Source organism: Ornithorhynchus anatinus, chromosome 5 (assembly GCF_004115215.2).
Source record: "Ornithorhynchus anatinus isolate Pmale09 chromosome 5, mOrnAna1.pri.v4, whole genome shotgun sequence".
Classification (NCBI taxonomy): Eukaryota; Metazoa; Chordata; class Mammalia; order Monotremata; family Ornithorhynchidae; genus Ornithorhynchus; species Ornithorhynchus anatinus.
In genome coordinates, this window is record NC_041732.1 from 18,078,923 (window position 1) to 18,148,830 (window position 69,908).

General features: G+C 51.8%; 2 protein-coding genes across 5 annotated transcripts in view; one reads left to right on the forward strand and one right to left on the reverse strand.

Moving 5' to 3' along the window:
• Positions 1-3,026: 3,026 nt before the first annotated feature.
• On the forward strand, positions 3,027-58,433 carry USP8 (ubiquitin specific peptidase 8). The gene is made up of 20 exons (XM_029065390.2): positions 3,027-3,117; positions 13,170-13,337; positions 15,093-15,237; positions 17,640-17,725; positions 25,834-25,993; positions 32,471-32,513; positions 34,794-34,953; positions 38,336-38,498; positions 41,271-41,415; positions 42,107-42,321; positions 42,928-43,527; positions 45,573-45,659; positions 46,411-46,491; positions 47,360-47,622; positions 49,215-49,427; positions 51,685-51,895; positions 54,003-54,239; positions 55,940-56,082; positions 56,924-57,056; positions 57,506-58,433. Exons 2-20 carry the CDS (start codon positions 13,234-13,236, stop codon positions 57,689-57,691), a joined length of 3,375 nt encoding a protein of 1,124 aa, XP_028921223.1. The 5' UTR covers positions 3,027-3,117; positions 13,170-13,233; the 3' UTR covers positions 57,692-58,433.
• A 1,833-nt stretch (positions 58,434-60,266) lies between these two features.
• Positions 60,267-69,908, reverse strand: part of USP50 (ubiquitin specific peptidase 50) — an 11,873-nt gene continuing 2,231 nt past the window's right edge. For 3 of the 4 annotated variants that reach the window (XM_029066269.2, XM_029066270.2, XM_029066273.2), the window contains exons 2-8: positions 69,903-69,908; positions 69,627-69,822; positions 68,148-68,354; positions 67,230-67,280; positions 65,713-65,855; positions 61,697-61,829; positions 60,267-60,566 (exon numbers count right to left, since the gene is read on the reverse strand). The exon at positions 69,903-69,908 is cut by the window's right edge. In XM_029066269.2, the coding sequence (XP_028922102.1) occupies positions 60,381-60,566; positions 61,697-61,829; positions 65,713-65,855; positions 67,230-67,280; positions 68,148-68,354; positions 69,627-69,822; positions 69,903-69,908 (922 nt within the window). In that variant the 3' untranslated portion in view covers positions 60,267-60,380. The remainder of the gene's footprint in view (positions 60,567-61,696; positions 61,830-65,712; positions 65,856-67,229; positions 67,281-68,147; positions 68,355-69,626; positions 69,823-69,902) is intronic. The other variant, XM_039912286.1, reaches the window with a different exon arrangement.

A 69,908-nucleotide genomic window follows, 5' to 3' on the forward strand; every position in this document is an offset into this window, starting at 1 on the left:
GAGTGGGAGACAGACATTGATATAAATAAATAACTGACAAGAGATGGTCATAAGCGGTGTGGGGCCCGAACGCGGGGATGAATAAAGGGAGCGAGTCAGGCCGACGGAGAAGGGAGTGAGAGAAGAGGAAAGGCGGCTTAATCAGGGAAGGCCTCTTGGTGGAGATGGGTGACCGTGACCCAGCGAAGTGAATTGACCTACCCAAGGTCACGCAGCAGAAAAGTGGCAGAGCCCGGATTAGAAGTCCCTTCTAAGTCCCTCCCCGGGAACATAGTCACTTTGCTCTTCTATGCCTCAGTTCCCTCATCTATAAAACGGGGATTGAGACTGCGAGCCCCATGTGGGACGGGGACCGCGTCCAGCCCGGTTTGCCTGTATCCACTCCAGGACGTAGGACAGTGCCTGGCCCGTGATAGTGCTTAACAAATACCGCAGTTATTGTTATTTTCATCATTAACAAATATCATAAACAAAACAAAACCCTCCGGGGAAAAGGCCCAGCTGGGGTGCCATGCTCTGAAGGCGGTACTTTGGGCGATGGGAGGCTTATAATTATAATAGTAATGGTACTTATTAAGCGTTTACTATGTGCCGAGCACTGTAGGACGCGCTGGGGTGGGTACAAGCAAATCGAGTGGGACCCGGTCCCCGTCCCAGGTGGGGCTCACGGTCTCAATCCCCATTTTACAGATGAGGGGACCGAGGGCCAGAGAAGTGCAGTGACCCGCCCAAGGTCACACAGCAAAGAAATGGAGGAGCTGGGATGAGAACCCAGGTCCTCCTGACTCCCAGGCCCCGGCTCTACCCACTACGCCGCACCGCTTCCGTGGACTGCGGCACTTGTGCATATTTGTGTCTATTATTTATTACGCTTTTATCAATGATGTGTCTATATCTATGATTCTATTTATCTTGATGGTATCGACGCCTGACTACTTGTTTTGTTCTGGTGTCTGTTTCTCCCGTTTAGACTGTGAGCCCGTCATTGGGCAGGGACGGTCTCTATCTGTTGCCGAATTGTCCCTTCCAAGCGCCAAGTACAGTGCTCTGCAGCTAGTAAGCGCTCAATAAATACTATTGAATGAATGTGCCGGGCACCGTCCTAAGCGCAGGGGTGGATAGGGGAGGGGCGTGGCTCAGTGGAAAGAACCTGGACTTGGGAGTCAGAGGTCATGGGTTCGAATCCCGGCTCTGCCACTTGGCAGCTGTGCGACTGTGGGCGAGTCACCTCACTTCTCTGTGCCTCAGTTCCCTCATCTGTAAAATGGGGATTAACTGTGAGCCTCAGGTGGGACGACCCGATGACCCTAGAGAAGCAGCGTGGCTCAGTGGAAAGAGCACGGGCTTTGGAGTCAGGGCTCATGAGTTCGAATCCCAGCTCTGCCACTTGTCGGCTGTGTGACTGTGGGCAAGTCACTTCACTTCTCTGTGCCTCAGTTCCCTCATCTGTAAAATGGGGATTAAGACTGTGAGCCCCACGTGGGACAACCTGATTCCCCTATGTCTACCCCAGCGCTTAGAACAGTGCTCGGCACATAGTAAGCGCTTAACAAATACCAACATTATTATTATTACCCTATCCCGCCGTCGACCCCGGGGCCACGTCCTCCCGCGGTCCCGGAACGCCCTCCCTCCTCACCTCCGCCAAACTGATTCTCTTCCCCTCTTCAAAACCCTACTTAAAACTCACCTCCTCCAAGAGGCCTTCCCAGACTGAGCTCCCCTTCTCCCTCTACTCCACCACCCCCCTTCACCTCTCCGCAGCTTAACCCTCTTTTCCCCTCATTTCCCTCTGCTCCTCCCCCTCTCCCTTCCCGTCCCCTCAGCACTGTACTCGTCTGCTCAACTGTATATATTTATTACCCTATTTATTTTGTTAATGAAATGCACATCGCCTCGATTCTATTTAGTCGCCATTGTGTTTACGAGATGTTCTTCCCCTTTGACTCTATTTATCGCCATCGTTCTCGTCTGTCCGTCTCCCCCGATTAGACTGTAAGCCCGTCAGACGGCAGGGACCGTCTCTATCTGTTGCCGACTTGTTCATCCCAAGCGCTTAGTCCAGTGCTCTGCACATAGTAAGCGCTCAATAAATACTATTGAATGAATTGAATGAATGACCCTGTATCTCCCCCAGCGCTTACATAGTGAGTGCTTAACCAATACCAACATTATTATTATTATTCTCTGGGCCTCAGTTCCCTCACCTGGAAAATGAGGATGAAGACGGTGAGCCCCACGGGGGACAACCTGATGACCTTGTATCCATCCCAGCGCTTAGAACAGGGCCGGGCACGTAGTGAGCGCTCAACCAATACCAACATGATCGTGATGATGATTGTTCCGCACATCTGTTGCGCGCCCCCCCCCCCCCCCCCCCCCCCCCACCCATGGGGCCGGTCCGGAGCGCCCCCTGGTGGCGATGGAGAGCGACGCGGCGGCCATCCCCATCACGTGAGGCTGGTCTCCCCCTCCCCTCCCCCCCGCCACGGGGCCCCATCCTTCCCGCACGCGCGCGACGACAGGGGAGCCCCGCCCCTTCCCGCTCCGGACGCTCCTGATTGGTCGCCGGCGGGCGGTCGGGCTCCCCCCGCCCCCCCGCGGGGCCCCATCCTTCCCGCATGCGCGCGACGCCAGCGGCGCCCCGCCCCGGACGCTCCTGATTGGCCGCCGGCGGGGGGCCTGTTCCCCTCCCTCCGGCCGGGCAGGGCCTCTCCCTTCCCGCATGCGCGCGGCCCCGACGACGCCCCGCCCCTTTCCTCCCCGGACGCTCCTGATTGGCCGCCGGCGGGGGGCCGGTTCCCCCCCCGGCCGGGGAGGGCCTCCCCCTTCCCGCATGCGCGCGGCCCCGACGACGCCCCGCCCCTTTCCTCCCCGGACGCTCCTGATTGGCCGGCGGCGGGGGGCCGGGCTCCCCCCTCCCCGCCCTCCCCCGGACCGTCGTTGGTCGGCGCGGTGCAGGCCGGGAGCCGCGGCCTTTCCCCCCCGCCGGACCCGCCATGGCCGCCGCGGCCCTCGGCGCGCTCAGCGCCCTCCCCGCCGTCCGCCGCCGCCTCCGCCTCCGCCTTCGCCTCGGCCGGCCGGGGACACGGCAGTGAGGCGGGGCCCGGACACACGGTAAGCGCCGCGCGCGCGCGCCCGGGGGTGGGGGGAGGGGCTCCTCAGCCTCCCCCACCTCTTGGGGGGGGAGGGGCGGTCCCCTCCCCCTCCCCCTCCCCCATCTGTAAAAACGGGGATTAAAAACCGTGAGCCCCACGTGGGACCATCTGATGACCCTCTATCTCCCCCAGCGCTTAGAATAGTGTTCAGCATATAGTCAGCGCTTAACAACTATCATCATCATCATCCCCCCACCTGGGCCACCCATTCTCCCGCCCAGACCGGGAAAAATCAAGGCCCCCCCCTCCCCTCGTAATTCCCATTTCGAGGCGTCCCCCTCCCTCCCTCCTTCCCTCTCCTTCTTTCTTTTCTTTTGAATTTTCTGGTCCTCGCTAAGCGCTTCCCTACGAGCCAAGCAGCGTCCCGAGCGCCGGGGTAGAGCAGAAGTTCGTCCTTTCCGCCCGTCGAATTTGTGGAGCGCCTCTTCTAGTGCTTCCTAATAAGAGTAATGCTGCCATTGGTTAATAATAATCATCATGGTGGTATTTGTTAGGCGCTTACTATGTGCCAAGCCCTGTTCTAAGCGCTAGGGGGGAATACAAGGTGACCAGGTGGTCCTACGTGGGGCTCCCAGTTTGCATCCCCGTTTTCCAGATGAGGGCACTGAGGCCCAGAGAAGTTCATTCATTATTGAGCGCGTACTGTGTGCAGAGTACTGTACTGGAAGGGGCAATTCGGCATCTCTTAAGCGCCTACAGTGGGCCAAGCACTCTCCTAAGCGCTGGGCTGGATACAGGCGTGGCTCAGTGGAAAAGAGGCGGGCTGGGGAGTCAGAGGTCGTGGGTTCTAATCCCAGCTCCGCCCCTTGTCGGCTGTGTGACCTTGGACAAGTCACTTCACTTCCCCGGGCCTCAGTGACCTCTGTAAAATGGGTTTGAAGAGTGTGAGCCTCACGGGGGACAACCTGATGACCCCGTATCTACCCCAGAACCCAGAACAGTGCTTCGCACATAGTAAGCGCTTAACAAATACCCCTGTGATTATTATTATTACTAGGAAATGAGGTGGTCTCCCGTGAGGCTCACGGTCTCCATCCCCATTTGGCAGATGAGAGACCTAAAGCCCGGAGAAGGGAAGGGACTGGGCCAAGGTCACACAGCTGACAAGGGGCGGAGCCGGGATTAGAACCCACGACCTCCGAGTCCCAGGCCGGGGCTGTCGCCGCCGAGCCCCGGAGGGCTGACGGGCTGAATCCCCGAGGCCCGGAGGAAGGGAAACGACTCGCCCAAGGTCACAGAGCCGGCAGGTGATGGAGGAGCCGGGATGGGAGTCCAGGTCCTTCTGCCTTTGGGCCACGCTGCTGCTGCTGAGCTGGAGGGGAGGAGGCGGGGGGACCCCGGGGTCAGGACCCGGGGGCTCCTGGCTCCTTTGCTCCGTCGATGCCGTGACCTTGAGGAGCTCCCCTCCCTCCGTAGAACCCACGTACATCCCAAGCGCTTAGTACAGTGAGCACCTCCCCTCTACAAAGCCCTCCTGAGAGCCCACCTCCTCCAGGAGGCCTTCCCAGACTGAGCCCCCCCCTTCCCCTCTACTTCTCCCCTCCACCCTCTGCCCTTCCCCTCAGCACTGTGCTCATTTGTACATATTATCTATTACCTTATTTGTTCTCTTAATGAGGTGTACATCCCCTCGATTCGATTTCTCTCGATGACGATGTCTTGTTTTTCTTTTGTTCTCTTTGGCTCTGCCCTCCGTCTCCCCCGTTCAGACCGCGAGCCCGTCGTTGGGCAGGGACGGTCTCTATCTGTTGCCCAGTTGTCCCTTCCAAGCGCTTAGTACAGTGCTCTGCCCATAGTAAGGGCTCAGTAGATAGTATTGAATGAATGAGCACATAGTAAGCGCTCAATAAATACAATTGAATGAATGAACCCCTTCCCTGGCAAGGTGGCAGGGCCTAAGGAATTTCAACATTTTGCAATAAGGGGCGGAGGAAAGGCTTCACTGCACTATATATCCTAATTTACATCCTAAATTACCTGTCTTAACGTTTGCCTCCCCATCTAGGCTCACTGGGGGAAGGGCACTTTCAGTCATTTATTCATTCAGTCGTAGTTATTGAGCCCATCACTGGGCAGGGATCGTCTCTATCTGTTGCCGAATTGTACGTTCCAAGCGCTCGGTACAGTGCTCTGCCCATAGTAAGCACTCAGTAAATACTATTGAATGAACGAATGAATGAATTACAGAGCGTGCAGAGCACCGTACCGAGCGCTTGGAATGTACAATTCGGCAACAGATAGAGACGATCCCTGCCCAGCAGCGGGCTCACGCGTCTGCTAGTTCTGTTGGATTGTCCTCTCCCGAGCGCTTAGTAGAGTGCCGTGCACACGGTAGGCGCTCAGTAAGTACCCCCGCTGGATTGCGTGCCTCACACCCACTCTAGGTCCGCAGGCCAGGCCCGGCACCATCCAGGGTCTGTGCCGCAGCCATTTAAGAAGGTCAGATGTGGGGAAGAGGTTTCGTCTCGCCCGCCTCCGCGGTTTTGCCCAAGCGGCCGATCGGGCGTCTTGACCCCCAGCGTCAGAGACGCTTTTGGAAACGGATCCGTCGTCGAGTGCCCCGAGGTGGCTTTGGGGAGGGTCCCCCCTTCCTCGGGGATTTATCCTTCTCCCTTAATGCTCTCGGCTGGAAGGGGAACGGATCCTGCAAGGTCTTCACCAGTCAGTAATACTTCCTGGAAATGTGAATTCCTCTCTAATCCGGCACGCTCAAATGTTTCCCATGAATTATGCAGCAAGATGGCTCTGCAGCAGTGAATAAAATCAGATTAAAATTGATGCGATAGCGGTCTGAGGACTGACAGCGTGAGAGGAGGAAACTTGAAAGCGCAGAATGCTCGCTTTCCCCCCTTTTTTGTTTTTTAAGGTCATATGTAATCTAAAAAGTTCTGCCTTTTCTGTAGTGGTCATGTGAGTCGGCAGGGAGCAGAGTGGCACAGAGTGGAAGCTGCCTGGGAATACCGGGGAGCGGGAGATGAACCAAGCACGATTATTCCCAAATCGCCGCTTGCGTGACGTTTTTCGACGCTAGCGGAGACGTGCTCGGCCTTTTTAGGTGGAAAGGGCAGAAGCGTGAGGGCGTAATGCCGTATTGTTGGACCGGTGTGGCCCCGGTGTTCGTGGAGGAACGGCACGTGGGTTGATGATGATGGTATTTGGTAAGTGCCTATCGAGTGCCAAGCTCCCCCTCTTGTTGTGGGCGGAGACTGGATCTGTTTATGGTCCTGTTGTACTCTCCCAAGTACTGACTGTGTACTTGGCGTGGCTCAGTGGCAGGAGCCTGGGCTTGGCGGCGGGGGCGGTCAGAGGTCCTGGGTTCTGATCCCCGCTCCGCCACTCTGTCAGCTGTGTGACTTCGGGCATGTCGCTGCACTTCTCTGGGCCTCCCGTGACCTCATCCGGACACTGGGGATGAAGACTGGGAGCCCCACATTTGACGGCCTGATGACCGTATAGCCGCCTCGGTCCTTGGTACACAGTAAGCGCTTAACAGATACCGTCATTATTATTGCTGGGTGCCGTGCCCGCGGTAAGCGCTCGGTGAGTACGATCAGAATGAACGATTGAAGCACGCTGCCCAGCACCGGTGCAGAACGATCAGTGGTTTTGATTAAATGCCTACCGTAGGCAGAGCGCGGTTCGAAGGAGTTGGTCGACACAAGGAGCTTGCCGAGAAGCAGCGTGACCTCGTGGAAGGGGCCCGGGGCTGGGAGTCAGAAGATCGGGGCTCTAATCCCACTCTGTCAGTCGGTTGCTGTGTCACCTTGGGCAGGTCACTTAACTTGTCTGCGTCTGTTTCCTCAACTGTAAAATGGGGATTCGATACCTCTTCTCCCTCCTACTTACTGTCCCATGTGGAACTGGGAGTTTGCAAACTAATTTAACTTGCATCTTCCCTAGCGCTTAGTACGGAACTTGACACAGAGAAGGGGCATAATGAAAACCATGATATAATAATAATATTAAGAATAACACAAGAACGGACCCAGTCCCTGCCCCACACAGGTTCACGGTCTCAGGTCGCCCTCCGTGACATCCCTCCATAGTGGTTAGAGATGGATTAACATTCCAGACTTTTCCCTCCACGTCCCTTAACTTTCCTTTTAAAGAACCCATGACGGTCGTCTCATCCTCAAGGTTTTCCCATCTTCCCTTAGACTTATCAGTGCTTTCATCCCATGGTATTTCCTGTAGAAATCAATCGCGACTGTACCCCGGCCGCTCTCTGAGGAATAACGATTCCTCCGGTTCCTTGAGGACCTGTCACTTCTTCAGAGAGGGCCCATGGTTCTGGTGTTTGGGAATCGGCGAACAATAATTCCGCCTTTACCCCTCCCACGCTCGTCATGATTGTGCAACCATCGATCTTGTCTCTGTCGGCCCTTTCCTCCTCAGCTGGAAATCTTAATCAAATTTTCCGTCTTTTCTCGTGAGGGAGATGGTCAGGGTCTCTGATCATTTTAGCTGACCGTTTCTTTATTTGACTAAGTTTTCCTCGAGGAGTATAAAGAGCCTCCTGGGTTTGGAAACCGGTCTGTTTAACAAACACACAAAACCATCCAGCAGATGTAATATCAGAGACTTTGTTTATACATATTCACACACAGCGCCAGGGACTTTTTAAATCACCATTTTACGGATAAAGTAAATGAAGCACAGAGGTGAGGTGACTTGGCCGAGGTCACCCGGTAGACAAGTGGCAGAGCTGGGATTTGGGATCAGAATCCGGGTCTTTCCGACTTCCAGACCTGTGCTCTATCCACTCGGCCACGCTACTTGGTGAGCTTGGATCACGGGCTGAGTTTTGCCGGTAGCGGTTATTCTAATGTAATTTTAATGCCGAAGCACCTAATATAGAATCAGGCACAGAGGCAGTAAGTATTGCCGGAAGGGTGGAATCGTTGATTTAGGTTGGATTTCTTTATTTTTGAATCCGGGAACTTCAGTTTACTGTACAGTATTGTAATTGGTGCATTAGATCTAAAGAAGCTAGATAATGGTGCGTCAGCTCTCTTTAATAATAATGCTGGTGTCTGTTAAGCGCTTACTGTGTGCTAAGCACTGGTCTTAACTCTACCCAGTGCACTTTAAGAGGAGCATTAACTCCTTCAGATTACCAGGGAACTATTACCGTTTAGTGTTTGCTCCATACGCTGCTCCAGTGGACTAAGAAATGCTTCCCCTGGAAGGTCTGAAGAGCCAACGTGCCTCTCAGACTTCCTCCGGGGAATAACTTTAGGCACTGGGAGAATCAAATTCATCATTCCCTAATCTAGGAGCAGGGAATCTTACTCTAATTTTAGTAGATTTTGATAGTCTGTTTACATTCGTTTATTCATTCAGCCGTATTTATTGAGCGCTTAGTGTGTGCGAAGCACTGAGCTAAGTGCTTGGACGAGTACGCCAGAATGGTAAACAGATACATTCCCTGCCTTCATCGAACTTGCAGTCTAAAGGACTTGGAGAAGAATCCCGAGAATTCTCTCAGTCTGCCTAAAATGATGTAACAGTATTTAAAATGTTATTATTCAGGGCACCGTCTTCCCTTCCCCTCTCCCTTTTCTTGCTCCTAGTCGTATTGGAGAGGCAGCGAGGCTTAGCGGAAAGAGCCCAGGCTCGGGAGTCAGAGGTCGTGGGTTCTAATCCCGGCTCCGCCACGCATCAGCTGTGTGACTTTGGGCAAGTCACTTCACTTCTCTGGGCCTCAGTGACCTCACCTGGAAAATGGGGATGAAGACTGTGAGCCCTACGGGGGACAACCTCATACCTCGTGTCTCCCCCGGCGCTTAGAACAGTCCTTGGCACATAGTAAGCGCTTAACAAATATTATTATTATTGTTGAATTCGTAGATGAGTTGGATGTCGTATGCTGAATTAAGTAGTTGGGGCAAGTACAGCAGAAGAGATCCATTCCTTGCCCTCCGCGTGCTTGAACTCTTAATGAGAAAGAGTAATGAGAATAAATCAGTGAACGTAGAGCTACTGGAGAAGCAGCACGGCCTAGTGGAAAGGACACGGGCCTGGGGGGCTGAGGACCTGGGTTCTAATCTCAGCTCCGCCTCTTTTCTGCTGTGTGCCCTTCCTCGGTCACGTCCCTTCCCTGGGCTTCAGTTTCCTCATCTGTAAAAATGGGGATTCGGTAGTACTCCCTCCTGAGACCGAGCGCTATTTGAGACAGGGGCTGTGTCCAGGAACGTAGTAAGTGCTTAACATGCAGCCTAACAATTAACTATTATTATCGATTAGATAAACATATCCGAGTGCCGAAGAATGGCACTACCACGTGGTAGAAGCGATTGCTGGGATGTTGTGATTAGGGAGTTTGGAGCTGATGGGGGAAGGCTTGCTGGGGGAGGGTGGATTTTAGGAGGGCGTTGAACGTGGGAAGAGCTACGACAGATCGGACACGGGACGGGAGTTCCAAACCCGAGGAACAGTGTGGGGTGGGAGCGGAAGCGGGAGAGGCAAGAATGGGGTCCATTTAGCTCAAGAACAAGAAGAGTGGGCCCTGGGTTCTAATGCCGACCCCGTCTCCTCTCTGCTGTGCGACAGTCACTTCACTTCCCCAGGCCTCAGTTCCCCCGTTTGGAAAATGGGGATCGAGACTGTGGGCCCCATGTGGGTCGTGGAGCCTTGTCCAACCTGATGAGCTTGCGTCTACGCCAGCGCTTAGTACAGCGCCTGGCATATAGTAAGCGCATAACAGATAACCTTTAGGAAAGGAAAGCAGGTGGGTCCGGAATTGAATATTGGAAAAAGATTCAGTGCCAGAATTCCCCTTCCAGCTGGAACTGCTTCCAAGCGGATGCTTTAGTTGTTGTTTGGCACTGAGTTGCCTGGACCTCGTTTATAAAGCGGGGATCGAGACTGCGAACCCCACGTTGAGCAGGGAACGTGTCTGTTTTATTGCTCTGTTGTACTCTCCCAAGTGCTTAGTACAGTGCTCTGCGCGCAGTAAGCCCTCAGTAAATACCATTCACTGTTACGGACTCTGTCCAACCCGATTACCTTACTTCCGCCTTACGTGTGCCTGGGCCTGGGGGGCCAGAAGGGCCTGGGTTCTAATCCCGGCTCCGCCACCTGTTTGCTTAACAAGTACTATTATTATTATTCTTATTAAAGTAGAGGACATGTCTCACGTTACCATCTTATTCCCCCTTTGCACTTGGAGTAGCGAGGCGTCTTGTTTTGAGAATGTTGTTAAGCGCACACCGTGAGCCTAACGCTGATCTGAGCCCCGGGGTAGATGTAGGCAAATCCGGTCGACACAGTCCCCGTCCCACACGGGGCTGCCAATCTAATTAGGAGGGAGAAGAGGACAACTGAAGGGAAGAGAAGCGAAGTGAGTTGCCCAAGGTCCCACAGCAGATACGTGACAGAGCAGGGGTTAAAATCGAGAGCTTCTGACTCTCGGGCTCCGGGTTCTTTCCACTGCGTCGCACTGCTTCCTCTCCTAAAGGGGATTCGGTCTCTTTTGAGGCGAGTTTTAATTTCACTTCCGGTTTAGAAATTTGGCCTGGGAAGAACCGAAAGAGTCAGCTGGGAAATCCGGGCGCGGAGCGAGGCCTAGTGTCCCGCCGACTACGCATCTGGCAGTCGGAAGGACCGGGCTCCGAACGCCGCTCATCTGCTTTGTGACCTCGGACAAGTCACTTCTCTGGGCCTAGGCGACCTCATCTGGAAAATGAGGATTGAGACTGTGAGCCCCACGGGGGACAGGGACCGGGTCCAACCTCGTATCTACCCCAGCGCTTAGGGCGACGCCGGGCACAATGTGAGTGTTTAACAGACGCCTCAGTTATCGTGATTATTACATATGAGGTGGGGAGGGTCGGTGGAGAGCCTGGAAACCGGTCGCGGAGAGTCTTTGCTTGATGCCGAGGGCAACGGGATGGCGATGAAGGCTCTTGAGGAGCGGGTAGCGAGCCGCCTTCCGAGAAGGTGGAGAGTGTGGGGTGGAGAGTGGAAGCGGGTAGAGGTCGGAGGCCGTTAAATAAGCCAGTGCAATTATCCAGCCACTCCTCACTTCAGATCCTCACTGCTTTCCCAGGAGGGAGAGGGGGAGAGAGAATGAATACGTGTGCGTCTCTATCTCTTCCTCTCTCCCTGGGTTCCAGTGTATGGCTCTCCTTGCACCCCAGTCAGAAGAAAGAAGAAAGAGAAAAGTATTTATTTAGTGCTTGCCCTGAGCAGAGCGCTGTGTATTACGTGCTTGGGAGGGTACAGTACACCAGTAGAAGAGCCCCATGTGGAACAACCCGATCCCCTCGTATCCTCCCCAGCGCTTAGAACAGTGCTTTGCACGTAGTAAGCGCCATCGTTAAGAGCACATCCCCTGCCCACAACGAGCTTACAGTCTAGAGGGTCCCGGTCAGCGTTGCCTTCTGCTCTGTCAGTCTCTCTCCGGTGAGCGAGGTTTCACGGCTGCCGGGCTGTAACCTCTAGTCCGTAAGCTCGTTGCGGGCCGGGAACGCGGCCGTTCTGTTGTCCTCTCCCAAGCGCTTAGTCCAGTGTTCTGCACGCCGTAAGCGTTGAGGAAATACGACGGACCGATTGACCATGGCGTCGTGCAGGGGCGTGATGAAGCTCGGCCAGGGTGAAGGGGCTGTGGTATATGGTTATGCTAAAGAAGCAGCCCTGCCTAGTGGGTAGAGCACAGACTGGGGCATCAGAAGGTCTTGGGTTCTAATCCCGGCTCCGCCACTTATCAGCCGTGGGCCTTGGAGCAAGTCACTTGACTCCTCTGTGCCTCAGTCACCTCATCTGCAAAATGGGGATTAAGACCGTGAGCCCCACGCGGGACACCCTGATTACCTTGTTTCTCCCCCCCACTCCCAGCACTTAGAACAGCGCTTGGCACGTAGTAAGCGCTTAACAGATGCTGTCATTATTATTAGTTACCCTCTAGGCTGTAAGCTCATCTCTGGACCGTGAGCTCTGTACTTTAAGTGGGCAGGGAATGAGTCTGTTTGTTGTAATATTGTACTCTCTCAAGCGCGTAGTAAGGTGCCCTGGCACACAATCGAATGAAGTAGGCTCTACGTCCTGGGTGCTTTTAAAATTATTCAGTCAGTGAAATCATCTGAGCGCTAACGGTGTGCAGAACACCCTATTAAGCTCTTGGGAAAATACAGTCCAACAGAGTTAGCAGACACCTTGACAGTCCAGAGAAGCACTAACTGTGCAGAGCACTGTACTAAATGCTCGGGAGAGTACAGTGCACCAGAATTAGCAGATCCGTTCCCTGCCCATAACGAGCGGACAGTCCGGAGGGGGTGATGGAAATTCAGTTGTTATTAGTTAAATAATAATGACGGTATTTGTTAAGTGCTTACTACGTGCCAAACACTGTTCTAAGCGCTGGGGTAGATACAACGTAATCAGGTTTACAGTGCTCGGCGCATAGTAAGCGCTTAACAAATGCCATCATCATCATCATTATTATTAATGCCCGTTTTCCAGATGAGGGAAGTGAGGCCCAGAGAAGCGAAGTGATTTGCCCAAGGGTCACCCAGTGGACAAGTGGTGGAGGCCGGGATGAGAACCTAGGTACAATGCTAAGCGCTTAGTATAGTGCTCTGCACATAGTGAGCGCTCAGTAAATACTATTGAATGAATGAATGAACCTATGCCCGGATGCCTCAGCCCAATCGTAGTGTGATGTGGAGAGGGGGAGGGAACTCTCTTTTGAATAATAATAATGGTGTTTGTTAAGCGCTTACTATGTGCAAAGCACTGAAAAATCTTATTTTTTGTAGGTGGGTGAGTGGGTGGGTTTACGATCTTTTCAGCTCTTCTTGAATGGAGCCCCCTTGGGCCTCCATGATTTAGACAAGTTTGGAGAAATTGGAGAGGACTCAAGAAGATCAGTGGAAATAATTCAAGGGTAGATAGAATTTTAGTAAAGCGTTAACTCGAAAAGGTTCTTCTCTTTCATTTTCATCTGTCTGAGAATTCTCGTGTGTCATCTTAAGGGACCAAAACATATTTTTTCCCATTTTTTTCTTTCAGGAGAGTTGTTTTAACCCAGAAGCGCTCATCTGTCCCTGAAGGGTGAACGTCACCACAGTTTGCCATGCCTGCTGTGGCCTCCGGACCTAAAGACCTCTACCTCTGTTCTTCACTGAAAGATCTTAACAAGAAGACAGAAGTTAAACCAGAGAAAATAAGTACCAAATCGTACGTATGGTTTTTTTTAGAGCATACTTTGCAAAGCGACCCCAGGTTTCAATGTTTAAAAGCCAGGGGAGCCGGGCAGTTGGTTTAGTAGTAGTTGAAAAGATAAGCAGTTGGATAAATGAAGTGACAGCTCTTGCCTCTTGGGTTAATGTTAAGCTTCTAATATTGGAGGGTGAGTATTTTTTAAAAGGTTCAGTCACGCACAGAGTGATTCTAGAGTAAACTGAGTATTTCTGGGGCTGGGGATCCTTCGGGGAGAAATAAATCGACACCCAGTCGAACTCTGTCAACCAGTGGTATTTAATTCCGTCAGTCAGTGTGGTATTTACTGAGCGCTGGCTGCGTGTAGAGCACTGAACTAAGCACTGGGGAGAGTACAGTGCAACTGAGTAGGTAGACATGATCCCTTCAATCAGAGGTATTTATTTTTTTGAACGGTATTTAAGTGCTTACTATACAAGCTAATCAGGTTGGACACAATCCCCGTCCCACTTGGGGCTCACAGTGTAATCCCCATTTTACAGATGAGATAAATGAGGCTCAGAGAAATGAAGTGACATGCCCCGGGCCACACAGCGGATAAGCGGCGGAGCCGGGATTAGAACCCAGGACCTTCTGACTCCCAGGCCTGGGCTCCATCCGCTAGGTCCCGCTGCTTCCTTTTTGAGCGCTGACTGGGTCACTACTAGGTGCTGGGGAGAGAGCAGTCCATTCGAGTAGGTGGATACATTCCCTGCCCACAAGGAACGTACAATCTGGAGTTCTTTTGTTGTTTTTGACATCTCTAACCACGAAGAGTAGAACTTGGTGACCAAAAGGGAAGGCCAGTCAGTCAGTCCTGTTCATTGAGCGCTCACTGTGTGCCGAGCACCGTACGGAGAATGTGGGACAGTACGATGGAACAGTAGAGAGACACCTTCCCTTCCCCCACAAGGAGCCTACAGTCTAGAGGGGGAGAAGGACATTAAGAGAAATAAATAAGTTACAGAGATGGACATAAGTGCTGGGGAACCGGGGGCAGGGGTGAGCAGAGGGAGCGAGTTGGGGCGACGCGGAAGGGAGTGGGGGACCAGGGAAGGAGGGCTTAGTCAGGGAAGGCCTCTTGGAGGAGGTGGGCCTTCAGTAAGCCTTTTTCGGGGCGGACAGCGAGTCACTGTCTGTCGGAAGGCGTCAAGCCGCGGGCCCTGCCCTACAGTGAGAGCCAGGAGAAGCCCTCGGGATTCCCGTGCCGGGGCGGGTTTTGGGTCCGGCTGGAGGTCTGCAGTGGAAATCAGTTTCACCGGTTCTCCGTCGTCAGTTCCCGCCTCCGTCAAATGGGGATAGAAAATGTCTCCCTCCTATTCAGATTGTGAGCCGCGTGCGGGGCAGGGACCGTGTCCAACCTGATTAGCCCATATCCACCCCAGCGCTTAATTCAGTGCCTGGCACCTAGTAAGCACTTAACAAATAGCACAGTTACGATGATGATGCTGATGAAATATATTTTCTAGGTTCTCTTTGGCTCTAGAACAGTGCCTGTTCAAATGCCATTTGACACTGGTAGAAACAAACACCATTAATAAAAAAAGAAAAAAGACTGTGAGCCCAATGTGGGACGTGGACTGCGTCCGGCCCGATTTGCTTGTGTCTACCCCGCCGCTTAGTACAGTGGCTGGAACATAGTGAGCACTTAGATACACGTAGTATGATGGTGATATGAAATATATTTTGTAGGTTCCACTTGGCTCTATGTAATTGTTGTTTCTCAATTTCAAGTTACGTGCAGAGTGCCCTGAAAATTTTCAAGACAGCAGAAGAAAGCAGATTGGATCGTGATGAAGAGAAGGCCTATGTCTTATATATGAAATACGTGACTGTGTATAATCTTATAAAAATAAGACCCGATTTCAAACAGCAGCAGGTATATTCCATTTTATTGTTTTCTGTGCTCAGGGGATGTTTACCTGAAGGAGTTATTTAAAGATCTAATTTTTATGAATTTTAGATGGAACCTTGAGTAGCAAATTGAGTCTCTTATGCTCTACGAGAATTAGGGAAAGCAACTCAGATCTTGGTCTGGTTTTATATTTTTATAAAAATAAAAAAAGCCCCAGTAAATGTGAGGAAACAAATTGGCACCCACCTGCAAATTCTGTCATCTGTCATTTTGCTTTCTATCGCAATGGACCTTTGCCGTCCGCAACCAAAGAATGACGCTGAATGGCAAACTCCTCACCAGGCACGTGAAACGTTTATGGATACGTTTCCCTACGATAATCCTTTTCCAAGTTTCAGAGTTCAAGCCCTGGAGTTTCTGGTGGTCTTGCTTTTTTTAAAAAGTAAAAAGTTTATTTTTATAACTTCTAAGTAGGTTCACATATCCATCAAACCCTTTTGCATTGTTCACGGTCAGAGTTAGCTCTCTGTGATGGGTAGGATTGAGTTCTCTAGCCAGTGGATCCGTGCCCTCTCCTGGGAGCAGGGAGAGGAAATTCAGATGGGGAAGGGAAGGGAACCGTTGAACTGCCGCAGGGATAAATAAGGTGAGGTGACAGTCCACGGGAAAATGGATTCAGGGCAGACGAGGGAGTTGGCAGGGTGCTGAGGATCAAGAAGCTCCAGAGCCGAGGGAAAATATTGACTGCAGGCTGCAGGTTCTTGCCCTGGTATTCTAGAAAAAATGTGCATTATTCTTTGCCTCCAGGGTTGGGTTGCCTCAGTTAAAGTGAGACAGACTTTTTTTTTTCCCTCCCAAAACAACCCATTTCATAAAGCTCGATGTTCTAGCTTGCCATGCAGAGCATCTTAGCAGGAGGAGAACTTTTCTGACTGTGATGTGAGGATTGTCGCGTGGATCTACCTAATGAATAAAATGCCCCAAAGGCTCAGAAGATATCCTATCTGTTCTCGACGCTCGTATTTTGCTTCAAATTGTACTGGGTTAGGTTCGAGGACCTCCGAGGTTCTGAGTGAAATGTGTTGCCACCAAAAATCTCGTATGAGTTGTAGAATAGACAGTAGATCATTAATCTTTCAGGGCCAGAGCCTCAGGTTATTTATAAACTGAAAAAAGTGGGTAGCAAATAGCAGTCTTTTTGTAGGATTTTGTAGTGCAGTGTCTGTTGTTATTCAGTCAGGCCGTGGTTAAAGAAAGAAATAAGAGAAAACCGTGATGTGATCTGTCAGCATGAAAAGGTCATAGAGAGTGTGATGTACAGGTTCTAATGAATGAATTATTGCAGTAAATTCGCTGCAGTGACCCGAAAGGGAAGATGAGATTTTTTCACCAGCTTTCCTCGTGATTGCAATATTCTTTTAACTGCATCCGATTTATTAATGAAAAGGAGAATACTAATCGGTCCTCCGCTGGGCTTTTAGACAGGTGGGACAGTAAATGATTGTTTTAGGCTCAGCTAGTAATAATTCTCCAACTGACAAGATTGTTCAAAGTCCTAGATGTTGGTCTTCTGTAACAGGAGTCAGTGGTGGTCAGGGAAGTAGGTAGCTTTTATGAACCGGGAGTTGAGTTCAGAATAATAATAAAAATGATGGTATTTGTCAGCGCTTATTCTGTGCCAAGCACTGTTCTGAGCACTGGGGTAGATATAGGGGTCACAGGTTGTCCCAGGTGGGGCTCAAAGTCTTAATCCCCCTTTTACAGAAGCGGTCACTGAGGCCCAGAGAAGTGAAGTGACTCTCCCAGAGTCACAAAGCTGACAGGAGGCAGAGGCGGGATTAGAACCCATGACCTCTGACCCCCAAGCCCCGGTTCTTTCCGCTAAGCTACGCTGGGAGAGTATAAAAGAACAATGTAACCGGTGCGTTCCCTGTTTGAAAGTGGAGTTGTAGTTCTGAATTTCGATTAGAATGTCTCCCTGAAAGAAAGCATTCCACACGATTACGTCTTAAAATATAAAACGTCTTAAAATATAAAACCCAGGCTTTTAAAACCAACGTTTTTTCCGCTGAAGCAAAGAACAGCTCATAGGTAAATTTAAGGAAGGGTTTTTGTTTTGTTTTTTAATAATAATAATAATAATAATGCAAAAGCATGTTTTTATGGTAACCTTGAGCCATTATCTTCAGAACATTTTGTAGATTATTTTAATCATGCATTTAAATAGCTATATTTGGGGTTTAAGCGTTGGAAAAAAATCCAACTTTCATGCCTTATTTAAAGTAACAGTGCAGAATCCCAAGAGATTTTACTGTAAGGACGTAAACGTTTTTCTCATTTTAAAAATCGTAGTACTTGTAGAATTTCTGTTGTAGATCGACACTGGACAGTACTAACATTCTGGGGTGGTTTTCCTATAATTTTAGGACTACTTTCATTCAATACTCGGACCTGCAAACATCAAAAAAGCTATCGAAGAAGCCGAAAGACTCTCTGAAAGCCTAAAACTCAGGTACAGACATTATTATGAACTCTGCAGAACAGCGCTAATAAAGTAGCCGAAAGCATCTTGAGAATCTGCCCATCGGCCGCCAAACCGGGTACCCCAGTACCCCGGATGGGGTCGGGGGTCGCTCTGCCAGATACCTCCATTTATAGTGACGGCATTCATCAAGCGCGTACCGTGTGCCTGGCACTGTGAACTGAACGCTAGGGAGGCGAGCAGATCGGAGACGGTCCAACACTGCGAAGCTTAAGAAAGAGGAGGTCCGTATACCTTATCCCAGGTTTGCAGTTGAGGAAACCGAGAGACAGCGAAGTTGAAAGTGACCCGCCCCAGGTCGGACGGCAAGCGAGCGGCGGACGACCGACCCTCGGCCCGGGCTGGTTTCGCCAGGCCTCTCGCTACCTCTGAGAGAACTGGGACCCGTTGGACTCCGAGCCGGGACTAGCCCAAAACTCAACTCCCGTAGCCACGGGACCCCACTTCTCTTTTTGAGTTTTATTTCTGGTATTTACCCTCATCCTCGCGGTTTACGTTGCTTTCGTCGTTCCCGTTGTTTTATCTCGCCTCTGTCTCCTGCCCCGCTCTCCCGACTTTATTCTCAAGATCGTCAGCCCCCCTGAGGGCCAGGGCCCGTGTCTGATTCACACCCTTGTCCGTCTTCCCCGGCACTTTTTACGGCGTGTGGTGTAGAACCGGCGCTTGATAAATGCTATCACTAAGACCGCCACCTCCTAGACGTCACGTTGTGATATTAGAGCAGGGTCACGGCTCTGGCTCACCTTACGCACAGCACAGCACCGTGATATTGCAATAATAATAATGGTGATACTTGTTAAGAACTTACTGTGTACCCGGGACTGAACTGAGCGCGGGGATCGATCAGAGCAGATCAGGTTGGACGCAGTCCCTGTCCCCCATGGGGCTCACGGTCTTAATCCCCGTTTGACAGATGAGGGAACTGAGGCCCAGGGAAGTGAAATGACTCACCCAAGGTCACAGAGCAGACAAATGGGGGAACTGGGATGAGAACCCAGGTCTTTCTGACCAGCAGGCCCGGGCACTAACCACCAGTCCACGCTGCTTCTCATTGATACGCTTTCCCTCTAGACTGTAAGTTCATTTTAGGCGGGGACTGTGTCACCAGCTCTGTTAGATTCTCCTCTCCCAAGCGTTTAGTGCAGTGCTCGGTGCACGGTAAGCACTCGGTAATACCATTGATGGATTGATTGAGATCCCATATTGACTTCATGCTGTTTTCCTCTACTCAAAACCATCAGGGCCTTGTCTTGGCAGTATTTCTTGGTTTGAGTTATAATAATAATACTGTCGGTATTTGTTAAGCGCTTACTATGTGCAGAGCACTGTTCTAAGCGCTGGGGTGGATACAGGGTCATCAGGTTGTCCCACGTGAGGCTCACGGTTAATCCCCGTTTTACAGATGAGGTAACTGAGGCCCAGAGAAGTGAAGTGACTTGCCCACAGTCACCCAGCTGACAAGTGGCAGAGTCGGGATTCGAACCCATGACCCCTGACTCCCAAGCCGTGGGTCTTTCCAATGAGCCACGCTGCACTGTCATTACTCAGGAATGGGTTTCACGTTGCTTCTTTATGTCCCAAGTCTCGGTTTAAAATAAAGCACCAACTTTATGATTTTTTGAAAAATGAGTCCATTTTTCAAGCTAAAGAACAAGCAAGTCCTCGTTGAGCACAGACGTTCATCAACTGAAGAAATAAGAAGTAGTAGCACGGCAGAGTGCTACTAGGTAGCTCATCTGTAAGATGGAGGTTGAGACTGTGAGCCCCACATGAGATGGGGACTCTGTCCAACTCAGTTTGCTTGTATAATAATAATTATGGTATTTGTTAAGCGCTTACTACGTGCCAAGCACTGTTCTAAGCGCTGGGGTAGATACGAGGTAATCAGGTTGTCCCACGTGGGGCTCGCAGTCAATTCCCATTTTACGGATAAGGTAACTGAGGCACAGAGAAGTGAAGTGGCTTGCCCAAGGTAGTTAATGTAGGTAGTTAATACTGTAGGGGAGGTGCTGACCAGAAGCAGAAAATCCACCCCAGTGCTCAATTCAGTTCCTGGCAGATAGTAAGCGCTTAGCAAATACCATAATAATTATTATTGCGTGATTTTGGTAAAAAGTTATGTCCTTTAAAAGGATGTCCTTTCCAATCCCTTTCTAATGATTGTCAGCTCATTGTGGGGGGGGGGGATGTGCCCGTTTATTGTCGTATTGTACTTTTCCCAAGCGCTTAGTACGGTGCTCTGCACACAGTAAGCGTTCAGTAAATACGAAAGAACGAATCCCACGCGTCGGTTCTGGTTGGCATACGCAGACGAAGACCGTGAGCTCGTCACGGACGGGGAAGGCGTACCCTGATTCTGCCGCTGCGAACTCCCCCAGACGCTTAGCACAGTGTCCCTCCAGGGCTCGCCGAATAGAATCGATTGATCGAGAGGACGATGCGAGCGGAGGCGTGGTTTCGGTTGCGGCCCCTCGCCGCCACTCTTCCCCGCCTCTTCCCGAACCGTACCTCAGGTACCGTCGCGTGTACCGTGCTCTGCGCCGCTTGGGGCCTGTGCGCCGTCCCGGCATTTTAATGCAGTAAAATAGGTGGCCGGGGTGTTAAGCGTTCTGGGAGTGACGGCGGGCGGGTCTCGGTGCCCTCCGGAGCGCCTCGTACGGCGCTCTGCGCCCAGTGGGCGCTCGATAAATACGATGCAACGAGATCCCTTCCGGTGCGTTCGGAGGAGTCCGCGGGTGGCCGGAGCGGGCGGAGGTGCTCAGAGGGTCACATCCCCTGTTGTGCCGGGGGGCTCGGCGTGGCTTTTCGCCCAGCGCGTTGGCAGATGGGACCGGTCTCGTCCGCAAGTGCCCAGATTTTCAGCCCCGCGTCACCCCGATGTGCTCCCTTTACTCACCCCCTCGTGTCCATGATTTCTTTGGTTCAAGTCTGCCTCCCCCTCTGGGTGGTGAGTGCCCTGTGGGCAGGGAACGTGTCTGTTATATCGTACTCTCAGAGTGCTCAATACAGTGCTCTGCACACAGTAAGGGCTCAATAAATACGACCGATCGATCGATGGCTGTGGGGTTGTGACCGGGAAGATGGCGGATCAGCCAGAGCGGCTTTCGAGTTCTAGCGCTCTCTGTCTCTCCCTCCCCTCCTCCTTCCCCCCTTTCCTGTTCACCCTCCCTCCCTTTCCTGCCCTACTCTTTTGGCATTTAAGTGCTTACCACAACCCAGCACTGCGCTAAACACCGGGGTAGGTGCAAGCTAATCAGGTTGGACACGGTCCCTGTCCCACGTGGGACTCGCCGACTTCATCCCCGTTTTACAGACGAGGTCACCGAGTCACAGAGAAGTAAAGCGACTCACCCATGGTCACAAAGCAGACTAGTGGCAGAGCCGGAATTAGAACCCAGGTCCTTCCGACTCCCAGGCCCGGGCTCTACCCACTAGACCATGCAGCTTCTCATTTTAAACCTTACACTCACTTGTGCTCTCTCCTTTAACCCGCTCCGTGCCATCACAGCTAGGAGCCTGTAGCCCGTAAGCTCGTTGTGGGCGGGGAACGAGCCCAAACAAGTCGTCTTGTAGCGTACTCTCCCAAGCGCATAGTACAGCGCTCTGCACGCAGTAAGCGCTCAGTAAATACCGTTGATTGGTTGGTCGCCCACCCAGGCCTTGAATCTCTCTCTTCCCCTCCTCAGCCTTCGCTTCCTCTGACACGTCCAACCGTAACAAGAACATTGCTCAGATCTGTGTCCTCGTCTTTAGATCAAGAGCTTGCTGTGGGCAGGGAATGTGTTTGTCCTGTTGTCCGCTACCAAGTGCTTAGGACAGGGCTCTGCACACAGTAAGCGCTCAAGAAATACGATTTAATGAATGAAAGAATGCAGGCCCCACTAATGAACTCTCCTTCCCCGCGTGGGCACCCTTGGGTTTGGGCTAGGACCCCAGAAATCTGGCCAGTCGGGAATCCTGGCTGGTGGCTCGGGTTATTTGACACGTTACACTTGGTCGGCCAGCAAATTTCATGGTTCCTCGGCTGCTCAGAAACACAATTCGGTTGTCAGATGCTGTCTGCCTCTGAGGTGTGTGCTTTTTAGCTTATTTGATTCTTGTGGGTTTCAGCTCATTACTTCTTGTGGAATGCTTTTCTCTCTCTTAAGCGCTTAGTACAGTGCTTTGCACACGGTAAGCGCTCAAGAAATACGATTGAATGAAACTGCTTAGGGCCGCTGTGCCTGACTCACCATAGCACCTCTCTGTTTTTGCCGACCACACAGAGGTGGACGGGGGAGTCTCATGCCCACGTCGATTCCGTTCCGCACCCCCGGCACTGAGAGCAGAAGAGTGAATCGTTGGACTCCGTCAATATTTAATAGGCCGTTCTTTGTAGTATAGGTCTTAGTACTGTTAAGTAGTTTTGTTATAGAATGCATTTGTGTGACGGAACACTTGGAAAACTTAAAAAGTAATGACTTTTTAATGCAAATTGGTAGAAAAGTGTAACCATCCATAAATGAAGTGCTTTGGTTCAGGGTTTCTGTCCTTCAGCTCTTTGGACTGTGAGAATATATGATTTTGGATAGGAAGGCGAGGTAAATTGTTGAAAAAGGGTGTAGGAAGACCTAGACCTAGAGATAGTGAAAGGGGACAAAATGCAGTCCTGCAGAAATTCCTTTTTTATTGGTCTTGACTGCTTTGAGGTGATGGTGGTTATTGAACATTGATTTTGAATTTCCGTTTGCCTGCTGGTTGCTCTACAAAGTGTGGTCACGTGTTAGCATGTAAACGGGATTTCTCGACTTTCCTGGGGACTTCCCTAATCCAGACAATAGAAAAGAAGCAGCGGCGTGGTCTAGGGGCTAGAGCATGGGCCTAGGAACCAGAAGGACCTGGATTCTAATCCCACTTCCCACTCTTGTCCGCTGTGGGACCTTGAGCAAGTCACTTCTCTGGGCTTCGCTGACCTCATCCTTAGAATAGAGATTAAAGACGTGAGCTGGAACTTGGACTGTGCCCGACCTTACCTCGAATCTACCCTGGCGCTTAGAACGGTGTCTGGCACATAGTAAACGCTTAACAAATACCATTGAAAAACAGCGCTTGCTCACTGCGATTTCTTCTGCTATCCTTTGGGTAGGCATCAGGCACCTGGGCCTTCATGCCGAGATCACTCGAGCAAACCCCCATCCGTATGGTTCGCCTCAAAGGGTCACCGCCGTGACCCCCCTAAAACTCAGGATGTCACCGGTTCTCTGGCTGGCAGTGGACTGGAGGATTCTACCTCTTTTCTCCTCGAGAATGAGATAGGAAGCAGGAGGAGAGGAAACATGCTTCCTTCTCTGGCCGACCCTTTCCGTACTCCTTTTACCGGCTCTTTCCCTGCTTCCCACTCCCTAGCTGGTTGTCCCTGAGAAGCGGCGCGGTCTCCGTGGATAGAACACGGACCTGGGAGTGAGAAAGACCTGGGTTCTTATCCCAGCCCCGCCATTCGTCTGCTGTGTGACACTGGGCAGGTCACTTCTCTGAAGCCTCAGTTCCCTCATCTGGAAATTGGGGATTAAGACTGTGAGCCCTACGTGGGACACGGACCGTGTCCAACCCCGTATCTACCCCGGTGCTTATTACAGTGCCTGGCATATTATATATATATATAAGGTTCTTTGTGGTTCCCCTCTTCTCACTGTACACTCATTCCCTCGGGGGGTGGAGGGGTCATCCGTTCTGACGGCTTCAAGTACCGCTTGTACACGGGCAGTGCCCCAAATGTACCTCATTCATTCATTCAGTCGTATTTATTGAGCGCTTACCGTGTGAAGATCACTGTACTAAGCGCTTGGGAGAGTACAGGACAACAATAAACAGAAATATTCCCTGCCCTCCACAATCTTACAGTCTAGAATGAGAATAATCTTAGAGGTATTTGTGGAGCACTTACTGGGTGCAGAGCACTGTACTAAGCGCTTGGGAGAGTACAACACAACAGTAAACAGGCAGTCGGAAGGGGAGTCGGAAGGACCTAGGTTGTAATCCCAGCTCCGTCACACTTGCCTGCTGTGGGACCTCGGCGAAGTCACTTCACTTCTCTGGGCCTCGGTCACCTCATCTGGAAGATGGGGATTAAGACTGGGAGCCCCACGTGGGTCGGGGACCGCTTATGTCATGATTTGCTCTTTCGTACCCCAGCGCTTGGTATGGGGCCTGGCGCATAGGAAGAGCTTAAATACCACAGTTGTCTTTATCAGTTATGGTTAAATGTCAGTAAATTGTGTGAGATTGAGCCCCAGCTTTGCCATTAACTTGTTTTTAGGGCAGTGAGACGCAGACAGAACGTAGGGGACTTCTGCTTTGGAAAGTCTTATTAAAATTACGTGAGATTCCCGACGTAACCGTTATCCTCAATCCCTGGCGTCTGACACCCTAGCTGAATTTATGCGGGCACGGGCACCCTTATAAAAACAAAAATCAAAACTTAGAAAGCCCGTCGAGTTTCTCACGGGAAAAGCAGAATCACTTTGAACGCAAGTGAACACTGTGACCCCAGGAGTGGATTTCAGCATTTAGCACGGACCCAATTCGCCTCCCGTGTATTTTGAAACTCTCTGAAAAGTCATCCACCCTCCGAGTTGTTCTGAGAAGGCGGGAATAAAGATCGGTAGGTCTGAAGCTTGGCAACTCTCTGCTCCTGGGCCAAACTACAGTGCTCTCACCAGTTGTAAGGGCTGAAAAGCTTGTTGGCCAAGTCAGGTGTGATCGCTTCCAGTGCCCCAAATTGTCTGTTACAGGAGATGGAGGATTAGCAAGTCTGAATCACCAAGGTACCAAATTTGCTGCCCTTGATTCCTTAATCAGATCAAATGAATAAAGCAAAAGGAATGACATTTCACATACCATTCGTAGGAGAAGCAGCGTGGCTTCGTGGAAAGAGCACGGCCCTGGGAGGCAGAGGACCTGGCTTCTAAATTTGGCTCTGCCTCGTGTCTGGTCATGTGTGACCATGGGCAACTCACTTCACTTCTCTGGGCCTCAGTTTCCTCATTTGTGAAACGGGGATTAAGACTGTGAGTCCCACGTGGGACGGGGACTGTGTCCAACCTGATCTACTCTAGCGCTTAGAACAGTGCTTGGCACGTAGTAAGTGCTTAACAAACGCCACAGTCATTATGATGATGATGATGATGATGGTCATTTACTATGTTCGCATGACTTTGGACAAGTGGACGTGGAGACACACGCGTCTTCCCAACTCTGCTTTATTATACCCTCACGAGCTCTTGGTACAGCACTCTGCACACAGTGAGCGCTCAATCAATACGATTGATTGATAGACCAGTTCACCTCAGCTTTTAGGAGCAAATGCTACAGCTTCATTGAACCAGTTGAGCAGAATATTTCTGGACCAGATTAGGCCTGCCCCATTACGAGGGCCTAGCAGTAATGGGCAGTTAACGCTATCTCCCTCTCTTATTTGTTCACTTTTTATTCATTTAATTACAGTACTTTAAAATCCTTCATTGGCTTGTATGGGATTGTAGTGTTGCAGCCGTATGGTTCGACTAGAAGCCTGAAAATTGGAATAAGGAGTGGAACCGAATAAAGCTGAGATCCCTTTCGGTTTTCTTCTTTTCGTTTCTCATCCCTAATAACTCACCTCCTTTTTCAGAGAGAAAAATCGGGGCCGCCCTTTGTCGGGGATTTTTGCGGGGGAATCGTTTGAACATTTCCCACCCAGAGCCAGCTGCCGAATTTGCGAAACTTGGATTATTTTCCTCACAGAGAGAGAAAGGAAACTGAAGCAGAAGTGCCAGTATTAGAAGGGAAAGCCAAAAGAGTGTTGAACAGCTTCAGTTTGAAGGGGATGAATATACTCCCAAGGTGTTTTTTCAGCACTACCTAGTTCCCGAGAAAAAGCTGATGGGGAATACGGCTCGAAAGAGAACACCATCGGCATTGTCGATTTTACAGATTTAAACTGGGGATGGGTGGCAAGTGAAGGGTTTCACGGCAGACGCTAATTTTTCGGGACCCTGGAGATCCATCTACAAAACTCCGATTGTCACGCCGGAGACAACCTGACTTCTCTTTTCCACTAGATATGAGGAAGCCGAAGTTCGGAAGAAGCTCGAAGAAAAAGACAGACAGGCAGAACAGCAGCTGCAGCAGAAAAAGCAGGAAACAGGAAGAGATGGTGGAAAGGCGTCAACTAAGAGTACTTTGGAGAACGTATTGGACCCTAAAGGCAAAAGTCAGAAGGTATTTGAAATTTGTTAACTGAAGGAATTGGCCAGGTCTCTGAGACTGTTTTTTTTTTTCTTTTAAAGGCATTTTGAAAATAATAATAAGAATTGTGGTCTTTGTTAAGCACTTAGTACATGCCAGGCTCTGTATTAGGTTCTGGGGTTGATACAAGCAAATCATTTTGGACACAAGCCCTGTCATTCGTTCAGTCGAACTTATTGAGCGCTTACCGTGTGCAGAGCACTGTACGAAGCGCTTGGGAGAGTACAGTGTATCAATAAACAGACGCATTCCCTGCCCACAGAGAGCTATCCCACCTGGGACTCCCAGGCTTCGCCCCCATTTTAAAGATGAGGGAACCGAGGCCCAGAGTAGTGAAGGGACGAGCCCGAGGTCCCACCGCAGACAAGTGGCAGAGCTGGGATTAGAACACAGATCCCTCCCACTCCCAGCCCCGGCCTCTGTCCACTACACGACGCTGCTCGTGGAAAATCGCCTCAAAGCAGTGTTCGTGGTAGAATCAGCTAGGCTCCGGAGGGGATGAGAAGCTCGCCAGAAAATTGAAGAAAGCAGTAGGGCGGAAAAGACGTGCGAGACAGAATTGACCAGAATTCAGAAGAGACAGCGGTGGGATCGGCAAGGTGGTTGACTAATATATTGTAATGCAGATCCATGAATTGTCATTTGATCTGTAGGTAGAGTCAGTGCCTTAATGCTTTCTCCGTACTCTGTACTGGTAGATCCGTCTTATACAGCGCTGGGCCCGGTCTGATCCCTTACACTTTCAACAGGATGAGGAGGTTTGGGGGAAGGTCCAGAGAAGAGGTCATAAAGGGTTCTTGGGGTGGGAAGATGCACTCAAGAAAAGTTACAAGGGATGTTTCTCCCTGGGGACGAGAAGGTCAAAGGAAAAACTAATTGTTGGCCTCCGGGAGTTGTAAGGGAGAGGATGCCGACCGCGGAAATGAGTTTATAGCCTACTCTCCTAAGTCCTGAGTTCATTGCTCTGCATGCAGTAAGCGCTCACTACGATTGATTGAGCAGGAGAGGGTTTGGACAGGAAGAAAGACTTTTTGGATATCAGTCGACGGGGAGCCGGGGAGAACCTGCCGGCTTAATGGCACATGGAGGAGGGGGCCGTCACTTAGTTGGACGGTTGCCACTTGGCGAGGGATATTATAAAACCCGTTGGGACAGAAAGTGAAGGTCTTTTCCCAGAGAGGCTGGAATTCCAGCCGTGTGAACTGCCGTGAACGTCCAGGTCGGAAGGACCGGTTTCTAGCTCAGGGAGAGCCGTTCTTTTGACTTGAAGGGCTGACGATGTTGTTATCGAACATTAGCTTTAGGGAAATATCGTGGATTTTGGTCTGTACGGAGAGGGAACCCCGATTGTGTCTCGTGTTCAGGATACCCATGTCTCAAGTGGGACCCGCCTACTGAGGGAAGAGGTTAGGATTCAGAGAGCCCTTCCCAGCACGGCCGTCAGCCCCAACAATGGCCCCGGGCCGGATATCGGATCAGCGGACGGGTCCTGTTGCTTTTCGTGGGGGCGGGGGGCTGTCGCGTCGTAAGATGCCGACAGCAAATTATCAGAGCAGTCTCTGGGTACCCTGGTGGGGAAACGTTTTTGGAATGTGGAAGGCCGGTGACCTCAACGACACAACCACTCCGGCAGGTGGGTTGGAGAAATCCCGGCTGTGGTAGATGGCGGGAAACCATGACCCAGTGCAGATGAGCTCTTTTATGGGGGAAGGAGGATGTTCCTGGGCTCCAGCCAATAATAATAATAATAATCATGGTATTTTTTAAGCATTTACTAGGTGCCAAGCACCGTTCTAAGCGCTGGGGTAGATACAGGGTGATCAGGTTGTCCCATGTGGGGCTCACAGTCTTTATCCCCATTTTACAGAGGAGATAACTGAGGCACAGAGAAGTTAAACGGCTTGCCCACGATCACGGGGGAGACAAGTGGCGGAGCCGGGATTAGAACCCACGCCCTTTGACTCCCAAGCCTGGGTTCTTGCCACTAAGCCACGCTACTTCATCCCCCGACCCCACCAGCCGAGACACCCCCCAGCCTCCCCCCGCCCAACTCTCTACATTCTCTGAGGCTTCACCGCACAAAACACAGTTTAAAGTGACGAGCCAAGGATGTCATCTAAGTTTTGGGCTTCTTAGTGAGAAAGGGGGAGTTATCTCCCGAGATGGGAAAGTTTGAGGGCTCAGGGAAAGATGAGTTCTGTCGTAGACCTGTCGAGTTTATTGAGGTTCTTTCATTCGTTGTCGAGTGCCGACCGGGTGCAGAGCGCTGCAAGACAGCCAAGGGGAAATGTTCCGGAGCCAAGGGAAGCTGTGGGATTGTGGATCGGAGGGAGCTTTCACGGACAGAGAGTTTCAGGAGGCCTCTACATAGATATGGTCGCTCAAAACCCACGTAAGCGAATGACATCTCCGAGAGAGCGAGCTTAGAAGGAGAAGTGGAGGGGCCCCGGAACAAGCCTGGGAGGGCACCCATCGTAAGAGGTCCAGACTAAAATCCGTCTCCCCCTCTAGACTGTAAGCTCGTTGTGGGCAGGGAACGCATCCTTTATATCGTTCCATTGGACTCTCCCAAGCTCTGCACACAGTAAACGCTCAATACCTTCGACCGATTGAGAGGCAGAGGAGTCCTGTGAGAATGAAACTAAAGGATAGAACGATCAGGGAGGTCGGAGAACTTGATCACTCCGCAGCAACTGGGGCCCGGTAGCTTTCTGGAGGAGAGGGGAGAGCTACAAGGAGGTGAGTGATCTTGCAGGACTACCGGGGGAGTCCTTTGACCTGACTCTAGAGGGGTCAGCGTCTTATTTGTTCCGTGTCCCGCCATTCGTTTGTCCATTCGGTAGTGTCTTGTGGAGATTGTGGAGGGCTGGGCCCTTATCTGTTCGTACAGCCCTGTCGGGCTAAATGGTTTGGGGGTGGCTAGACTAGCCAGAGCTAAAACCAAAGCATTTACAATGCTCTGCACACAGTAAGTGCTCAGTAATTTTTTTTTAATGGTGTTTAAGTGCTTACTGTGTGCCAGGCACCGTCCTGAGTAGATACAAGGTAATCAGGTTGGACACAGTTCCTGTCCCCCATGGGGCTCACAGTCTTCATCCCCATTTTCTAGATGAGGGAACCGAGGGAACCGAGGGAACCGAACCAGAGAAGTGAAGCGACTTGCCCCAGGTCATCCAGCAGACGAGTGGCGGAGCCAGGATTAGAACCCCGTTCCTCTGACCCCCAGGCCTGTGCTCCATTAGGTCGTGCTGCTCTTCCAAATAAATTGAACTCGATCGATGGAGTTAAGGACTATTCGGAGCAACACCTAGCCAGTCCCACCTTAAGATCCGGGTTGGGTCAGTCAGCCAGTTGTATTTATTGAACGCTTACAGTTTGCAGACACTCTTCTAAGCCCTTGGGAGTCTACACTAGAACAATAAAGAGACACATTCCCTGCCCACAGCGAGCTTACAGGCTATCGAAGTGCACCGCCAGAACTCACAAATCCAGTTAAGTATGGAATGCTGATAGTAACTGTGGACTGGAAGCCCAGACTAAGTACTGCAAGCCAGACACGTAGTGACCCCGACCCCTTAAAGAGGGCTCGTAAATGTTCCGGGAAAGACATTGCTCTAAAGTCATCGCCACCGATAGCCTTACGTGAGCGTTCGCGGAGTAATGATGCCGAGGGGGTGGCACACAGTTAATTAAGAAACTAACAGCTAGCTAAACTACACAGACCATCTCCAACCTGATTAGCTTTCACCTACCAGCCCTCAGTAAAGTGCCTGGCACGTAGTGCTTAGCTTTCATTCGTTCAGTCATGCTTATTGAGTGCAGAGCACTGTGCAGAGCGCTTGGGAGAGTACCGTATAACAATAAACAGGATACATTCCCTGCCCCCAAGCAGCGTACGGTCTAGAGGGAGAGAGGGACATTAACAGAAATAAATGAATGACGGATATGTACGTAAGTGCTGTGGGCCTGGGAGGGGAGGTGAATAAAGGGAGCGAGTCAGGATGACGCAGAAGAGAGAGGGAAAAGAGGAAAGGAGGGCTTAGGGAAGCCCTCTTGGAGGAGAGGTGTGCTTTCAATAACAAAAACCATTTTAAATTAAAAAAAAAAAACCACAGTCGCTGGTCTCCAAGAATTAACAGATCCTTGGTTCCTGAGAATCGCGTCTGAACTTGAAATATTTTAAGTCAGAACCCGAATTCCCGTAGGAATGAGAGAGAGAGAGAGAGAGAGTGTGTGTGTGTGTGTAGGGGGAGAGGGTGTTGGATGTCTCCGGAACTAAGGTCACATACTGTATTTCTACCTAAACAACCCAGAATTGTGTACTCACTCTATTAGTGAGTGATACACCTTCCTGAATATACTGATTCTGAGTCAGAGGGGTTCTCTACTGCACTGGAAGCCAAGTGGACGCTTGGACCCTCCCTTGCAGCGCTTCATAGATCATTTTAAAACTGCTTCCTGCTTTTCCCAGAGAGTCTTGCATCCTTCCACCAGAGACTTACCAGATACCATAGCGGGTGAGAGGTGGGTGCTCGGAATTCCGGACGACCCCTCTTTAGTGGTCTCATCTGTAAAACGGGGATTAAGAATGTGAGCCCCCTGTGGGACATGGACTGTCCCTCGTGTCTACCCCAGCGCTTAGAACAGTGCTTGACACATAGTGAAGCGCTTAGCAAATGCTATCATTATTATTTAGTGCCCCGAAGTTCCACTATTCACGGTCTTTTTATTCTCACTGATAACGCAATCACATGATCAGTTATGTGAGGAGTGGGTTTAAAGTTCTCAATTCTCCCGAGAAACAGCCTGTCTTAGTGGAAAGAGCACGGGCCTGGGGGTCAGAGGACCTGGTTCTGTTCCTGGCTCCTCCACCTCTCTGCTCTGTGACCTGGGACAAGTCACTTCATTTCTCTGGGCCTCAGCGACCTCATCTGTAAGATGGGGATGAAGACCACAAGCCCCACACGGGACACGGACGGGGTCCAACTCGATCATCTTGTATCTACCCCGGCTCTTTGTACGGTGCCAAGCACATAAGAAGCGATTAACAAATGCCAGGATCGTGTTACCATTTTTTCCAATCAATCAGTGGTATTTATTAAGTGCCGACTATGTGCAGAGCACGGTGCTAACCGCTTGGGAGACCATAGAACAGAGTAAGTAAACACATTCCCTGCCCACAACGAGCTTACGGTCTAGAAGGGGAGACTGACATATGAATAAATAAATTACATATGTGGAAATAGTGCACATCTTGTCTTGCCCAGGCAGACGCCCTAGTTTCTCATCACATTCTGTCCGATACGCAAGGAGAAAGCGAGCAACCGGGAGAACTAACTGGTTTTGTACTGGCATTATTAATATTACCGCTGAATTCACTCAGTGCGTTATTTGAGGGAAAAAAATAATTAAATGCAGTTCCATTGTTATTTTCTGATGATAATGGTGGCTAAACAGTTCTGCCCCCAAACTGTGTTCATTCACTCATTCAGTCGTATTTATTGAGCGCTTACTGTGTGCAGAACACTGTACTGAGTGCTTGGAAAGCCCAATTGGGCAACAGAGACAGGCAATCCATGCCCAGAACGGGCTCACAGTCTAGAAGGGGGGAGCCAGACATCAAAACAAGTAAACAGGCATCAATATAAATAAATACAATTATAGATATGTATTCATCAAAACAAGTAAGCAGGCATTAATATGGATAAATAGAATTATAGGAGTGTACACATATACACAAGTGTTGTGGGACGGGGAGGGAGGTAGAGCAAAGGAAGCTTGTTGGGACGATGGGGAGGGGATGTACGTTTCGCCTCTTCAGATTATCGGTTTGTCTTGTACACCCGAAACATTAGTGATGTAGATTAGGGTCGGACATCAGCAGTCTTACCAGATGCAGACCGATTCCAGAAACGAGACAATTAGAGGGATTTAAATGCCACTCCGTGTAAACAGAAGCCAATTCTTATAAATGGTGAGCTTTTATTCCAGAACAGTGCTCTCAAATTGTATTGTAGTAGGGCAGTTGAAGCAGGCGAAATAGCTATTGATTTTAAACATGAAATGGTTAGGGTTTTTTTTCCATTGCAAATTTAATTTGAACTACCCCCTTAATCTTTTTGGAATCTCAGTGAAGTTGTCGATGGCCTGGGAAAAGTTTCTTCTCATCCCTTTTTTCGGTATAGAATTGCTTCCTTGTTTTCTGACAATTCGGCAGAACAGATGATCTGTAAAATATTCTTGTTGTAGTCCCACGCTGCATTTGAGGCATCAGGTGGAAAAGTAAACAGGAAAGCTAAAGAAAGAGCCAACGCATTCTGTGTTAAAGCTGGTCAGATTTCCAGCCTCCCCTTAGCAGCCAGATGTGTTGCGTGTGCTGTTTAGCCTTGGTTTTATAAAATGCCTACCACCTACTGTTTTATTTTCTAATTACCTGTTTCTTTGGAATAGATCAATGGGGAAAAGAAGGAAAGAAGTGAAAAAGTTGAGCAAGGTCAGTGAATTTTGCATTGTTCACCCAAATCGGTATCCATTGTTCGACTCTTCTGTTCCTTTTTTTTCTTCCCATACAGTTTTCTCTTTCTATCAGAATCGGGTCAACGCCTCTAATTAAGTCAACTCGTTTCACTGGTATCTTCCATTCAAATCCACTTATTCAAAACCCTGATTGTCCGGGCCCCAGATAAGCACACCCCCCCCCCCCCCCGACCAACCCCAGGTAGGGAGGACCCTCCGGGTTGCTGGCGACCGAGGCTTCCCTCCCCTCCCAGGGGACTTTCAAGGCTCTTAAGGTTTGGGAAGACCGCAGCAGCCCCCCTTTTCACCATCGCCCCAACAGTCACCGAGGCCCGTTTCACTGTAGACGCCATCGCGTCGCTCCCCCGCAGAGCCGTGCCATCTCTCGTTCCTTCTCTTCACCTCTCGCCGCCGCCCCATCCCGCCTCACCCTCCTTCACCTTCTCTTTTTGCAAGCCTTCCGTTGTCTGCCTTTTCCGTCAAGGACCGATTTTGCTGTCCGTCTCCACCGTTTAGACCCTGAGCCCGTCGTCGGGCAGGGATCGCCTCTATCTGTTGCTGAATTGTACATTCCAAGCGCTTAGTACAGTGCTCTGCACGTAGTAAGCGCTCAATAAATGCGATGGAATGAATGAAGGAACTACCTTCAGTAAGCGCTCGATAAATACGGTTGACTATTTGTTAAGCACTTATATTGAGTGCGGAGCCCTGCACTGAGCGCTTGGGTGAGTACAATATAACAGGCACATTCTCTGCCCATCATGAGCTAACAAGTGGAGAGGATTGACTGACTGACCGCCTTTTCCTCTCCTCCACTTGTCTACATTGATCCTCAGGAACTTCCATGCCATATGTGCGGTCTCCACGTCCCACCGACCAGCCGCTCCCTCTCCCTTCCCAAATTCCCCCAGACTTCCTTCTCATAATTTTTATTATGAGAAGCAGCGTGGCTTTAGTGGCTAGAGCCTGAGCCTGGGCGTCAAAAGGACCTGGGTTCTAATCCTGGCTTCGCCACTTGCCCGCTCTGTGACCTTGGGCAAGCCACTTCTCTGGGCCTCAGTTCCCTCATCCGGAAAATGGGGATTAAGACTGTGACCCCCTGGGGGACAGGGACTGTGTCCAACCTGATTCGATTGTATCTACCGCGGCGCTTTGAACAGTGTTCGATGCGTAGTGAGCGCTTAACAAATACCATCATCGTTATTATTCCTATTATTTTTACCTGTCGCCACTCACAAGTTCACCGAGTTGGTCACACACTAGATCTAATCATCACTAGGCTCCACGCTGGATCACATCTCACCAACTCTGAAATGCCGTTCTTTCACCGGATGCCAAAATTCCAGTCACCAGACCGGTTTCTGCCGCTTGCGATTCACCATCATCCTTTTGGTTTTTTTTAAATGGTATTTGTTAAGCGCTTACTATGAGCCAGGCACTGTACTAGATGCCAGAGTCGATACAAGCTAATCAGGACGGACACTGTCCGTTATCCCACATGGGGCCCACGGTCTTCATCCCCATTTTCCAGATGAGGGAACCGAGGCCCAGAGACGTGAAGGAACTTGCCCGGGGTCACCCAGCAGACGCATGGCGGAGCCGGTATTGGAACCCAGCTCCTCTAGAATGCTTTTGCACCACCACTGCCCTTCAGTTCATAGTGATGTATGTACTCTGTTCTTTAGGCACCCCCTCCTATCTGTAAATCATTACCAATCAATCTAATTTAGTGAGTGACCTCTGCGTGCAAAACACTGTACTAAGCGCTTGGGAAAATACAATATAAGAGAGTCGGTAGAAACGTTCCCTGCAATGTGAATATTACCCTCGCGTGGGTAGGGATTATGTCTCTTACATTCACCGCACAGACTTAGTAGAGTGAGCTGCTTACAGTAGGTGCTCAAAATTGGTTAATCAGAATTTTAAAATTCCCAAATTAACTCTTCTTAACCTCCCTTCAAGCCTCCCTTTACTAACCTGCCCAGCAGTGAATGGGTGGGCTTGATCCTCGCGTGATGCCATCCTAGCCTACAGCCATTCAAATCATTAAAAACCCAAAGCACTAAATATTTTAAAATGAGTATTACTATACTGGGTAATACAGTAGCCTGACAGACATTCAATATTTCTTTCATTATATCTCATATACATCAATATATCTTTCTTAGGATGGGTGTAACATGATTGACGTGACTTTTTTTTTTTTTTAATTCTGGGAAGGGGGTGCACATTCAAATTGGATTTATTTCTGTTCCAGATTCTATATCCCAGGGAGCAGTCACAGCGGAGAAACTGTTCACCATGATGATGGATAAGAGCGTCAGTTTGATCATCATGGATGCCCGCAGTTTGAAAGATTTCCAAACTTCCTCTATTGTCAATTCTCTCTGTGTCCCTGAGGAAGCCATCAAACCTGGGTAGGTGAATGTGGGAGACGGAAAGCCGGAAGGGCAGGGGAAACCTCTTAGGGACCCGGTGAAACAGAGCCTCGGGCGAGCCCGCCTTGCGGTGAAAACTGGCAGTCGGCCAGGCCTGATGGCTTGGGAGGTGGAGGACGTGCCTTCTAATCCCACCTCCGCCACCTGTCTGCTGTGTGACCTGGGGCAGGTCGGTGTTTGTCAAGCACTTACTACGTGCGGAGCACTGTTCTAAGCGCTGGGGTAGATACAGGGGAATGAGGTTGTCCCACATGAGGCTCACAGTCTTCATCCCCATTTTACACATGAGGGAACTGAGGCACAGAGAAGTGAAGTGACTTGCCCACAGTCACACAGCTGACAAGGGGCGGGGGCGGGATGCGAACCCATGACCTCTGACTCCCAAGCCCGGGCTCTTTCCACTGAGCCACGCTGCTTCTCTAAGTCCCTTCGCTTCACTGGACCTCAGTTACCTCATCTGGCAAATGGGGATTGAGACTGTGAGCTTGATTATCTTGTATCTCCCCCAGTGTTTAAAACATAGTAAGCGCTTAGCAAATACTATAATTAATTAATGACCTCGTGGATAGAGCACAGGCCTGGGAATCAGAAGGACCCGGGTTCCTAGGCCCGGCTCTGCCACTAATCGCGTGACCGTGGGCAAGTCACTTCACTTCTCTGGGGACTGGGACAGTGAGCCCCATGTGGGGCCTGGACTCTGTCCAACCTGATCACCTTCCGTCTACACAGGCGCTTGGAACGGTGGCTGGCACATAGAAAGAGCTTAGCGAATACCTAAGGAAAAAAAATGACCTCGTGACATACATCTACCACAAAAGGATGGACTCTCTTTCAGCAGAAGCTTCGTGAGGAGTGAGAGCTCCACTGGCAAAGAGGAAACTAATTCTCTTCCCCTCTTCAAAACCCTACTTTAAGCTCACCTTCTCCAGGAGGCCTTCCCAGACTGAGCTCCCCTTTTCTCTCTGCTCCCTCTGCCCCCTCTTCACCTCTCCGCAGCTAAACCCTCTTCTCCCCCCTTTCCCTCTGCTCCTTCCCCTCTCCCGTCCCATCCCCTCAGCACCGTACTCGTCCGCTCAACCGTATATATCTTCATCACCCTATTTATTTCGTTATTTTGTACATCACCCTGATTCTATTTATTTGCTACTGTTTCAGTGAGATGTTCTTCCTCTTGACTCTATTTATTGCCATTGTTCTTGTCCGTCTCTCCCGATTAGACTGTAAGCCCGTCAAAGGGCAGGAACTGTTTCTATCCGTTACCGATTTGTACATTCCAAGCACTTATTACAGGGCGCTGCACATAGTAAGCGCTCAATAAATAGTATTGAATGAATGAAATAGAATCAGGCGCTGTAAACCCGGAGCGTAACGGCATCCCAAGGGGCAGGCTGTGTGGGTGCACCGTGTGGTTAGGACTGGGGGTGGTCTCACACTGACCTTTTGAGCCACGCAGGCAGTCACAGGTGATTGTCACCAAGGTCACATGAATGTGTCTGTTATATCTTTGGATTGTACTCTCCCAAGCCCTTAAAACAGCGCTCTGCATCCTGTAAGTGCTCAGTAATTACCATTGACTGACCGCATGACAGTGGGACCATATCGGTGACTCACTTTGGATTAACTGAGATCCATCCTTCCTCATTTTCCATTTTTTTTTTCCCTTCCTTCTCCTGGCCTGTCCGTCAAGGAACACTTGACGCCATAGAAATGATAGGTGTGTGATGTTTCTGGACCTGGATCATGCCACTGTGAATAATATAATACTTGTTTAGCACTTACTTATGTGCCAAGCACTTTTCTGAGCACTGGGGTAGATACAGGGCGATCGGGTCGGACACGAGTCCCTGTCCCACTTGAGGCTCACAGTCTTAATCCCCATTTTCCAGAGGAGGAAACTGAGGCCCTGAGAAATGAAGCGACTTACCCAAGGTTACGCAGCAGACAAGTGGCGGAGCCAGGATTAGAACCCAGGTCCTTCTGACTCCCAGGCCCAGACGCTCACCGCTAAGCCATGCTGCCTGGGGTACCTGCTTAATGGGGTGGGGAATGCTAGTGGATTCATTCAGTGGTATTCAAAGGTACAACCCCAGAGCACTTATATACATTTCTTAAAATTGTATATTAGAAAGTACTTCTTCATATTTCTCTCTCCCTCTTTAAACTGTAAGCTCGTTACGGGCAGGGAGCACGTCTGCTTATTCTGTTTATCGGACTCTCCCAAGCGCTTCATACAGTACTCTGCACATAGTAAGCGCTCAATAAATACCTTTGAATAGATGGGTGGATGGGAAGCATCTTCCCATTTTGGTGGTCCCACTTCCCCTGAAACTCAGCCTTGGAGGGGGAAGACCAACGATAGCGACTACGACTTTGACTCTTCCCACTCTCCGCTCCTTTCGGTTTAATTTGATAGGCGGTTTGCGCTGTTTCGTTTGACAGAGGTAGGGTAATACTTTGGAAAGTCTTTTTACTAGCCTGCAAGATTCTTACCAGTCGTGCCCAAATTTTTCAATACCACCCCTCAGGTGAAAATCTCTTTACTTGCCCGTTTCCAGGATCAAAAGTGGTGGAAGACCTGTGGGTATGTGGGTCCCCTACCCAACCAGGAATAGGCACGTTTCTGGTTAGAGTTGGGCTTTTCTTGGGTTTTGTTTTGTTTTTAATAGTATTTGTTAAGCACGTACTATGTGTCAAACACTGTTCTAAGCACTGGGTTGGATACAAGTTAATTAGGTTGATCACTGAACTTGGGGCTCACATTCTAAAGAGGAGGGAGGACACGAGATCAGAGGCACAGAGGAGTTTAAGCGACTTGCCCAAGGTCGCACAGCAGCCAATTGGGAGTAGAACCCAGGTCCTCCGATTCTCAGGCCTTTGACTCTTCCACCAAGCCAAGCTGCTTCTCTTAAATCTTTCTTCCTATAATCTCTGGCCGGGCCTTAGCCGACATAATGTGTAGTCTCTGATAGAGAAAGAGCGCGTCTGTCCGAGAACCGGAAATCTCAGGAAGTACTGCCGTGGAATGGTCCAACCATTTGAAATCTTAAGTTCCCGGGCCAGTCTCGTCATTTCTGCTTTTGGAAATGACTGCACTGCATCGTCTGATAGTCTCGATTCCGCACTTTCTAGCTATCGGACCGTGCCCTGGCCTTACAGAGTCACGGTAAGACCTTCGTTCATTCAGACGTATTTATCGAGCTCTCACTGCGTGCAAAGCACTGTACTAAGTCCTTGGGAGAGGACAGTAGAATAATGAACTGACGCATTCCCTGCCCACAGCGAGCTGATTTTCCAGCATGCGTCAGCCTCGGGATGCAGCGGGACAGCCGGAAGTCTGACGAGCTTTTTGCCTGCATTTCAGAACCACCACGCATCGGATCGAAGAAAACCTCCCCGAGGTTTCTAAAGACACCTGGAAGAATCGGGGCTCTGTTGACTTTGTGGTACTGCTGGACTGGTTTAGTTCGACAAAAGATTTACTTCTTGGAACAACTCTACGCAGTCTGAAAGATGCCCTTTTTAAGGTCAGCGAGGATCGCGGCGTTATTCGTCCTTGTGCCGTCAGTCAGTGGAGCCAAGGCTCTTGATGATATTCATCCTTGTGCTTTCAAACCGGGTATTTATTGAATGTGTTATTGGGAGAGTACAGTGTACTAGACACATTCCCTGCCCACAAGGAGCTTACCGTCTAGAAGGGGAGACAGACATTAATGTAAATGAATAAATTGAGGATATGGACACGGGTCCTGTGGGACTAAAATCAATCAATAATATTTATTGAACACCTAGTTAGTACAAGAGAATCAGGCGTGGTCCCCGCCCTTAAGGAGTTAAATCAATCAGCATTATCCGTTGAGTGTTTACTCTTGCAGAGTATTCACCCATTCGTTCAGATGTATTTATTGAGCGCTTACCGTGTGCAGAGCACTGTAGTAAGCGCTTGGGAGAGCACAGTACAACAGTGAGCTGACACATTTCCTTTCCCGTAATGAGTTTACAGTCCAGAGCTCTGCACTGATTGTTGGGGAGGGTACAGTAGATCTAGTAAACTAATTATTTAGTAACTAGTAAAATTTACTTGGTAGATTTAGTGACTTTAGTAAAGATTTAGCAGGGTCGAGCTTACAGTCTGCGGGGGGAGACAGGCATTAATATTACAGGTAAGGGTTAGCGACACAGTTTAAAGATATGTACGTAAAGGCTGCACAATAATAATAATATTAATTGTGGTATTTAAGTGCTTACCGTGTTCTAGGCCCGGTGCTCAGCACTGAGGGAGATACGAGAAAATCAGGTCCCACGTAGGGCTCATAATGGAAGTTGGAGAGTGAACAGATATCGGGCAAAAGACACTTTGAGATTTGCAGTAAGGGGGAGAGGTTGGCTGGAGATGTAGATTCTGGAGGTCGTTGCATACAGAGGTGGTTGTGGAACCCGTAGGGGTGGGTGAGCTCCCCGAGGCAGAGGGTCTTAACTGAATTGTTAATTGTGGTATTCGTGCCAAGCACTGTTCTCAGAAGATTGTACAGCGATCAGAGATAATGCAATCGAGCGTCCAAGTTGATGCTCGAGTGAGGCAGGGTGGAGCAGGAGCTCAGATAACTCATCATCTCATCTGACGACACTGCTGTCCACTCTAATAACTCTAAAAATCCAGGGACGGTCGGTCAGTGGAGGGCCCTTATTATCCAGTCAGTCATCAAGAGCAAACAAGTTCAGGATGCCGTCCTTTGCCGATAGTCACGGCGGATGTATTTGGAGGTGGGGAGGAGTCCTGTCTGGTTCCGTTTTACCAGAGGCTTCATTCATTCATTCAGTAGTATTGAGCGCTTACTATGTGCAGAGCACTGTAGTAAACGTTTGGACTGTACAATTCGGCAACGGATAGAGTTACTGACCAGTAACGGGCTCACAGTCTAAACCGCGGACACAGCAAAGCAGAACAAAACAAGCAGGCTAGCGCAGACATCAAGATAAATAGAATCAGAGCGATATACACAGATGGCCCCTAAAACCCTCTGGCCCCCAACAATCAATCGATGGAATTTATTGAGCTCTTACTATGTGTAGAGCACTGTACAAAGTGCTCGGGAGAGGATAATACAATAGATTAGCTGACCCGTTCCCTGTCTGTAGTGAGCTCTCCCGGTCTAGAGACGTCAATGATCAGTGAGTCAACAATCAGAACCGATGAGATTTGGTGACAGATCGAAGATATTAGTCCTGCGAGAGAGATGAGTCGAGGGTATCCTCAGGGCTACGGGCTTGTGAGATAGGGACCGTAGTGTTATCGTCTACAGGGATGGGAAAGACAAGGGTGGAGTTCGGGTGGAAAGATGAGGAGTTCCGCTTTGGGCAGGTTTCGTTGGAGCCGTCGACAGATCGCCCGGGTATTAATGTCCTGAAGGCAGGAAGAAACGGGAGCGTGCAGAGGAATAGCGAAGGCAGGACTGGAGAGGTAGATCGAGAAGTCATCCGGAGAGAGATGGGAGTTGAAGCTGTGAGAGCAAATGAGCTTTCCAAGGGAGTAGGTCTGGATGGACCCGGAATTGAACCTTGGGGGACTCTCACCGCTGCGGGGAAGGGGGAGGTGGAGGAGGAGCCCGGGAAAGAGACCGAGAAGGAGGAGTCAGAGGGCTAGGAGGAGAACCGGGAGAGGGGCAGGGTCTGCGTAGCCAAGGTTGGATGACGCTTCCGTGGAGGGGGCGGTCCACAGCGTCGAACTCGGCCTCTTGGCTGCCGAATTGTAGAATGGAGTAGAGCCCATTCGATCTGGAGAGACGGAGAGGTCATTGGCGACCGTGCGAAGGCTAATTTCTGTGGAGAGGGGGTGGCGGAAGGTAGATTGCAGAGGGCAAAGGAGAGAATCGGCGGGATCGTTGCCGTATATCGAAACCCCTGGGCCAGTTTTTGTTTTCATCCTTTCGGGGAAAAAAGAGAATTTGAATCCGATACTTTTAGAGCGGAGCATCCCTCCGGCTTTCGTACGGGGACATTTTGGGTTAGCCTTGCGCATCCGTAAACCAAGCTCACTGAGCATTTCCGGGCAGCGGTTGTTGTGGGAAAGCAGGATTGCTGCTGAAAAGCTGTAAATTATACCCACTCCTTAGAACATGTGAGCTTTGCGAGTTTCTTCAGGTGCCATGACAGTGTTCAGAATTCAGCTTCCTCCCTTGGATGCCCATTGTTTATACGTGCAAAACCTGAGGCTTTTTTTTCTTTCTCAATGCACCAGGAAGTAGTTTTAAAACTGGGTGTCAGATGTACATCATGGAAATTATTTTGCTTCTTCGTAGTGGGAAAGTCAGACCGTCCTGCGGAACGAGCCCTTAGTTTTGGAAGGAGGCTATGAAAATTGGCTCCTTTGTTACCCTCAGTTCACAACGAATGCTAAAGTCACCCCACCTCCTCGGGGAAAGAGCGAAGAGGTTTCTATCTCACGTGAGTACACGGATCTTGTTTAAACCAAACACCGTTCAGAAATCTCTAGGAAGTTTCACTGAAGTCTGGACCGGGGATCCTTGTTTCTCCGTAGAGTTTTCATATTCGAGAGCAAGAAATCTGCTCCGTAACGGAAATAATAATTAATAACAATCATGGTACTTGTTCAGCGCTTATTATAATGATAGTTATGGCATTTGTTAATGGCTTACTAGGTGCCCAGCACTGTTCTAAGCGCTGGGGTAGATACAAGTCAGTCAGGTTGGACGCAGTCCCTCTTCCAGATGGGACTCACACTCTTAATCCCCATTTTTGCAGATGAGGTCCCTGAGGCCCGGAGAAGTGAAGTGACTTGCCCAAGGTCACACAGCAGGCATGTGGGAGGCCCAGGATTAGAACCCAGGTCCTTCTGACTCCCAGGCCCCTGCTCTATCCATTAAGCCACGCTGCTTCTCTAATGTCTGGCGGGATCTCCTTCCAATGGTCGTTTTCTGGAGTTCATTTTCAGCCTATCAGCTATTCAGACTGTGAGATAATAATGATAATAATGATGGTCCTCGCTAAGTGCTTACTGTGTGCCAAGCACTGTTCTAAGCGCTCTGTTTCTACTCTCGCAAAGTCAATAAATCACCCCCCCCCCCCCCCCCCCGCGGGGCAGATGGAACTCAGAAGCGATTTTTGTGGGTTTCAGTGGATTTTACCTACCCGTCTCTCGAAGAGCCGGCCCCTCCTCCCCCAGCCGCCCAGGTACGGCCATCTCCTGTCGCGGGAAATGAAAACACAGACGGGCGAAGCAACCGGGAAGAGAGAACGGGGCCGCTTAACCCCCCAACTCCAGGAGGGCCAGTTGCTGCTCGCGGCTCCCCTGTGGTTCAGGCAACGAGCACTGTGAAGAACGTTCCTCAGGTGGGTCCTTTCAGAACCCGAGTCAGAGCTGTTAGTAGGGCACACCAGCGGTTCAGCCAGTCTGCGTTTGTTTAACGGCATTTGGGAAGCTCTCACGGCGTTTCAGGTGCTGTTCTGAGCGCCGGGGTGGATACAGAGTGATTAGAGAAGTCGTGTCTTCCTTAAGCGCTTACTAGGTGCCGAGCACTGGTCTAAGCATTAGAGCAGATACAACTCAGGTTGTAAACAGTCCCTGTCCCACATGGGGCTCGCAGTCTTAATCCCTGTTTGGTAGAGGAGATAACTGAGGTGCAGAGAAGTGAAATGCCTTGCCCAAGGCCACACAGCAGATAAGTGGTCGATCCGGGATCAGAACCCAGGTCCACTGACTCCCAGGCCCGCGCTCTCTCCGTTAGGTCGTGACAGATTACTGGGGAAGGGTGGAAATAAAGACAGATGGGTATCGGATCCCAGCCCAAAGCGATGCAGCTGGGAAAGATGATCATCTCCGAGGAGTCACGATGACCTCTCTTTCTATCAAAACACGGGGTTTCGAGAACAGGACTCCTTTCCTGGTTTTCTACAAACGATGCCATTGTCGGCCGCGCTTTGTTTTTATTGCTCCAGATCGATCGTTCTAAAAAGCCCACAACCAAACCGCCCGATGCTCATAAAGTCAGAGCTGAGAGCGCCGAGCCCGACCCGAAGTCCCTTCAGAACGGGAAGATGGTTCCCGACCGATCCAAAAAGCCCGCATTTGACCCGACCGCCGTCCTGACGGAGGAAGAAAAGAGCCGCATTCACGCCGAGACCGCCTTCCTGATTGAGAAGAGCAAACGAGAAAAAGAGCGACGGGAAAGGCAGCAAGAGGAGCAGAAAGAGAAGCTCAGGCGGGAAGAGCAGGAGCGGAAAGTCCAAGAGAACCGGGAAGGGGAAGAAAGAGAACCCCGGGAGGAACGACGGCAAGTCGGGGCAGCGGCCGACGGGCGAGAGGGCGGGCAGGCGAAGAGAGAGGAGGAGGAAACTCCGGAGAGAAGACCCAGAGAAGCCGCAGGAGCAAAAAGGCAAAACCAGAGCGACCATGAGAGCGCAGAGGCTGAAAAATCCGACCTCGACAGAGGTTCCACGGAAGATCGAGAGACAGGCCCTCAAACTTCAGAACTGCCGAAAAAGCCCCTAGGAGGTCCGGCCCAAGCTTCTGGGATGGAAGAGCCGAGCTCGAGTAAGGTAAGTGGGGAAGAACGGACGGATGGCCCCCCGAGGGAAATAGAGAAACAGTATTTCGGGGGGTTGAATGTGAAACCCCAAATCACCAGTGGCCCGTGCCGTCTCTTCCCTGGTGGCTCTGAGGCGTCAAGATCCCAGCCATTAGACCGTGAAGTAGAGTTTGCAACTTCACCTCTTCTGGGATGTAGACGCCGAGCTTCCTACGGGCAGGGAACGGGCCTGCCAAGTGCTCAGTACAGCGCTCTGCACGCAGTAAGTGCTCAATAAATATCACTGATTGATTGATGTACAAAATGGAGCTGTTGATGATGATGATAACCCCTGTCTGCTGTGCGGTCTAGGGCAACTGTTTAACTTCTCAGTGCCTCCCATGTCCTAATCTGTTAAGCGCTGGGGTAAGCGTCTGGTTAACAATAATAATAATAATAATGTTGATATTTGTTAAGCGCTTATTATGTGCAGAGCACTGTTCTAAGCGCTGGGGTAGATACAGGATCATCAGGTTGTCCCACGTGAGGCTCACAGTTAATCCCCATTTTCAGGGAACTGAGGCACAGAGAAGTTAAGTGATTTGCCCAAAGTCACACAGCTGGCAAGTGGCAGAGGAGGGATTCGAACCCAGGTCATCTGACTCCCAAGCCCGGGCTCTTTCCACTGAGCCACGCTGCTTCTCCAGATCAGACACAGTCCCCGTCCCACACAGTCTAAGTAGGAGGAGAACAGGGATCGAATGCCCATTTAACAGGTGAGGACATCGAGTTTTGCCGATCCGAGCGTGGCTCCAGTGAGGCGGACAGATGATTCTCTCTCGATGAAGATTGCTCTTATGGAACTTCGTCGCAGGATTAACGAAGGCTCCCGCCTGTTAGTTTCCTTTGCCTTCTTAAGGCAACCGTAGCACGTGGATCTAAATAACGCTAGACTTCATTTTTAGGGAAAAAATCCTTTCTCTTTTTTCAGGATAAAAGAAACATAAACTAGAGCGTTGCTGGGTGGGACAGGGACTGTGTCCAACTTGATGAGCTTGCGTCCACCTGGACACGTAGAACAGTGCTCGACATAGAGTAACCGCATAGTAATAATAAATACGTGTAAAATGCTGGCTACGTGCCAAGCACTGTTCTTAACACCGGGGCACATACAAGGTAATCAGGTTGGACACCGTCCCTGTCTCACAAGGGTTCACAGTCTTCATCCCCATCTTACAGATGAGGTAACCGAGGCCCAGAGAAGTGAAGCGACTTACACAAGGTCACAGAGCCAACAAGTGGCGGAGCCGGGATCTTTCTGATTCCCAGCCCCGTGCTCTACCCACCGGGCCAAGCTGCCTCGCGGCATCTGCTGCTTAACAAATACCATTAAGCAACAACAAACTCCGTCGCCGGGTTCGGACAGTCTCAATTGGAAGGCAGAAACGGTAGCGCTTTAAGCCGCAGATGTCGCCGGTTTCCTCTTATTTGTGAAAACGATGCTTTAGGCAGGCCCGTGAAGTCAACGATAGCCATTTCACGAAGTGTTCCCCGGTGTTTAGCCATTCCAGAAGAAGAGCTAATTTCTTGACAAACCCAAATTTTACTTAAAAGGAGTCACAGTTCAATCCCGCTTAGCCGTCGGGGGCTTTTGAGTGCAAAATGACCAAGTCTTCCTCCGAGGTGGCGTTGCCAAACAGCCGGTTCAAAGCACGCTGCCTTTTCAGGCCACCGGAATCCCATGAAAGCTTCCCAGAACGACGGCGTTGACAGCCCGCTGTTGTTTGTGCCATTTTACTAAGCTTTCAGCGCCTGTGTTCTCTCTTTCTAGCCCCTGGTTGACCGAGACGGGGTTTCATCATCCGTTTTGGTTTTCTAGCCCCATCTGTAAAACATCTCCTGTTCTCAAATTGAGTTATAGGAGAGCCAGAATCAGCCCCCCTGCCCTCAGTGAGAAGGAGCCTCCAGAGGGTCCTTACCCCCTCTTGAAATTTTCGGTAATTTGTTTCGGGATGTACACTGGGGGAGGAGCTACACTCTTTGAAATTTTTTTTATTCCTTTCAACCGTTTGCCAGCATGTTAGAGTTAAAGAACAGCCAGAAAGTGACGTGCCCAAAGCAGGAACCTCTAAAGATACTTCCGAAGACCCCGAAAGAAATAAAGTAAGTAAAGTTCAATTCAGTTAAACGAGGGGGGATAAAATGAAAACCAGAGAAATCACCGTAGGGTACAATAACGTGTATTTATCTTCACTTCATGTTGGGAATCCCCGGTCGGATTCTTAAAATCCACCCAAGATGGATCTTTGTCATTTTCGGCAGCTGTTTTCGGTTAACTCTATATAAGATTGCCCTGTTTTGGGTGAAAAGGGAAAGCAGACTTACGGGTTCCCTCCAAAAGTACAATATTTTGAAGCTTTGATGGTACTTAACAAGTGCCTTAAACTGCCAGTACTGGCTAGTTGTAATCTTTGGCAGTCCATAAGTAACCCCTTGCCTTTGGTTTATCTCGAAGTGAGGAAGGAGGCGATCAGTGTTTTTTTTATAAGCTCCTAGGAACACGAGTTTTGCTAAAGACATTTTTCTATCATGGAGTCGTACTTGCTCATTCCTTTTTCCCAGAGGTGCACGATAAGTCGTTCGGAGATGGTGAGTCGAAGCAACGATCCCAGACCTCTCAGTTTTCTGGAGTAACAAGAATAATTTCTCCAGAGTTTCTTTTCTTCTGGTGAAACAGAGAGATGGGTGGGTAGTACATAAAAAGAAAAAAAGGTTGAGACGGAGGGAAGACCCGAACTGGATTCCGTTAGAACTGAAGATGGAGTCGGCAAGGTGTGTGAAGGGTGTTGGATCAGAGAGCCGTAAATTGAAATCAGGTGTGTTGATTTGTCTTGGGGTTTTCTCTTTCCAAAAGTCTCAACGAGAGCCATTGACAAGAGCCCGAAGTGAAGAAATGGGAAGGATAGTACCTGGATTGCCTGCAGGCTGGGCCAAGGTAAGGGTCAAGACGATGACAGAGCAGCAAGAAGATTGATGTGTGAGTCTCTGTCTGTGTGTGTTCTTTCCATCAGTGATACGTATAGAGTGCTTACTCTGTGCACAGCACTGTGCTAAGCGCTTGGGATGACGATACTAATAACGGCGGTATCTGTTAACCGCTTACTATGTGTCCGGCACTGTTCCGAGCACTGGGGTAGAGCCAAGCTAATCAGGTTGGACGCAGTCCCTGTCTTAATTCTTAAGTCCCCATTTTGCAGAGGAGGAAACTGAGGCCCAGAGAAGTAAAGCGACTTGCCCGAGGTCACGCAGCAGACAAGTGACGGAGCCAGGGATCAGAACCCAGGTCCTTCTGACGCCCGGGCTCTAGAGTCCAGTTCAACAGAACTAGCGGACACGTACCCTGCCCGTAACGAGCTGACGGTCTAGCGGGGGAGACGGACATTAATATGTGCTATCATCTAGTTTGTGCCCGTCCTTCTTTGTGAAATAGTGAGCCAAGATGGCTTTTCCTCCAAGGCAGCTGTGATTCCCTTGTTAAAGACTGGCTCTAGAAAGCATACGGCTAATTTTCTCAATTCCCTGAGACGGAGGACCGTGTTTTTCAGGAGCTAGCCTCAGACAGCTATTGGGATTCAGGAGAATTAGTGCGGTGAAGAAACAGTTCACAGCAAGGAAAAATGTAATGCTTAATTGTGCCAACTAAAAAGTGTATCTCGTAGAGAAATAGTTGCTCCGTATGTGCGTCGGGAAGAGGCGATTTTGTTGGATCATCTTTGACGTGCCTGTGTGTGTATGTAGAGGGTGGTTTTGTTGGATATTTTCTGTTTTTGACCTTTATCCATCTTTACTCTCTCCCCCTGAAGTTTCTCGATCCCACTACAGGGACCTTTCGCTATTACCACTCACCGACCAACTCGGTTCACATATACCCCCCCGAAATGGCTCCTCCCTCCACGCCCCCGGCCACGCCCCCAACCCACAAGGCCAAGCCCAAGGTATCCACGGAGCGGGACAGAGAGCCGTCCAAGTTGAAGCGCTCCTACTCCTCACCGGATATAACCCAAGCCATCCAGGAGGAGGAGAAGAAGAAACCAATCGTAACGCCCGCCGTCAACCGGGAAAACAAGTAAGCGGCTCCGAGCCCTCTGACAGGGAGTTTCCCGTCCCGTTTTCCTCGGAGTTGCTGAGCCTGGAGCCCGAATCCATCAGTAGTAATAGTAAGAGCTCAGCTTTCTAACCTCCTAGCCCACAGTCAGTGTCCTTGTAAGCCTCTCCTTCCTTCCATTTGGCAATCTCCAGTAATGATTGTGGTATTTGTTAAGCGCCTACCGTGTGCCAGGCTCAGTACTAAGCGCTGAGGTAGATACAAGATAATGGGGCTGGACACAGTCCTTGTCCCACGTGGGGCTGACCGGTCTTCACCCCCATTTTCCAGATGAGGTCACCGAGGCCCAGAGAAGTGAAGCGACTTGCCCGAGGCCACCCAGCAGACGAGGGGCGGAGCTGGGAGCAGAACCCGGGCCCTTCTGACTCCCAGGCCCGAGCTCTTCCCGAGGCCATGTTGCTTCTACTGTTTATTACTACTCAGGTTGAAAAACCCGCTTCAAGACAAGTGGCCAGAATTTAGCCCCTAATTTAGCTTCATTCTCCTCTCCACCCACCCACTTTGCCCATCCTTCCTCTCTCCTCGGCAGTGGGGTCAGACAGTTAGGGTTGGCTGTGTGAGTTGGAGTTGCGTACCTGTGAGGTAAAAATGTCTTAGAGAATTCTGATTTTCCACCGACTTAATAATAATTGTGGTATTTAAGCGCTTACTCTGTGCCAGGCACTGTTCTAAGCCCTGGGGGAGATACAACCTAATTGGGTTGGGATCAGTCCACGTCCCACGTGGGGCTCACGGTCTTCATCCCCTTTTACCAGATGAGGGGACTGAGGAGCGGAGAAGGGAAGTGACTTAGCCAAGGTCACGCAGCAGGCGGGTGGAGGAGCCAGAATCAGAACGCAGGTCTTCTTGATTCCCAGCCCCAGGCTCTATCCACTAGGCCACTCTCCTCCTCAGCTTCGTGCCTGCTCCCACCACGGTCCGAAGAGGCACCTCGGCCTTTTCCAGACCACGCTGTGGCTGGGGGAGGCGAGAAGGGCTCCTGGTCACAGCCGACACCTCTGCTGAACGGTGGGCAGGGCCATCCTTCTCTCTCCCTCCGCCACCATGCCAGTCAGTGCCCCGTCTCTTTTTGGTTTCTCCGGACGTCCTGCCGAAAGCGACGGTGTCCCGCCTCTGACGGTTTGTCCGGGCCCCACCCAAATAAGAGCTTGCCCTTCAGGGGAGGGTGGGCCCTTGAGCCCTGTCTCTCGATCGTTTTTATGGCATCATTACTGTATTTTTTAAGCGCTTACTCTGTGCCAAGCACTGTTAGCGTGACCTAGCGGAGAGAGCACTGGCAGTCAGAAGGACCTGGCTTCTCCTCCCGACTCCGCCTCTTGTCTGCTGGGTGGCCTAGGGCAAGTGGCTTCAGGGCTCCGGGCCTCGGCCCCCTCACCTGTCAAGTGGGGAGTAAGACTGTGAGCCCCATGTGGGACGGGGACTGGGTCCAACCCGATGAACTTGTATCTACCCCAGCGCTTACCGCAGTGCCCGGCACAAAGTAAGCACTCAAGGAATGCCGTAGGAAAAGACAAAAAGAAACTTGCAGATGTCCCCCGCCTTTTTCCACTTAGGCCACTCTGCCACCCGAAGGCTGAAATCTCCAGGCTGTCCGCCTCTCAGATTCGGAACCTCAACCCGGTGTTCGGCGGGGCGGGCCCAGCGCTCACTGGACTTCGCAACCTGGGGAACACCTGCTACATGAACTCCATCCTGCAGTGCCTGTGCAATGCTCCACACCTGGCCGATTATTTCAACAGAAACTTCTATCAGGAAGACATTAACAGGTGAGAGTACGCTCTCAGTCAGTCAGTGGTATTAATCGAGCGGTCACTCTGTCTGTGCGGGCACTGGGCTTAACGCTTGGGAGAGTCCCGTACAAATTGGCAGACTCCTAGCGAGCTGACGGTCTAGAGGGGGACAAAGACGTTAATATAATCCATCGGTCGATGGTATTTACCGAGCCCTTCCCGTGTGCAGAACACCCTACTAAGCACTTGAGAGAGGGCGAGCCATCGGACTTGGCGGACGCTTGCCCTGCCCGTAGAGAACCAACAGTCTAGAGGGCGACATGGGCGTTAATGGAATCAGTCAGTCAGTGGTATTTGATTTGTTCAGCGCTTACCATGTGCAGAACACTAAACTAAGTGCTTGGGAGAACACAGTACAACAGATCCCTGCCCCCAACCAACTTGCAGTCTAGGGGGAGAGACAGGCATTAATGTCATCAATGGTCTTTACCGAGCACTAACCGTGTGCAGAACGCTGTACTGAGCGCTCGAGAGAGGACAATCCAACAGACTCAGCGGACACGTTCTCTGCCCGTTATGAGTTTACAGTTTAGAGGGGGACAGAGATACTAATATAATGATGGTATTTAAGCGCTCACTGTGTGCCAAGCACTGTTCTCATTGCTGCAGTGGGGTAGATACAGGGTTCTCAGCTTGTCCCACGTGGGGCTCACAATTTTAATCCCCATTTTAGAGATGAGGTAACTGAGGCACAGACAGATTAAGGTGCCCGAAGTCACACAGCTGACAAGTGGCGGAGGTGGGATTAGGACCCGGCTCTTTCCACTGAGCCACGCTGCTTCCCAATGTAATCAATCAGTGGTAATCACTGAGCACTTAACTGTGCGCAGAACTCCGAGCTAAGCACTTAAAGCGTACGGTCCAACGGAATTAGCGGACACGTTTCCTGCCCTTAACCCGCTTCCCGTCTAGAGGAGCTGCCCCAAACCGTTATCCTTTAGTGCTGAGTCCCAAAAGGGGCATTTCGCTGGAAGCCTAGTTTCAGAGCTCTCGGAGCCCGGGGCTTGTTCGGTTGAGGGGTGGTGGGGGAAGGGTCATTTTAGCTCTGGGACAATCATTCCCGGGCTTACGAGCGCTTTTTTGCATCAAGCGCTGCTGCGTAGGATTGTAATGGAAAAGCCACAGTGGCACCTCTGTGTGGTAAGGCAGGGTTGAATTGCACCTCACTTACTCAGAGAGGTAACTTTACGGATTTAGTTTCTGAGACTTCTTTAAACCGAAGCTGCAGTCGGAGGCCTGTTGATGATTTACTGAAAATGCTGCTTAGGAGGAGGAGGCGTAGGGGAAGGGGAGGAATAATTTGTCTATTTTGTCTTGTTTGTTGTATGACCTTGAGGAAGCAGGGTGGCCTTGTGGATAGAGCCCGGGCCTGGGAGTCAGAATGACCTGGCTTCTAGTCCCGGCTCCCCCACCCGCTTGCTTTGTGACCTTGGGCACTTCTCTGGGCCTCAGTTCCCTCATCTGGAAAATGGGGATGAAGCCTGGGAGCCCCGTGTGGGACATGAACCGTGTCCAACCTGATTAGGGTGCATCCACGCCAGCGCTTAGAACAGTGCTCTGCACATAGTATTAAGACTGTGAGCCACATGGGAACGGGGAATGTGTCCAACCCGATTGCCTTCTGTCTACCACAGTGTTTTGTACAATGTCTGACACGTAGTAAGCACTTAACATTTTTATTATCAGTAGTATTACTACTACAGTAAGCACTCAGTAAATGCCACTGACGGATCAAAGCAGCATGGCTTAGTGGCTAGAGCCCGGGTCTGGGCGTCAGAAGGACCTGGGTTCTCATCCCGACTCCGCCACTTGTCTGCGGTGGGATCTTGAGCAAGTCACTTCAGTTCTGTGGGCCTCAGTTACCTCATCTGGAAAATGGGGATTAAGGCCACGAGCCCCATGTGGGATAGGTAGTGTGTCCCACCCGATTAACTTGCATCTTCCCCAGCGCTTAGAACAGCGCCTGGCATCTAGTAAGTACTTGAGCGCCATCATTATTATTATTATTATCATTATTTTGTGTGGAGTGTTTGGAAGGGGGTCCTGTATTCTTTATCGGTACTTTGAAGGAATTTCTTTTATGATTTTAGCATGTCTAATCGCACTGCTCCTACTTAGTATATTATTAGTTAATCGAAGGCATTTGGTGGGGTTGTGTGTGTTTTTTAAAAACACCTTAAGGGTCTGCCCGCTAACTCTCGATCGCTTCCACCCTCTTACCCTGTTGGCAAAGGTCAAACCTGCTGGGGCATAAAGGCGAAGTGGCCGAGGAGTTTGGTATCATCATGAAAGCCCTGTGGACCGGGCAGTATAGGTATATCAGCCCAAAGGACTTTAAGATCACCATTGGGAAGATCAATGACCAGTTTTCGGGCTACAGCCAGCAAGACTCCCAAGAGTTGCTCCTGTTCCTGATGGATGGACTTCACGAAGACCTAAATAAAGTAAGGCCTCTAGTGACGGGGGGGCGGTGGGGATTCAGTAGCCCCGAAATATATTGCCTAGAGTTGTTCGGTGTCATCCACACCATCCACCGATGATCCAAGATTAAGCATTTAAGGAGCATTTTTTGAGCTGCGAGTGTATAGCGTTAGCCTTGGACGGGACGACGGCCCTGGAAAAGAAAACGCGGCTAACTCGTATTCTGCGCGCAGAGGTCAGTTTCCCTCGAGATGAGCAGTCTTCTAGTGACCTTCTAGATGACGTGGGGGAGGGTGGGCATATGTGGCTTTTTTTTTTAGTGCTTCAACTGTGCTTATAGCCGAGAAGCAGCATAGCCTAGTGGAAAGAGCCCCAGCCCAGGAGGACCTGGATTCTAATCCCGGCGCCAGCTTCAGTTTAAAGGAGTCTCAGAAACCAAGTCCGTAAAGTTGGGATTAAGTCTCTGAGCCCCTTATGGGACGGGGGCTGTGTCCAAACTGACTGGCTTGTATCTATCCCAGCACTACGTACAGAGCTGTGTGACCTTAGGCAAGTCACTTCATTTCTCCGTAAAATGGGGACGAAGACTGTGAGCCCCAGGTGGGATAGGAGCTGTGTTCAACCTTGATTAGCTCGTGTCTACTCCAGCGCTCAGTACAGTGCCTGGCACATAATAAGCGCTTAATAAATGCCATTAAAAAGAAAGAAAAAGAGGATCAGTGTTACAGGAGACCTCTACGCAAATGCCCCGAGCGGATATGACAGGAGAATTGAGGGCAAAGTCCTAATCAACAGACCGAGTTGGGTGAGAAAAACTTAAAGATTTTCACCAAAAGCCCGTTATTCCTCCAGAGAAGACTAACTAAAACTGTTTTTCATCCACCTTTTCCACAGAGGAATTCATACAACTCATTGAGTTGCAAAGATTTCATTCCTAGCCATACGTGATCTTAACTCTCACAGATCCACTGGGCGGTAGAAATCGATCGCCCGATTGTCCGGGTGCTTCAGGTACCCGGACAATTCCCAGAATTCTAGTCTTCACCCTCCACAACCTCTTGTGCCTCGTTTATTGCTTGTTTTGTTTTTTGGTACTTGTTAAGCTCTTACTCTGTGTCCAGCACCGTTCTAAGTGCTGGGGTAGGTTCAAGTCAGGTCGGACACAGTCGCTGTCCCTCCTGGGGCTTAGAATCTTGAGGAGGAGGGACAACAGGGTTGAATCTCCATTTTTACAGTTGAGGAAACTGAGGCCCAGAGAAGTGACTTGCCCGAGGTCACCCGTTGTTTTGAACCTTCTACCTTCAAGCTTCAAAGGGTGTTGCGTTTTTCTGGCAGTTTGGGGTTTAAACGATTTCCCAGCCACGCCCCTCTTGATTCTGTCGATTTGAGTAACATCCTAATAGTAATAATACTAACTGTGGTATTTTTTAAGCGCTTACTACGCGCCAAGCACCGTTTTAAGCCCTGGGTGGATCCAAGGTAATCAGGTTGGACCCCATCCCTGTCCCTCCCAAGGGTCACAGTCTTCATCCCCGTTTTCCAAGTGAAGTCACTGAGGCTTGGAGGAGTGAAGTGACTTGCCCGAGATCCCACAGCAGCAGACAGGTGGCGGAGCCAGGATTGGAACCCTGGTCCTCTGCCTTGCTGCTTCACGTACTCTGTCAGCTTAGTCTTCCCTAACTGAAGAGGCAGCGGGTGTAGGGCCTCGCGGTGTTTAAAGAAGGTTGCACACATCCAGCGCAAGACCGCCCAGACTCGGCGGGCCTGGACCGGGGCCTCGCTTGAGCTGCGGCGGGTGCGCCTGGGCGGAGCGAGAAAGCAGCAGGGCCGCTCGCGTGTCTCCCCGTCTCTGAGAACGTCGACGGGGCCTGGGCCAGTGGGGCCGTGACCTTGGGGCCCCAAGTAAGGTCGGTCCCGCCCGGAGCGCCGCCATCTCGGGCCACTTCCGCCCCAGACGGGAGCCGCTCGCGTTCTGTCAGAGATGGGTGACGGGCCCCGGGGAATCGGCGAGACCCACGCACCCCAAGTCTCTGGGCAGAGTTCGGCCGCGACCTTACGTCCGGCTGGCGCGTGCGAGCCTTCGGGTTAACGGGCGGTTTTCCGAAAACCGCCACGGCCGCTCGTTTCCAGGCTGACAACCGGAAGAGGCATAAGGAAGAGAACAACGACCACCTGGATGACTGCAGAGCAGCGGAGTTGGCCTGGCACAAGCACAAGCAGCTGAACGAATCCATCATCGTGGCGCTCTTCCAAGGCCAGTTCAAGTCGACCGTCCAGTGCCTCACGTGTCACAAGAGGTCGCGGACGTTCGAGGCCTTCATGTATTTGTCTTTACCGCTCGCGTCCACCAGCAAGTGCTCCCTGCAGGTGGGTTCGGCGCCAGGCCCGTTTCCTCCATACGCTCGCGTGTCTATTTCCGTGCGTGTTCGCTTATCCCCCCGCGTCACAAGGACCTGGGTCCTCATCCCGGCTCTGTGCCTTGTCTGCTGTGGGACCTCGGGCAAGTCACTTCACTTCTCTGGGCCTCAGTTACCTCATCTGGAAAACGGTCCTTTAGGACTGTGCTCCCCATGTGGGATGGGGGCCTTCGTCTAACCCGATAACTTGTATCTACTCCAGTTCTTATTACAGTGCCTGCTACATATTAAGCCTGTAACAAATACCGTAAAAAAACAAATCTGTCTCCCTCTCAGTGGAAACCGTTCGCGGGCCGAGAATGTCGCTTCTTGCTTCTTTGTTTCATTCACTCAGTCGTATTTATTGAGCGTTTGCTGCGTGCAGAGCACTGTATTAAGCGCTTGGAATGGACAATTGGGCAACAGATAGAGACAGTCCCTGCCCAACGACGGGCTCTCGATCTCCCAAGCTCCTAAATCGCCCCGCACCCTACCAAGAGGACGCTCAGTAAATCCTACTGCTGGCTTCTAAAGGCCCTGGATAGGAAATCCGGAGTTTCTGCCTCGTTGGGTAAAGGAGGCTCAATTATGCAACCCGACGGAAATCCTCTTTCAGCGGATGCCTGCGGATGAAAGAAGAGTGCGTTTGTTTTAGGGTGTGGGTTGGAAAATTTCCATATTTTAAGATATTTGACCTTTCCCGGAGTTGAAACCGAATTTTAATCCTTAACAAACGAATACTCTTTAGACACGGTATCCTAAACACTTAAATAGGAAATTAGAAAACTATTTTTCATTCTGTGCTGTCTGTGGCTCTGAATAGCTTCGGGAAGAGTTTTCATTCATTCGGTCGTATTTATTGAGCGCTTACTGTGTGCAGAGGAGTGTACTGAGGGCTTGAGAGACTGAGCTCCTCTTCTCCCTCTACTCCCTCTGCCACGCCCCCTTTACCTCTCCGCAGCTAAACCCTCTTTTTCCCCTTTTCCCTCTGCTCCTCCACCTCTCCCTTCCCATCCCCACAGCACCGTACTCGTCCGCTCAACTGTATATATTTTCATTACCCTATTTATTTTGTTAATGAATTGTACATCGCCTCGATTCTATTTAGTCGCCATTGTTTTTACGAGATGTTCTTCCCCTTGACTCTGTTTATTGCCATTGTTCTCATCTGTCCATCTCCCCCGATTAGACTTGTAAGCCCGTCAAACGGCAGGGACTGTCTCTATCTGTTGCCGACTTGTTCATCCCAAGCACTTCGTACAGTGCTCTGCACATAGTAAGCGCTCAATAAATACTAATGAATGAATGAATGAATGAATACAATGTAACAACAAACAGACACATTCTTGCTGTTCAACTCAGTTGAAAGGGGGAGACAGACATTCATATAAATAGATAAATTACAGATATATGGGGACGAGAGGATGAATGAAGGAGTAAGAGCGGCGCAGAAGGGAGCGGGAGAAGAAGCTTAGTCCGGGAAAGCTTCTTGGAGGAGATGTCTTCTATGCGGTTTTGAAGTGGGGGAGAGCAGTCGTCTCTCTGTAACGCATGAGCCCAAATTTCCCCACCCAGTTAAACCTCAGTGGGCCTGTCTCTGTGAAACCTTTCGCCGTTGCTATTCATTGTTCTGCCCGTAACTTGCAGCGCTTTCTGCGTTGTGCCCTGCAGGATTGCCTCAGGTTATTTTCCAAAGAGGAGAAACTCACCGATAACAACAGATTCTACTGCAGTCACTGTAAGACGCGAAGAGACTCCCTGAAAAAAATAGAAATTTGGAAGCTGCCTCCTGTGCTCTTAGTACACTTGAAACGGTAAGAGCCAGAGGGGGAGAGCTCATCAGCCCAGAGGGACCGGCTGCCTCCTCCCGCAGAGACAGAGAGTACCTTGGCTACGGGCTGAGGGCCAGGGAAGCAGCGGGACCTGGTGGATAGGGCCCGGGAGTCAGAAGGACCTGGGTGCCAATTCCGCCCCGCCGCTTGTCGGCTGTGAGACCTTGGGGAAGTCACTTGCCCTCACAGGGCCTCATCTGTAAAATGGGGATTAAGTCGGTGAGCCCCATGTGGATCCCTCCGGATTAGCTTGTATCTTCCCCAGCGCTTTACACAGAGGACGCGTTTGACAGAGAACACGGTTATTATTGTTATTACATGCGGGGACCCGGGGTGGGCGTTCGGTAAACCGGAGCGTTTTTCACGGGCCCCCGACACCACCCGTTCCTGTCTTGGCCGCGGCTGTCGACGGACGTGACGGACCCCGGGCCTCCCCACCCCGGGTCACCGTCGAGCAAGCCTCAAGTCCTGGGCTGACGGACCCGTGGCGTCACTTTACTCGTCGGTGGGTTCCCCACCGTGGATCCGGGGGGCGGCTCGTCTACCCGTGAGCCTTTCTCCGTCACACCCGGGGCCCCGGAAGTGTTTTTAGTGCGGAAGGAGCCAGGAGGGCGTATCCGGAGGGACTGAGCTCTGCCGGAGGGGGTTCCCCGGCGTTGTAGAGAGGGTGGCCGGGACCCTGAAGAAGTGGAGGGCTGTCTGCCCTCGCTGGCCACCTTCAAGTCGAGAGTAGCGGCGGACATTCACCCATCCTCCCTCATGCTCTCCGCGCGGCTCTCGGACCCCGCTGGCCCTCCAACGGCCATTTCTTTGCGCTCTGCAGTTTTTCGTACGAAGGGCGGTGGAAACAGAAACTACAGACGTCAGTTGATTTCCCGTTGGAGAGCCTGGACCTGTCCCAGTACGTCATCGGCTCCAAGAGCAGTTTGAAGAGATACAACCTGTTTTCTGTCTCCGTGAGTACCGACCAGCCTCGCACCCTTTGCCTAGTGTCAATTTTCCCCCCCAGGAAGTAATAGGGCTCGGGTCACCTTGGCCGAAGGTACCTTCCGGCGTCAAAACGTGGCGTGAGAATCGACGCTTATAGCGGCAGTCAGAGAGAGAGAGAGGAGAAGCCGGCTTGGCCTAGGGAATAGAGCGGGGGCCCGGGAGGCAGGAGGACCTGGGTTCTAATTCCCACCCTGCCCCTCGACTCCTGGGGGACCTCGGGTTACGTCACTACGCTCCTCTGGGCCCCGGTTTCCACACCTGGAAAACGGGGATGGGGACTCCGACCCCCAGCGCTCAGTGCTGTGCCCGGCCCAGAGTAGGCGCTCAACCAACCCCACGAGGGAGGAACGGCCGCGTGGAGCTTCCGACGGGCGTCCGGGGTCGGCTTGCTAAGCGGGTTTCTGGTTGGCCGCAGAACCACTACGGGGGCCTGGACGGAGGACACTACACCGCCTACTGTAAAAACGCCGCCCGCCAACGGTGGTTCAAGTTCGACGACCACGAGGTGTCCGACATCTCCGTCTCCTCCGTGAAATCGTCGGCCGCCTACATCCTGTTCTACACCTCCTTGGAGCTCCGAGCGGCCGACGTAGCCACGTAAGGGGGAGGGAGGCGGCGGAGGCACGAGAGCCCTCCTCCTATCTTTCAGGGGCCCCCCGGGACGAAAGAGATGCAAAATAGCTTCTCGTGGTCACCTAGGAGCCAGGTTCCCGCAGCCGGAGTTCAGGTCAGTGCTAGTACTTTATCAGAAAAGCCGGCCGACGACATCTATTCAGTACTAATACTAGTAATAAAAAAAAAGCCTCTTCCGGATACAGCTTCTCTCAGAGCGACTTATTTTTAGCCTACCCCAAAATTATAACCTAGTGATTCCCAGTCTCTGAAGTATTCTTATTATTAGAGTCCCGGACTAAGACCCATTGTATACTTTAATCCCGCCCCCGCACACCTTTTTACTGATGTAGCCTTTCCACATTTCCTAAGATGGATCCTCCAGTGGCTACGGTAGGGTGATGTAAAGCAGGTAGGAATGTATGTGTATATAGCAATTGCGTACTTGCACATCAGAACTCTGTGTATATATATATAGATATAAAAAAGAAAGAAAGGGGGGGGTCCTTTCGTGAAGTAAGCACTCAGAATTGCTTCGCCTTTGCCTAGTCTTCATAGCTGCAAAGCTTTCTTACAGACCTCACGGGGCAAAGCTGTTTTTCTGTTGGCTTCGGGCTATATCTGTGCACTTAAACTTGATTCCGAAGAAATACGAAAACCTTTCTTTAATTTTTTTAATATAAATTTAATGTACACTTGCATTAAAATCTAACTCAAAGTATTATTTAAAACCTCTGTTCTCCGGGGTCAAAGGGTGGAACTGCCGTGGAGAAGAGCGCTAGCGTTGGTTTGCGATTAAAATCGGGGGTATTGATTACTTAGTACGCGCAGAGCACTGCGCTGAACGCTCGGGAGAGTACCCTACAAGAGAATTGTGGACGCGGTCCCTGCCCACCCTGAAAGTAGTCGTATTTACTGTGCGCTTTCCCCTGTCTAGAACACTGCCCTAAGCGCTTGGGAGAGGGTACCTTACACCGGAGTTAGATGTCGAGCTGCCAGTCAAGCAATCGGTGGTACGTATTGAGCGCTTACTATGTACTAAGAGCCTGGGGAGTACTTTGCAACAGGTTCCCTGCCCACAAGGAGCTTCCAGTCTCGAGCTGCCTCGGCGAGCTCCGTGGCCCTCGGAAACGGCCGCAGACGGCGTCGGCGAATGCCCAGTCGCGTGCTGGTCGTGATGCTCCTCGGGGCTCCCGGAAACCGAGGGGTCAGAGGTCAAGAAAAGGCCGGACAGGTCACAAAGGTGGCCCCTCCGTGATCCCGTGACCCTGGGAATATGGGGTGAATCGGTCGGTGCCTTACCTCACGCTAATCTCTCCCCTCCGGCCGGAGAGCAAAAAGTCACCAACCGATGGCGCTCTTTTTTTTCCCCCTAGAGTATTAAGCACTTACTATGGGGCAAGCACCGTTCTAAGGCCTGGAGTAGGTACAAGGTAATCAGGTTGGACACAGTCCCTGTCCGGCATGGGGCTCTCAGTCTTCATCCTCATTTTACAGATGAGGTCGCTGAGGGCCAGAGAAGTGGACTTGCCCCGAGTCACCCGGCAGGTAAGTGGCCGAGCCGGGATTCGAACCCAGGTCCTTCTGACTCCGCCAAACCACGCTGTGCCCCTAGTGGGGCGTCAGATTTTCATGGAGCTGTGTGGGTGAGGCCCCTGAGCACTTGAACTAAAGTTGTTGAACATCTCCCATCACTTTGCAAGAGAGACGACCTTACTGCAGTTGAAGACGGGAGGTGCTCGGATGGAATTAGCCAACAACCAACCAGGCGCTTTAAGAAGGATGCTTTTCGACGGAGGGCCATCCCCTCAAAGGGGAAACGCCACCGCTCCAGCCGAAAAAGCCGCTGACAGACAAGCAGCGTGGTCCAGTGGTCAGAGCCCGGGCCTGGGAGTCGAAGGAACTGGGTTGTGATCCCAGCTCTGCCACTTACCTGTTAGGTGAGCTCGGGCAAGTCATTTAACTTCTCCGGGCCTCCTTTCCCGCATCTGCAAAATGGAGGTTCAATCCCCGTTCTCCCTGCAGCTTAAACGGTAAGCCCCATATGGGACCTGATTATCTCGTGGCTTCCCCAATGCTGAGTACAGGGCCTATTAACGAATGCCACAGTTATCCTAAATGTCTCGAGTCGGCCACTCTTGAAATTAACATCCGTCTTCCCCTCTAGACTGTAGGCTCATTATGGGCGGGGAACGTGCCTGCTAATGATGGTGTAGTGCACCCAGTAAGCGCTCAAATACCCTTGACTGATCTATATGGAGTCAAATCATAGCTACTGAGCACTTACTGTGTGCAGGGCACTGTTCTAAGCGCTCGGGAGAGGATAACAGAACAATAAACAGACACATTCCGGGCCCACGATGAGCTTCCAGGGGCTCTGATGGGGGAGAGTGGTTGCATCCATCCCTGGTTGGGGAGGAGCTTTGGTGTGCTAAGAGAAAGCTTTTCATTTAGGAAGGTGAGCTGTGGGGAGATCTCTCTCTCTCTCTCACACACACACATAGCTAGGTTGGAGGTGGGACTTGGCTCGTTACACACAGTTTCCGCCCTCAGGAAGACATACACAGAGCGAGCAACCGGGTTTAATGCCAAAGAGTTCTTGGCTACTCCTGTCCGAACCCCGGTGGCGCCTGGATTCGGAGAAGCGAGGCCTGCGGGTCTCTGCCGACGTCCTCTTCCTAGCATCCGTGGCTGGGTACTGAGAAGGGCTGGCAGCTGTAGCAGAGGAGGTAGGCGGCCGCCGTTTGGACGGCGGCCTCCGGCACCTCACACACTCGCGTGTCGTCAAAGCTGAACCAGCTCTGGGTGACGGTGTTCTTGCAGAGGGCCGTGTAATGGCCGCCGTCCAAGTCGCCGAAGTGGTTCTGCAACAGAGAGAAGAGTCCAGCTCAGCTTTTCTTTTTCATTCACAAATCGAGCAACTCAAGGGTAAAGTCAGAGAGAGCCTAGACGAGAGGCTTAGTGACTGGGAAGCTCTCTCACGCTCTCAGTCCAGAAGATAAAGGGGCTGCCTGCAATTCCTTTGGTCTTAGCTCTTTCCTGTCACAACGTGACTCTGTGCTCCTCCATCGTACGGCTCTCTTCCTCTTTCACTCTCCATCTCTTTCTCTCACCCACTCAATTCTACTCTCTTTCATCCTCTCGCCAATTAGGCAAAATCCAAAACAAAAAAGGGAGAAACCTTCCCTCCTTCCCCTATCCCCAGCAGGGGCCCAAGAGGAGCAAAGGAATCACACCCTCCCCGCAGGAAGGAAGCCTTGGAAATAAAACAAAGAACAAGATGGGCCGCCAAGGCCGAGACAATATATTCTACTCTAAACTGAAGCATAAGAGTTTAGAGGCCAATTTTCAATTCGGGGTGGGTCAGGTCTCCCAGCAGGGTGCTACTTTTCTCTGAAGAGGCATTAAATGGGAGATAGTAGCCAAAACGTGGGATCCTAAGGGATAGAACAAGGGCCATAGGTATATTTTTGCAGGGGCGTGGAGAGAAGTGCTCAGTAAACACACCCATTCAGTGCATGACTGAAGCTCCTCTACGCTGTAAACTCATATACCTGCTAATTTTGCCGGATTGTACTCTCCCAAGGGCTCGGCCCATAGTAAGCACTCAAATACCATCGATCGATGTGCAAGGCCTCCCTGCTCAGCAGCCCGGCAGACAAATAGTTTGCTTTGGGGAAAAGATTCGTTAGTAGTAATCGGGTAGTTAAACGCAGCTTTGTGCCAACGCCCGTGGGCCGACATTTTTCTTTCGTTTCTGAAATTGGCATCTCCTAAATCCCCACTCAGGTGCAGGTGAACGTACGCTCTCTAGGGACTCCAGGCAGTTGTGTCTAAACTGTTTTATTATCCTCTCCCAAAGCGCTTAGTACAGTGCTCTGCACCCAGTAAGCACTCAATAAATACCACTGACCGACCAACACGGCTCCTTCCAAGCCAACGTGTCATTCGCAAATCCTCGGGACCAAAACTGAGAAGAATCGGGACATCTTACCACCACGGCCCAGAGGTTATATTTTGGATGCTTCCGACACGGCGGGTAGATGTAAGGGGAGAGGTCCAGGTTGGCGAGGGGGTAACGGATATTTGTCCTCAGTTTCCTTTTCATTTTCCCGTAACACTCAAACCTGGAGGAGGGAGATGGAAAGGAGATCACGCCCGTGTTTCAGGTGATGTTACAGACAGAAGAAATAAATATAGCCCTCGTGACCAAACCAACCCAAACAGCAGAGAAGCTGGGACTCAGGAGGACCTGGGTTCCGATCCCAGCTCCGTCCCTTGAGGAAATCACTTCTCTGGGCCTTAGGTTCCTCATCTGTAAAATGGGGGTGAAGCCCGCGAGCCCTTTGTCCCACTTGATTAACTTGTATCTTCCCGAGTGCTTAGAACAGTGTTTGGCACCTGGTAAGCACATACCATAATTATTATTCATTATTGTTATTACAGGTGTGGTGGAACTGTAAGTGAAACAGAATGAAAAACCAGTTCCTCCGACATGGGTTGCCGCTCTAGTGTTGCTAGATGATAAAAATGATAGTTTAAATGTTTACTGTGTGCCAAGCACTGTACTAAGCGCCGGGGTAGATACGAGATCATCAGGTGCCCCCTGGGGCTCACAGTCAAAGTAAGGGGGAGGACAGGGATTAGAATCCCCATTACGCAGAGGAAGGAACTGCGGCCCAGAGAAGTGACCTGGCCCCCGCTCACGCAGCAGAGGAGGAGGTTAGCCGGGATTAGAACCCACGTCGACGGACTCCCAGGCCCGGGCTCCGTCCACGAGGCCAAGCCGCTCCCTTGCTTCAAACTCAGGGCTGCTGGAGTGCGAGGAGGAAGAGACTAGGATCTTGGGCTAAGAAAGCGACTCAGGTTTCCTGGCTGGGGTTCCGGGCCCCCGCCCTCAAGTGTAACTTGGTTTTTATAAACGGTGAACGGTCCGGCTCTCCTCGGGGAGGCCCTGACAGCTGAAGGACAGAAACCACCCGCAGGGGTTTTACAGAGGTGTTCATTTTCCTCTGGATGATCCCGACAGACAGACGCTAAACGTTCAGGAGACGGTAAATCAGTCGGACTCTGGGACCTGTTTCATGTCTGCCGTGATCTAAAATCATTAATGTAAACGGGAAAACAGCCGACGGGGAGTCATGAACGAGTCAAAAAACAAAACCTAAGCCTCATGGGGGACACGGGCTGGATCCGAACTGATTATCTTGTATTATCTGCCCTGGCCCCTTTTACAGTTCTAGGCACATGGTAAGGGCTCAATAGAAGTCCACAGAACTTTAATTTATTCATTTATATTAACGCCTGTCTCCCCATCTAGACCGAAAGCTCATCGTGGGCAGGGAATGTGTCCGTTACATTGCTGAAGAGTAGCAGTAATAATATTAATTGTGGTACTTGTTAAGCGCTTACTCGGTGCCGCTGTACTAAACCCTGGGGTGGATACAAGCAAATCAGGTTGGACCCAGTCCCGTCCCACATGGAGCTCACAGTTTTAATCCCCGTTTTAGAGATGAGGGACTTGAGGTGCAGGGAAGTGACTTGCCCGAGGTCACACAGCAAACAAGCGGCCGAGTTGGGATTAGAACCCAGGTCCTTCTGACTCGCAGGCCCATACTCTAGCCCCTCGGGCACACTGCTGCTCCCAAACACTTAGCCCTCAACAGACACCATTATTTTTACAGGTGATGTAACTCTCACAGTAAGCGCTTAACAGATATCATGGTACTCGTTAAGCGCTTACCGTGTCGCCAAGCACTGTTCTAAGTGCTAGCGTAGACAGAAGTTAATCAGGTTGAGCCACATGGGGCTCACACTCTTAATCCCGCTTTACAGATGAGGTCAACGAGGCCAGCAGAGTGAAGTGACTTACCCTAGGTCACACAGCGGATAAGTGGCTGAGCTGGGATTCGAACCCAGGTCGTCGCCCCCCAGACTCCCAGGCCCGTGCTGTAGCCATTAGGCCACCCTGCTTCTCAGAGACCATTATGACTAGATCGGTTTCACGGGTGATGTTAGGGGTAACACCTAGTGAGCTTGAGCAGTTTTCTCAGGGAATAAAGTGACTCCCTGGGATTTGCCCGGGGGGGGGGCGGGGGCGGCGGCGGAAACATTACCTGAGGTCAGCGCTAGTGGATGGCAGCAGTCCATCGGTTGTGTTTATTGAGCACTTACTACATATAGAGCACTATACTACGCCCCTGGGAGAGCGCAATACAACAGAATTAGCTGCCACGTTCCCCGCCCTCGACTAATCAATCAGTGGAATTGATTGAGTGCTTCCTGGGAAAGCACAATAGGACAGAGTCGTTAATAATAATAATAATGATGTTGGTATTAGTTAAGCGCTTACTATGTGCCGAGCACTGTTCTAAGCGCTGGGGTAAACACAGGGGAATCAGGTTGTCCCACGTGGGGCTCACAGTCTTAATCCCCATTTTACAGATGAGGGAACTGAGGCACAGAGAAGTTAAGTGACTTGCCCACAGTCACACAGCCGACAAGTGGCAGAGCTGGGATTCGAACTCATGAGCCCTGACTCCAAAGCCCGTGCTCTTTCCACTGAGCCACGCTGCTTCTCCCATGTTCCCTGCCCCCCGTGGAGATGGAGGCTCCCGCCTGAAAGGACGGGTGATGAAGACTCTGAGCCTCGTGCGGGACAGGGACTTTTTACAACCTCATTAGTTTCTATCTATCCCAGTGCTTGGTACGGTGCCTGGCACACGGTAAGCACTTAACGAACACCACTTAAAAAAAGGGGGGGTGGAGTAGGAATCGGAACCCAGGCCCTGACTCCCAGGCCCATCCTCGTTCCAGTAAATCACGCTGCTTCCCTCAACATCCCCCCTCCCCCCGCCCCGGCCTTTGATTCGAGGCTAAATAAATAGTTTGAGGGAACGTGCCTACCAACTCTATGGTATCGTGCTCTCCCAAGCGCTCCGCTTGCCGTAAGTGCTCCGTAAAGACTACCGACTGCGGCCTGATTTTTGAAATGGAGGAGATGGGATCGACAGCAGCACACACTGAAGAACCGACGGGGTAGGGGGCTGCCGTGGGGCTCCGACAGAGCCCCATGGGGGACGGGGCCCGTGCCCAACCTGATGATCCTGAATCTCCCCCGGCACTTAGTACAGTGCGTGGCCCAAAGAGAGCGCCTAACAAATCGGACCGTCACCTCTATCGATATCCGACCGCCCCTCTAAACCGTCAGCTCTTCGCGGGCGGGGAAAGAACCTTCCAACTCCATCCTACTGTACTCTCCTAAGAGCTTAGGTGTGCTCCGCCCACGGTAAGCGCTCAATAAATACCGATTGACTCCGAAGCTCACCGTCATCCCAGGTCTCTGAACTGATAACGTTCGCTCCCAAGGGCTCGGTTCAGTGCCCTGCACACAGTAAGCGCTCGGTATTTCTTTCTGAGGGGGCCGTGCGGACTCCCCACGCCTCACTCCAACTTCTTTATTCCAGAGAGCTCCCTGGGCCTGCCTGCCTCTTCCGGTCTCCCCCGTCCCCCGCCACGGGCTCGCCCTCCAACTCCCCGCCGGCTGGCGCCGGGGCCGGCTCGCGAGGAGAAGAGACGGGAGAGAACGTTTCCATTCGCGTTCATCTCCCCCTCTAGATCAGGAGCTCGTTCGGGGCCGGGGGAGACGCGTCTCTTTTTAGTGCCCTACCGTCCTCCCCCCAGCCCGAGCACCGTTCTAAGCGCTGCCGGGGAAGACGGTCCTCTCGGCCAGCTCCTGACGACGCTATCCGTCGAGCGCCTTCTGTGCGTTAAGCGCCGGGGTAGATCCCAGCTACTCTGGTTGGACACAGTCCCCGCCCCCGGCCCCCGCGGGGCTCGCACTCTCAATCCCCACCGTACGGATGAAGGGACCGAGGCCCGGAGGAGGGAAGTGACGAAGCCAGGTCCCGCCCAGCAGACGATCGGTGGAGCCGGGATCGGAACCCAGGTGCTTCGGCCTCCCAGGGCCGGGCCGCATCCGGTGTGGGCCGGCGGGGCCCGCCCACCTACCTCTTCAGATGAAAAATAACCACGTTGGGGGCTTTGACGACAGTGGCCCTCACCGCCGCGTCCTGCTTGGCGTCACAGTAGGAGCAGTAAATCTGGTTATTCCACCGGAGAGTGTCCTGTTGGAAGAATCGCTCCAGACACTCCTGGGGGGAGAGAACCACGCGCTGGCCCCCGACCGATCCCCGCTGGGGCTCACGTGCTCCCCTGCCATCCGTCGCTCTATCGACGCTAGTTGGGGAGCGCTTCCTGTGGGCGGGGCGCCACCGTGCTGAGCGGTTGGGAGAGGCCAGAATTAGCAGGCCCGTTCCCTGCCCGGAGCGGGCCGACGGTCCAGAGGGGAAGACGGACATTGACGGCAACGGTCCATCAGTGGTATCTGTTGAGCGCGTACTACGGGCAGAGCACTGTACGAAGCGGACGGGAGAGGAGACTCCAACAGAAATGCTAATATTAATAATCAGTGGTATTTATCGAGCACTTCCCCTGGGCAGGGCACTGGACCGAGTGCCCTGGAGAGGACAAGCCAACCGAATTGGCGGCCACGTCCCCCGCCCGCGACGAGCTCGGGCGGGGAGCTGGCGTTGGCTCGGCCCCTCGGAGGAGCCGGGGAAACGGGCAGCAGGAGGGAGACCCGGGAACGCCGAGCTGCTCTGCAATGGCCCCGGGAGGCAAGGCTGGGGTAAACGTCCGACAGCTTAGCTCCTTGTGGGCAGGGAAACGTCTCCACCGACTCCGTTCTAAGCGCTCGCACAGTGCCCTGCCCTCGGTCGGTGCTCAATCCGCGCTACCGATCGACTACTTCGCTGTGGGCGGGGAAGGCGTCTCCCAACTCGGTCGTACCGCACTCTCCCAAGCGTTCGGACCAGTGCTCTGCACACAGCAGGCGCTCAATAAATACGACCGACTGCCAGCCTGAGCTGGGTCGAACAGGCAGCGCACCTGCCGGGGTCCGTGCGAGGGGGAGAGGAAGATGGTCTCCAGGCCTGAAGCAGTGAAATATCCTCCGGGAAGGTCACGGGTCCAGCCAAGGACTGGAAGCGTCTTACGGGCAGGGATTACGTCTGCCGATTCTGTTGGATCGTCCTCCTCCCGCTGCTCAGCCCGGGGCTCCGCACACAGGGTCAGTGCTCTATCAACCCGCCCGACTGAGCGATGGACCGTAAGCCCGGCGTGGCCGGGGAATGCGTCTGCTAATTCTGTTGGATTGTTGCCCGCTCCCGTGCTCTCGGCCCGGTGCTCCGCACACAACTTCTGCGCTCTGAGACGGAACCAGGCTCCGCAGTCTCGCTCCTCTCACAGACAACACGCTCCCGCCCCGTGCGCCCGGCGGCGCCCACGGTCTTTTCGGAGCTTGCGGCCAAGCGGTTGGACGGTCGTCCGGGTCGACCCCGACCAACACTGACTGTGGAGTTGGGCCTGCGGGGAGTCAGGCGGGGCGGAGAGGGACAGAGATGCAGAGAGAGGAGGAGACAGAAGGGAGAGAGAGAAAGAGGGAGAGCCAGGCGGCCTCCACCTGCCTTCATGTTTAGTAGCCAGGTGATCTCCTGAAGCCCAAAATCCATCACGGCCTTGCCACGGAAAGAAAAATCCATCGTGGGCACGTTGTTCCGTCTCTCCCAAGTGCTCAGTAGCGTGCTCTGCACTCGGTCAGATCTCAGCAAATACCACCGAGTGACTGAAACAGCCGTTCCGCGATGCCGTCCTCTCGGCTGGGATCGCGCTAAGTGAAAAGAAATGAAACGGCGCCTCCTTCCCCTTCAAAAGAGGCCCAAGGTAAGAAACCTTAATGCCTCCCGTTCACGCCCTGCGCCTCTCCGTCTCTCCCTCTCCTCGCTGTGGTTCAGTCGCGTGTATGCTGCGGGCGCTGTTCTGAGCGCTTGGGAGAGTACCGGAATCAGCCAACACCTTCCCCGCTCATAACGAGCCTACGGTCTACGGGGGGATGGACACGGGCCTCGATATGAATGAGCGATTTATGATTTACAGATATGTGCACAGGTCAGCCAGAAAATCATGTGTACTGAGTGCTTACTGGGTGCAGAGCACTGTAGTGGGCGCCTGGGAGGGCAGACATAACAGATTCAGGAGGGAGCCTCTTTACATTCAGTCGGAGGGAGCCCGCTTTCAAACCCAGCGGCCAAGAAATTTCCCAGGTCCACGACGGCCTCGCCGTGGAAAGGAAAAAACAAACCGAAGCCGTTCGGCCCCTCTGGTCAGTCGGTCGTATTTCCTGGGTGCTTACCGTGCAGAGCGCCGTACTGAGCGCTCGGGGGAGTACAAAACGACGATACAACAGACACGTGTCCCGCCCGGAGTCGACTTCTCTTTCCTAGGCCAGGCCGCGGTCGACCTGGGAGGTTTCGGGCCCGCGGCCGCTCCGACGGACGCGCGCCCCGGGCCGCAGCGCGCCTCCCGCCCTGGGAGAGGGATGTTACCTGAAGGGAGCACTGGTAGTGGGAGGGGATGGGCAGGGAGAGCACGGTGAAGGTCTCGCCCTTGTAGCTGCAGCTGTCGCACTTCAGGCAGACGACGTCGTAGCTGAGCTGGCCTTCGAACAGCTGGCTGACGATGGACGATTCTCCGGCGGCCGCCTTGCCCCCGCGGCGGGACGCCGCCTTCTCGCTCGGCTTCCGTCTGCGGGGCTGCGTCGGGGACCGACACGCGGGCGGGGAACGTCACGCCGTTCGCCGGCGGACCGTCTTCGCCCGAGCGCTCGGCCGCACGGTGAGCGCGCGATAAATACAACTGGAGGAACGCACTCGGAAACGGGGTTGATATTAATGATAACGGTGCCGGTCGTTAAGCGCTTACTAGGTGCCGGGCTGGGACAGATGCAAGCCAATCGGGGGCGGGGGGGGGGGGGTCCCACGTGGGGCTCAGGGTCTCCACCCCCGTTTTCCAGATGAGGGAGGCGAGGCCCAGAAGGTCACACGGCAGACAAGCGGCCGTGTCGGGATCGGGACCCGGCCCCTACCGACTCCGGGAAGAGAAGGGATGGGACGAGAAGGAGCCGCGCCGCCTCGCGGCTGGAGCCCGGGGCCTCGGAGCCCGAGGGACCTGGCCCGGTCACTTCGGGCAAGTCGCTCCTCTGAGCCTCAGCTCCCTCATCCGGAAAACGGGGACGAAGACCGAGAGCCCCGGGGTGGGACGGGGACTGGGTCCGACCCGATCAGCCCCTCTCCGCCCCGGCTCCGGGTCGTAAGATCTTCTCCGGGTCCGGATCTTCTCTTAAGCGCTTACCGTGCGCACCGGGCACCGGACTGAGCGTCGAGGCGGATACGAACGAATGGGGTCGGGCACAGTCCCCGCCCCACGTGGGGTTCACGGTCTCGACACGACGCCTGGCCCGCCGCAAGTGCTCAACGAACCCCGTTGAAGGAAAAAAAGCGGGGGGACGGTCCGGGAAGAGACAGCTAAGACAGCTACCGCTTCGGCTCAAAATTAAACGAAAGCGAGCACCTTGGCCGAGAACACGCCTACCGACTCGGTTGTATCGTACGCTCAGTCTACTGCACACGGTAGGCGCCCCGTCGACACCACCGACTGAGGGATCGATTAACCCGGTGAGGGGTGAACGCGAGGCTTCCGTTCCCCGAGGAAGCCGCAGCTCAAAATCATCAGGAAATTCAAGGCTTCGGGGGCGAACGCGCCGGGATTTGTTGAGCACTTATCGTGGGCACGGCTCTGTAGTAAGAGCTCAGCTTACAAGAGAACAGCCACATTCCCTGCCCGCAGCAAGCTTACAGTCTAGGGGTGTAGAAGAAAAAAAAAAAAACCGGAGCCGGTGCTCGGCCGGGGCGGCGGGGTGGTACCGGGAGGTCCGTTTCCGGCTCGAGCCGCCGCCTCGAGCCCGGAACGCGAACGGGAAAGACCTGGGGGAGACACGCCGGGGCCTCCCGGGCGGCCGCCCTCACCTTCTTCAGGGCTTCGTGCAACGCGTTCAGGACGAAGATGAGGAACTCCTGGGCGTCCTGTTGGCTCTTCTTCCCGAAGGCGGGATGGCGGTCGCCCACGGCCAGGCGGAACACCTCGGGCGCGACGCAATCCGCATCCCCCAGCCACATGTCCGTCAGCAGGTAGGCCAACGCCGTGGCCACCTCGCCTCGGTCCCTAGCGGGAGGAGGAAGGGGCCGCCGTCGTTTCCCCCGCCCCGCCGTCCCCGGGACGGGCGGACCCGCGGAGGGACTTACCGGTGC

What these genes read in the sequence shown, in the direction of transcription:
- USP8 (XM_029065390.2), top strand. Translation starts at nt 13,234, where the DNA reads ATGCCTGCTGTGGCCTCCGGACCTAAAGACCTCTACCTCTGTTCTTCA. An exon ending in GAGAAAATAAGTACCAAATC is followed by an intron (nt 13,338 to 15,092) that starts GTACGTATGGTT and finishes CTCAATTTCAAG; the next exon opens with TTACGTGCAGAGTGCCCTGA. An exon ending in CTCTTAGTACACTTGAAACG is followed by an intron (nt 56,083 to 56,923) that starts GTAAGAGCCAGA and finishes TGCGCTCTGCAG; the next exon opens with TTTTTCGTACGAAGGGCGGT.